The following is a 72,089-nucleotide window of genomic DNA, read 5'->3' on the forward strand; positions in this document are numbered from 1 at the left end:
TCCAAACATCCAAACTTTCCCATTTATAATATTAGTAGGATATATAGCCTTCAGTACACAGTGTTAACATAATAATACACTATAATATTTGGTGAAAAAAAGCTTTCAGAATGGTGACATTTGCGACTTTTATCACATGTTCTGATGCTTCTGGGGCTTTGATAAAAAGGAAAGACACTATAGTGTTTGGTGAAAAAAATGGCCTTGAAAAAGCTAAACTGAAAAATAAAATATTTTCAAAGTTATGGCCAAAATTTAGCAAAGCCTCATAAGTCCAAACATTACAAAATAGCGATATCTGAGTAGGCCTGGGTCATTAGTTGTCAGAATGATGATATTTGTTACTTTTGTCTAATGCTCTAAAGCTCCAGGGGCTTTGATAAGAAAAAATATATACTTTTACATTTGGTGAAAAAAATTGTCTAGATAAAGCCATCGGTGCTACAGTCTACTGTGTTCCCAAAAGCTATGTGTTTTTGCATATGGTGTATAATTGTAACCTTGACAAGCGGGAGATAAGAATTTGGGGCTGAAGCCTACGTCATGGGAATAATTTTTAGGGACAAACCAAATTAAAAGCAATAAAATTGTTATTTTCATATACTCTATTCCAAAATAAAACACTTCAAAATTCAAAATAAACCCCAAAAGTGAATCTGGAACTCACTTTTTAAATATGTATCCCGGGAGGGTGTAATACTGTTATTTTCTGCAAACAAGGGCTTGTAATCATTGACAGAGAACAATGAGAAAATAAAAAAAAAACCACCTTTATTTCCAAATAATACATTATAAATATATTTTGCACTAGGAACATATTTTAAATAATGTAATAACCAGGGCAAATGGGAAAATAAAATATGTGAATTTAATTGATGTACATAGATAAAATATCCGCGCAAAAGAGGCTAGATCAGAAAAGTCCCTTTAGCATGCCAAGTCAAAAAGTCCTCAGATAGACTCCATAAATCTCCAACATAAGACTTCAGCGCTACGGGTACTTCACAACTTCATTCCTCCACCAACACCGTTTAAAGTGCAGGCTTACCAGCTAATAATGAGACCCAAATTATAAGGTCTGAAGCGTATGCATCTATGCCACCACGATCACTCTTTCTCAATCCAGTCTTCTACTGATATGTCCAGCCTCCTTCCTCAGCATACAGACATTTCCAGCATGAATATATTGGATAAAAAAAATCTAAGTGTACTCTGTCTTAGATTCAACCATTTATTCAATAAAATTGGCACATAAAAAATACTCACTCCTGGGCCCTTTTGAAGTAGTACAACGCTTCTAATAAGTTAGTGGGATGCCGCTCTCCCATCCAGCATGCGTCCGCCCCACCAGGTTCCACGTAAGCATCATCAGGGGCTCTCAGACAGTAGTGGAATGAATACTGGCACTTTAATAGATCCAATTGTGGTGCCATTAATGCGTCAACAATCGGAAATAGAGTACGCCACGTCACTCCCAGACTCCCGCCGCTTGGAGCGCACGGAAGGTAAAGTATACTACCTTGCACATTAAACAATTAAGCTGTTAAAAAACATATAGAGGACCTGGAAGGAACGTAAGGAAGGTACGTATCAATTGATCTTCTCAGCCCCTACTTAAAAAATGCGCAAATTACCAGGGAATCTAGATCCAATTTCAATGAATGGGCTGCGGACCCCACAAACTTTTACATCAATTTGCTTAAAAATATGTATATAAATGCTGCATAAAATGACATGAAACAAAATATGAAAATATTAAAATAAAAATAAAATAAAGTAAATTGAAAAAATAAAATTAAAAATGAAAAAAAAAAAAAATAAATAAAAATAAATAAAAAATAAAAATAAATACCACAAATTAATACAATAAAAACTCAAAATAAAAAACACATAAAAAATATATGTTCCTGACCATCAATCATCTGAAATAAAACAATTCAAATCCAGCTCAATATTCAAACCTTTGGGTTCCATACAGTTCAATCTAAATATCCATTTAGTTTCTGCCTGTGAAATACTCCTAATCCTATTTGATCCTCTCCAATTCCCCAGATTCCTTTCTAGCCCACAAAAACTCATTTTGGATGGGTCCTGCTGATGGTAAATTCTAAAATGATTAGAGACAGAGTGTTCTTGAAACCCATTTCTTATATTAGTGATATGTTCCCCAATTCTTTCTTTAAGGGGTCTTTTCGTACGTCCAACATACTATTTCCCGCATGGACAGGTCAATAAATACACTACAAATTTAGTTTCACACTTAATGAACTGCTTAATAATAAAATTCTCATCTCCAAAAGTCTGCTGTACTCTGGGGGTCAAATTACATGTTCTACAAGGCAGACATTTTCTACATTTCAAAAAACCGACCTCTCCAAAGGAGCTTACCCCTTGATAATGTGGTTCATTAATTGCACTAGATGTTAATATATCTTTTAAAACTGGAGCTTTCCTAAAAATAACCTCTGGACGATCTGGTAGAACTTCATAAGACTGGATCCTCTTTCAGTAGTGGCCAATGGCGAGTAACAATACTTTTAATTTTCTTATATTGGTGACTAAATCCTGTGATAAAGGGGCATACCAGTTCTTTTCCTGTTTTCTTTCTTTCTTCCAATATGGAATCTCTCTCTATCCGTGCTATTTCCTCCTGTAAGATGGTTCATTTTCCTGACTCATATCCCTTCTTCTCAAATTTAGCTTTCAGGAGGTCTGTCTCTTTATAGTAATCATCCAGCTCCCCACAATTCCTTCTTAAGTGTAAAAATTGCCCCTTTGGAATTGCGGAGAGCCAATTAGGATGATGGCAACTTTTAATCGGAATGAAACTATTTCTATCAGTAGGTTTGGTATATGTGCTGGTTTTAATTAACTCATGCAAATTTTTAATCACTAAATCTAAAAAATGGACCTCCTCCTGACTATATTTGCACATACATTTCAAATTAGCGGTTTCTCCATTCAGATATTCTATAAACACCTGAAGTGAAGAGGCATCCCCACTCCACATAAAAATGATATCATCAATTAATCTTTTCCAAATTAATAAAAATTCCTCACTTTTCCCAAAGATATTTTTCTCTTCCCACACAGCCATATAAAGATTAACCATACTCTGAGCAAATTTTGCTCCCATGGCCACTCCCACTTTTTGTAGAAAAGAGTCCCCGCCAAACCAAAAAGAATTATTTTCTAATGCAAATTTCGTACATCTAACAATAAATTGTATCTGCCGTATATCTAACTGTCCATTTTTCATCAAATAATGTTCAATTGCTCGAAGACCTTCATCATGGGGTATAACAGTATACAAAGACGTAACGTCAGCCGTAACTAAAATAGGTGGTTCCTCAAAATGAAGATCTCTTAAGATATTAATGACATGTTTGGAGTCTCTCAAATAGGATTCAGTAGACGTCACCAAAGGCTGTAAATATTTATCAACACATTCTCCTATCCTATAAGTCACCGAACCTATACCGCTGACTATGGGCCTACCCGGGGGATTCAGAGCGTTTTTATGCACTTTCGGTAAATAATATATAACCGGTGTTCTAATACTTAGCTTCCTTCTCATCCAAAATACCTTCTCTTCTACCGAATTCTACCAGGGATTCCAAAACTTTTTTATATTTCATACCCGGATCTCCTCTTAATTTCTCATAGGTAAGTCTATCTTCCAGTAAAGTATTCATTTCTGTGTTATAATCTTCTTTATCCAAAATAACAATCCCCCCCCCCCCATCCTTGTCAGCTGCCTTTAGTACAATATTATTATTCTCTTTAAATTCCTTTATCCCATTTCTTATCCTGGGGTCCACATATTTATTCGGAACATGCAGTTCCCTTAGATCTTTAATGACCATCTTTTTGAAAGCTTCAATTTGATGATTGCAGGCCTGCGGAGGCTTAAAAAACGATTTATTCTTCAGTCCACTATGTCTAAAGTCCCTCTCCAAACCTGCATTCACCAAGCAGTTCGAAGTACCTGTAGTACCCGAGAAATACTTTTTCAAGCTTAACTTTCTGGAAAACGTATGTATATCAATAAAAGTCCCAAACGTATCTAGTTTTTTTGTTGGAGCAAATTTCAACCCCTGATCTAACAAGGATATTTGATTAGCACTCAAAATAGTTTTACTTAAATTATATATACCTTCCCCTTCAACTCTTTCCATTTTTTTGAGACGTTGCTGGTATCTTCTTCCTCCTCTGTGTCCCTGTCTATTAGTGTTGGGCGAACAGTGTTCGCCACTGTTCGGGTTCTGCAGAACATCACCCTGTTCGGGTGATGTTCGAGTTCGGCCGAACACCTGACGGTGCTCGGCCAAACCGTTCGGCCACATGGCCGAACTAAGAGCGCATGGCCGAACGTTCCCCGAACGTTCGGCTAGCGCTGTGATTGGCCGAACGGGTCACGTGGTTCGGGCCCGAACGCGCTCTGATTGGCCGAACGGGTCACGTGGTTCGGGCCCGAACGCGCTCTGATTGGCCGAACGGTCACGTGGTTCGGGTAAATAAATACCCGAACCACGTCATATCTCCGCCATTTCTCTGTGGGTTTAGCTTTGGGTAGGCAGGCAGGGTAGTTCGCTCTCCAGCCACGCTAGCCAGGGTCCCCCCCAGTCATTGTGTGTCGCTGCTGGGAACAGTAGTACACCGCTCGCTCAGCCACACTATATATAGCATTGTTTACTGCCACTGTGTACCTCGCTCAGCCACGCTATATATAGCATTGTGTTTTCTGACACTCTGTGTACACGGCTTAGCCAGGACTAATATAGCATTGTGTGTACTGCCACTGTGCACCTCGCTCAGCCACGCTATATATAGCATTGTGTTTTCTGACACTCTGTGTACATGGCTTAGCCTGACTATATAGCATTGTGTGTACTGCCACTGTGCACCTCGCTCAGCCACGCTATATATAGCATTGTGTTTTCTGACACTCTGTGTACACGTCTTAGCCTGACTATATAGCATTGTGTGTACTGCCACTGTGCACCTCGCTCAGCCACGCTATATATAGCATTGTGTTTACTGCCACTCTGTGTACACCGCTCAGCCAGACTATATACCGTTGTTTACTGACACTCTGTGTACACCGCTCAGCCAGACTATATACCATTGTTTACTGACACTCTGTGTACACCGCTCAGCCAGACTATATACCATTGTTTACTGACACTCTGTGTACACCGCTCAGCCAGACTATATACCATTGTTTACTGACACTCTGTGTACACCGCTCAGCCAGACTATATACCATTGTTTACTGACACACTGTGTACACCGCTCAGCCAGACTATATTGCATTGTTTACTGACACTCTGTGTACACGGCTTAGCCAGACTATATACCATTGTTTACTGACACTCGGTGTACACCGCTCAGCCAGACTATATACCATTGTTTACTGACACTCTGTGTACACCGCTCAGCCAGACTATATACCATTGTTTACTGACACCCTGTGTACACCGCTCAGCCAGACTATATTGCATTGTTTACTGACACTCTGTGTACACGGCTCAGCCAGACTATATACCGTTGTTTACTGACACTCTGTGTACACCGCTCAGCCAGACTATATACCATTGTTTACTGACACCCTGTGTACACCGCTCAGCCAGACTATATACCATTGTTTACTGACACCCTGTGTACACCGCTCAGCCAGACTATATACCATTGTTTACTGACACTCTGTGTACACCGCTCAGCCAGACTATATTGCATTGTTTACTGTTACTCTGTGTACACGGCTCAGTCAGACTATATAGCATTGTTTACTGACACTCTGTGTACACTGCTCAGCCAGACTATATACCATTGTTTACTGCCACTCTGATTCTGCTGGGAACAGTAGTACACCGCTCGCTCAGCCAGACTATATAGCATTGTGTTTACTGCCACTCTGTGTACACCGCTCAGCCACACTATATAGCATTGCGTACTCTGCCAGTCAGTGTGTATATTGCTGGGATCAGTAATACTCCACTCACCGTCAACCACTATATGAGCTCAACACGAGTTCCCCAGAGACCTCCGCTGTGAGCAGCACTCCCAACAACAGCAACAGCCAACGCCCCACGCAAGCTATAACATCCACCCCAGCAGCCAGTGGTCAGCAGCAGCCCTCCCCGGAGGAGAACGTTGTGTCCATCGGTCCGTCGCCAGAGCGATTAATGAGGGCTGCCATTGAGGAGATGATGGGGCCTGATGTGGAGGAGGAGGTCTGGCTCAGGCCAGCATCCCAAGTTAATGTTGAGGACGATGAGGGGTCTGTGTCTGGGGATGTTGGGGTGGCAGAGGTGGTGGGTGGGTCAGACTCAGGAGAAGAGTTGTATGATGAGGATGATGATCGGGACCCTCTGTATGTGCCTCAGAGTCCGACCCCGGAAAACATGTTGTATCGTGTGTTTAGGTACTAAAATCTGCGTTCCCAGTAGTGTTGGGCGAACAGTGTTTGCCACTGTTCGGGTTCTGCAGAACATCACCCTGTTCGGGGTGACTATATAGCAGACTATATAGCATTGTGTTTAATGCCACTCTGTGTACACGGCTCAGCCACACTATATAGCATTGTGTTTACTTCCACTCTGTGTCTGCTGGGAACAGTAGTACACCGCTCACCCGCCACTGTATAGCATTGTGCTCTGTGTCGCTGCTGGCAATAGTGGTACACCGCTCACCCACCACTGTATAGCATTTCTGTACTGCCACTGTACTGCTGCCAGTCAGCGTGTACTTTAAGGATAAGTAAAATGAGGAAGAAATCCGGTGAAAGAGGGAGGGGCAAGGGAAGAGGTGTTTCCCCTGACGGTTCACGTACAGGCCACAGGGGAGCACCCAAGAAAACCCACTCAATACCGCCCATGTTGTCCAGGACAACAACCCTCACAGATCCAAAAGAACAGGACCAGATAATTACTTGGATGACCTCTCAAGCGTCCAGCAGTGGGTTAAGCAGCACCAGCACATCACGCACGAGGTCCGAGTCCTCAGCCAGTTACAAGGAGCCAGTGGGCACAAAGCTGACACAACCGGCAGCGACACCACGCACACAACTGCCAGATAACCAGACGACGTTGGAGTGAGCTGCGCAGAGGTCGTTCTGGGGAGCTCTACTCCACGGCGGCGGCCCCCCACAATGACATATGACGAGTTTGAGGAGATGGAAGAGGAGGGTATGGACAATGTGGACATAGACCCAGATTTTGTTTGTGAACGAGAACATCGCCGTCGTAGCAGCAGCACAGATGAGTCTGTTGAGGAACCCACTGCTGCACGAGTTCGCCTTGTGCCACAAGGTAGGCGGCGCGCAATTTCAGGCACCGCAAGCATGGAAGTTCAAGTGAGAGGCAAAAGAGGCGCAAACAGAAATCGCCAGCAAGGCAGGTGCTCCAAAGTCTGGGCTTTCTTTGAAGACTGCACTGAGGATGTTACCATGGCGATTTGCAAGGTGTGCAAGACCCGCCTGAGCAGGGGGAAAAGTATTAACAACCTCTCCACCACCAGCATGAGCCGCCACATTCTATCCAAACATCCCACTCTGTGGGCAAACGCGGCAGGACAGGGTACCACCAGCAACACTGCCTCCCTTGGGTTCACCAGACTCACCACCAGACCCGCCTCAGCAGCAGCAGTAGCCCAGCCATTGCGTGGTTCACAACATTCACAAACATCAGACGACGCTGACACTGTCACTTTCCGGAGTAGTGCTCTTGAGGTCTCCCAGTGTTCATCAAACACAACAACCAACAGCCCTTCGGTGTGCAGCCCTACGGTTGAGTTGTCTGTCTCTGAGATGTTTGAGCGCAAGAGGAAATTGCCAGCAAATGACCCCCGGGCCGTGGCAGTAACAGCCAGCCAGCATAGCCAAGCTTCTGGCCTGCGAAATGCTGCCATATCGAGTGGTGGAGACAAACAGCTTCAAGGGCATGATGTCAGTGGCCATCCCACGTTACGTGGTTCCCAGCAGTGCCTGAGTTGCATGAGCACGTGGTCAGCAAAATAACCCGAAGCTTGAAGAATGCCGTTGCCTGCAAGGTTCACCTCACCACTGACACCTGGACGAGTGCGTTCGGCCAGGGTCTATACATCTCCCTTACCGCGCACTGGGTGAACCTTGTGGAGCCTGGCAGCGATTCCTCACCTGCTACGGCGCGGGTGTTGCCCACGCCGCAAACAGCTGCACCGCCGTCCCTCCCACTGGATAACAACAGCAGCACCTACCTCTCTGACTCCTTCTCCTCCAACGCATCTCAAAGCTGTACCTCATCCGGAAACGCTAACCCAGCACCAGCAGCAGTAGGATCGTGGAAGCAGTGCAGCACAGCTGTTGGCATGCGTCAGCAAGCGTTGCTGAAGCTGATCTGCCTTGGGGATAAGCAGCACACAGGGGAGGAAATTTGGAGGGGAATAAAGGAACAGACGGATTTGTGGCTGGCACCGCTGGACCTGAAACCGGGCATGAAGCTAGACACCTGGCACGAACTGGCAATGTACGCAATAGAGGTGCTGGCTTGCCCGGCAGCCAGCGTTATGTCGGAACGTTGTTTCAGTGCTGCCGGAGGCATCGTCACAGATCGGCGTATCCGCCTCTCCACAGAAAATGCAGACCGTCTGACTCAAATTAAAATGAATCAATCCTGGATTGGAAATGACTACGCAACACTCCAGGACCCCAACCAAGTAACATGACCAATGAACATCTGGGATGGTGTAGCGTTTCCGGTCCCTGTTTATTGAACCTCTCATCTGTATTACATTTATGACTGCATGGCGGCAAAAAGCATTGCTGCTATATCCGCACGCTTTTTGTCCTCATGCAAGGCCTGGGTTGTTGTGTCTCAAAAAGCATGGCCTTCTCCTCCTGCGCCTGCTCCTGTTCCATCACGTCTGCTGCTGCTGGGTTAGCGTTGCCGCGTGGTCCCTGTTTATGAGAACCACTTATTTTTATTACATTTATGACTGCATGGCGGTACAAAGCATGCTATCCGCACGCTTTTTGTCCTCATGCAAGGCCTGGGTTGTTGTGTCTCACAAAGCGTGGCCTTCTCCTCCTGCGCCTCCTCCTGTTCCATCACGTGTGCTGCTGCTGGTGCTGGGTTAGCGTTACCGGTCCCTTTTCGTGGAACCTCTTCTCTGTATTACATTTATGACTGCATGGCGAAAAAAAGCATGTTACCTGTGCAAAGAAACATGACATTTTCCACATTTAATAGACAGTTTTTCCTTTGAAACTTTACAATCAATTTTCTCAAAAACTATAAGCTCTTTTTGCAAAAAACATTTTCCTCTTGTACCCACTCCCAAGGTGCACATGCCCTGTAAATTTGGGGTATGTAGCATGTAAGGAGGCTTTACAAAGCACAACAGTTCGGGTCCCCATTGACTTCCATTATGTTCGGAGTTCGGCTCGAACACCCGAACATCGCGGCCATGTTCGGCCTGTTCGGCCCGAACCCGAACATCTAGATGTTCGCCCAACACTACTGTCTATGTCCCCTATTTGGGGATTAATATCCCTCAGTCTACTCTAGATATCTATAAAGAAAATTATCTACCACTACTTAAAAATATCCAAGCTGACCTTAATTCCTTGCAAAATTTGAATATTCCATATTAGGCAAAATAGCACTGCTTAAGACCTATGTAATTCCTAAAGTAATGTATATATTCAGAACAATTCAAGTTGCAGTACCCTTATCCTTTTTTAAAGAGGTATGGAAGATCTTCACTTCCTATTTATGGAAGGGTAAACAACACAGAATTTCCCATGGAACATTGATTATACCCCATTCTAGGGGTGGCCTAGGCCTCCCCTGTATCCACTCACTATATTTGGCCTGTCTTTTAGATATCTCTAAGCATTGGTGGGCTACACTAGATAGGAAACCTTGGGTCCAAATTGAAGAAAGTATGACAGGTGCTCCATTAATTCAGCTATTTCTCTCCCTTTATTAAAGTTGCCTTATCCTAATCAAAAAAATCCTATGATCCAAGCCACACTAGAAGCTTGGAATAATTATATTAAACGGAATCACTCTACTATGGATAATTTACCTCTAAAAATACTGCTACAAGTTTTATAGTTATCTATAACATACATCAATCTAGGACTCTGGCTGTCTTCAGGTATTATACATCTCAATGACTTATTTACACAAGGACGCCTTAAGAACTTTATGCAAATTGTTGAACAATTCTCTCTCCCAAAAACAGAAAAACATCAAACCTATTTTTCACCGGAACCAAATTTGGATTATGTATAATCCTTGGTCTCCATCCCTTTTGATGTCTCCTATTCTTACCCCTACCTGCCTCAAATCTATTTCCCATGGGGCCTTGGGGTCGATTTTTTAAAATGTAGAAAATGTCTGCCTTGTAGAACATGTAATCTGACCCCCAGAGTACAGCAGACTTTTGGAGATGAGAATTTTATTATTAAGCAGTTCATTAAGTCTGAAACTAAATTTGTAGTGTATTTATTGACCTGTCCATGCGGGAAATAGTATGTTGGACGTACGAAAAGACCCCTTAAAGAAAGAATTGGGGAACATATCACTAATATAAGAAATGGGTTTCAAGAACACTCTGTCTCTAATCATTTTAGAATTTACCATCAGCAGGACCCATCCAAAATGAGTTTTTGTGGGCTAGAAAGGAATCTGGGGAATTGGAGAGGATCAAATAGGATTAGGAGTATTTCACAGGCAGAAACTAAATGGATATTTAGATTGAACTGTATGGAACCCAAAGGTTTGAATATTGAGCTGGATTTGAATTGTTTTATTTCAGATGATTGATGGCCAGGAACATATATTTTTTATGTGTTTTTTATTTTGAGTTTTTATTGTATTAATTTGTGGTATTTATTTTTATTTTTATTTATTTTTATTTTTTTCATTTTTATTTTTATTTTTTCAATTTACTTTATTTTATTTTTATTTCAATATTTTAATATTTTGTTTCATGTCATTTTATGCAGCATTTATATACATATTTTTAAGCAAATTGATGTAAAAGTTTGTGGGGTTCGCAGCCCATTCATTGAAATTGGATCTAGATTCCCTGGTAATTTGCGCGTTTTTTAAGTAGGGGCTGAGAAGATCAATTGATACGTACCTTCCTTACGTTCCTTCCAGGTCCTCTATATGTTTTTTAACAGCTTAATTGTTTGATGCACAAGGTAGTATACTTTACCTTCCGTACACTCCAAGCGGCGGAAGTCTGGGAGTGATGCGGCGGAAATGGCGTCGAGCACTCTCTTACTGATGTCTAACGTGTTGAGTGTTAACTTTACCTTCCGTGCGCTCCAAGCGGCGGGAGTCTGGGAGTGACGTGGCGTACTCTATTTCCGACTGTTGACGCATTAATGGCACCGCAATTGGATCTATTAAAGTGCCAGTATTCATTCCACTACTGTCTGAGAGCCCCTGATGACGCTTATACGAAACCTGGTCGGGCGGACGCATGGTGGATGGGAGAGCGGCACCCCACTAACTTATTAGAAGCGTTGTACTACTTCAAAAGGGCCCAGGAGTGAGTATTTTTTATGTGCCAATTTTATTGAATAAATGGTTGAATCTAAGACAGAGTACACCTAGATGTTTTTTTATCCAATATATTCATGCTGGAAATGTCTGTATGCTGAGGAAGGAGGCTGGACATATCAGTAGAAGACTGGATCGAGAAAGAGTGATCGTGGTGGCATAGATGCATACGCTTCAGACCTTATAATTTGGGTCTCATTATTAGCTGGTAAGCCTGCACTTTAAAGCGTGTTGGTGGAGGAATGAAGTTGTGAAGTACCCGTAGCGCTGAAGTCTTATGTTGGAGATGGGAATTTAATTTACTGCACCACTTTTTACTTTCACACAATAATGGCTGAAAACTGAGAAAAGATTGACTTTGTTTAAAGGACATCCAAGGCAAAAAAAAAAATAACTGAGATAAACAATTGTATCTGTCCTCCTCCTTCTAAAAATGACTTTTAAAGTTATCCCACAGTTAGTTAGTTTATATTTAAATCAACTTTTTAAGCTTTTACTGTTTCATGGTCTTTTCTCAATGATGCATTAGTTGAAGTATGCCAGGGTTAAATATATGAACTATTGACCTTTTTATCTCTTTCCTGCTCTTACAAGCTATTTACTGCCACAAAAGTTTTTTTATGGCTGCAATTCCTCATCAGTGAGGGTTTGTAACGATTGGTGTCAGCAAATACAGATGTCTGATTATTGAGTGATCTGCAGTATCACCAATAATCCAGACACTATACCTGATTATGTGGTGATCTGCAGAATCACCAATAATGCAAGTATAGAAACCAACAGGAGAGATACTAATGTGTAGTGCTTGGTGCAACAGTAGTACTAGATAGATATAGTATACCTCACCAGAGGAGCTGGTGGGTACTATCAGTACAGGAGTCCTCACCAGAGATCAGGCTCTCTGGTGGGGAGGCGAGGTCAGACAGGCAAGGTCGGCAACAGACAGGTAATAACAGTACAAAATCAGAAGGCAATAGGAAGGAGGTAATACAGGCAAAGTCGGCAGCAGGATCAGATGGGCAGAAGCACAGAGTCAGTAAATGAGAGAGAGGTCAGAAGTAAGCCAGAATCATACACAGATTATCAATAGCGAGTAATATAAACGATAATAAATCCTATCTAGTGTGAAATCCCCGGTTTCCTCCCGGATCAAAGCACACCGGATCTATCTAAGGTCTGAGAGCTAACACAAAGTATTCGCAACAGCAGACGAGTTGTGAGTGAAGCCGAGAGGCTTAAGAAGCGGAGGAGACCCCATGGATACGCCCACTACTCTCAGCCAATGAGGAGCGGCGGACGTCTCCTCTGACGTCAGCCGACCTGCCGGTCAGCTGACGCGCCTCCTCCCTGCATAAAGGTCCTGTCTGTGCGCATGCGCACGCGACAATGTGACCAAACAAGCAGCTGACAAACCCCTCCTCGGCGTGCTAGACGCCGGAGGCACGGGAGACACACTGAGCAGCGGAATGGAGGCAGCAGCGGCGGTGGCCAGGTTGCCCGCAGCTGCCTCCTCAACGCTTGTTACAGTAGTGAAATGACATAAGTGACATTATTGATCTTCTTGGACACAGGGTATGGGCCTCGAAATCTGTGACCCAATTTAGCTGAGGGTTGTTTTAGTGTCAGGTGATGTGTAGAAAACCACATCATGTCCCCTGGAGCAAAACCCCATTCCACAGACCGTCTTTTATCTGCCTGTTTCTTTTGGTTCTGAAAAGCCTTTTCCAGGTTCCTTTTGACCATCACCCAAATCTTCAATGCTCCCTGCCACTCTTCCAGGGCAGGAAAAGATGACACCACTGGTAATGGGGAGAATTTGGGTGATCTTCCCGTTACAACCTGAAATGGGGAGAAACCTGAAGAGGAACTCTTCAGGTTATTGTGTGCAAATTCTGCGAAGGGTAGAAACTTTACCCAGTCCAACTGGGCATCTGCCACATAACACCTCAGGAATTGTTCAAGGTACTGGTTAACCCTTTCAGTTTGTCCATTGGTCTGAGAGTGGTAGCCGGAGGAAAATGACAAGTTCATACCGAGATGATGACAGAAGGCCCTCCAAAATTTGGACACAAATTAGACTCCCCTATCTGACACTATATTTTCTGGTATCCCGTGCAACCGGATAATATGCTGGATGAAGAGTTCCGCCAGTTCCTGAGCTGAGGGGAGTCTGTCCAATGGGATGAAATGGGCCATTTTGCTGAACCTGTCGACTACCACCCAAATGACCGTCTTACCCTCAGATCTAGGAAGCTCGCCCACAAAGTCCATGGACAGATGAGTCCATGGCTGTTCAGGTACAGGCAATGACTGAAGCATGCCTACAGGAGCCTGTCTGGACGGCTTATTCCTGGCACAGACTGAACAATCCCTGACAAACTCTTTACAGTCTAAGACTATGGATGGCCACCAGACGCATCTGTCCAACAGTTCCTGCATCCTAGCAACCCCTGGATGCCCCGCGGTCTTATGAGCATGGAAAACATCCAGAATTTTTAGGCGAAAATGCAGTGGCACAAACAGAACCCCCTCTGGTTTCCCCTCGGGAACGTCCTGCTGATAGGGCCTCAAAGCGGACGACCAATCCTCCCAAGTCTCTGTAGCTGTGAGGACAACTTTCTCGGGAAGAATGTTCTCAGGGGTTGAGGGCTGTACTGTCTCGGGCTCAAAACATCTAGATAATGCATCTGCCTTGATATTCTTACTACCTGGTTTGTAGGTAATAATGAACCTGAATCTCGAGAAAAATAACGACCAGCAAGCCTGTCTAGGACTGAGTCGTTTGGCCCCTTCAATATACTCTTGTGGTCAGTATAGACCATAATAGCATGTTCTGCCCCCTCGAGCCAATGTCGTCACTCTTCAAACGTGAGTTTGATGGCCAACAATTCTCGATTTCTGATGTCATAATTTCTCTCAGCGGGAGAAAATTTCAGAGAGAAAAATGCACATGGGTGTAATCTGCCCTGCAGACCGGAGTGTTGAGACAGTACAGCCCCAACCCTGATCTCTGACGCATCTACCTCAACAATAAAAGGATAAGAGACATCCACATGACGTAAAATGGGGGCGGAGCAAAACAATTGTTTCAGTGAGGAAAAAGCAGAGTGTGCTTCGGGTGACCAATTATATGTATCTGCCCCCTTCTTGGTAAGTTCCGTGAGGGGTGATACCACAGAAGAAAATCCCTTGATAAACTTTCTGTAATAATTGGCAAAGCCAAGAAATCTCTGGAGTGCCTTCAGTCCCAAGGGCTGTGGCCACTCCAGAACGGCAGAAACTTTATTTAGGTCCATAGAAAGTCCAGCGGTAAAAATAATATATCCCAGGAAAGGAACTTCAGACACTTCAAAAAGGCACTTCTCTAACTTTGCATAGAAAGAATTCTGCCTGAGTCTCCCTAGCACAAATTTCACATGCTTTCTGTGTTCAGTTAAATTGGGGGAAAAAATGAGTATATCGTCCAAGTACACAAGGACAAACCGCCCCAGGACTTCTCTGAAAACCTCATTGATTAGCTCCTGGAAGACGGCGGGAGCGTTACACAACCCGAAGGGCATGACAAGATACTCGTAGTGCCCGTCAGTTGTGTTAAACGCCATCTTCCATTCATCACCCTCCCTTATCCTTACCAGGTTGTATGCCCCTCTAAGATCGAGTTTAGAGAAGATACATGCATCAGTAACCTGAGAGAATAAATTGTTGATTAAAGGGAGAGGATAATGATTTTTCACAGTAATCTTGTTCAACTCTCTGTAATCGATACATGGCCGAAGGCCATCGTCCTTTTTCTTACGAAAAAGAATCCTGCTCCGGCCGGAGACTTAGAGGGACGGATGAATCCTTTGGCCAAGTTTTCCTTAATATACTCCTGCATAGCAAGCTTTTCAGGCCCAGAAAGGTTATATAAGTGACCTCTAGGGGGCATACAACCTGGTCTTAACTCAATGGGGCAGTCGAAACTTCGATGTGGAGGAAGTTTGTCTGCCGCTTTGGGACAAAATACATCAGCAAAATCAGAGTACTGAGCAGGCAAACCTTCCATTTGAACCTTGGTAGCGCAAACCGTGACTTTCTCCATGCAATGATGATGGCAAAAGGAGGACCAGCTCAGCAACTGTCTGGTACTCCAGTCGATCTAAGGGGAGTGCTTTTGCAGCCACGGCATACCAAGGATCACTGTGGAAGTAGCCATCTTGAGAACAAAGAACTGTATCTGTTCTTTATGCAGTGTCCCCACCTGACATAACAATACAGGAGTCTGTGAAAGGGGTTGTTTCCCCTGCAGTGGTGAATCGTCCACTGCAGTAATGAAAATTTGATGACCCAAGGAAACAAGGGGAAAACCAAACTTAACAGCAAAATCATAGTCAATAAAATTGGCTGCGGAACCCGAGTCTATAAAGGCCTGGGTAGACAAGACTTGATCTTCCCAGGTAATAGAGCACAGGAGCAGTAACCGATTTTCTATTAGAGGTAACACAGGTTCGCCTAGGGTAGTACCTCCAGCTACACCTAAGCGATAGTTTTCCGCCTTCTTGGGACAATTTTGTACCATATGACCTTTCTCAGCACAGTATAGGCAGAGTCTCTCAGTGCGTCTCCTATTTTTCTTTACCTCAGACAATTTAGATTGTCCGATTTGCATCGGCTCATCCTGGGGAAGAGAAGGAGTTGTAGCAGAAAATGTGATGGGGGTGGATCTTACTGGTGCTCTACCTCGAGTTTGCCTTTGATAGCAAACTCGACGATCTATCTTTACAGCTAAAGAGATCGCATCATCCACAGATTTGGGTTCTGGGTGACTCAACATAAGATCGGCAACAGCGTCAGAAAATCCTGATAAAAAAAAAATCTAATAGGGCAAACTGTCCCCATCTGGCTGACACCGCCCACCTTCTAAATTCTGCAGCATATGTTTCAACAGTATTATGCCCTTGTCTGAGAGTTTTTAACTTCCTCTCTGCAGTCACTGCTAAATCTGGATCGTCATATATAACTGCCATAGTTTTAAAAAATTCTTGAACCGGGTTGAAAGCCTCATGGCCAGTGGGGAGACTGTAGGCCCATGTCTGTGAATCTCCAGATAATAACGTCTGAAGAGGCAGGGCTTAACTCAAAATAGGAAAGGCAACGATTTTTAAAATTCCAGAAATCAGACCTATGCCCTGAAAACCTTTCAGGGAGAGGTGTCCGGGGCTCCATAACTACAGGGGATGGCACTAGTGCATTGGGTGTTCGTAGGGTGCACACCATCTCAGACAGCTGGTCAATCTGTGTATGTTGGGTGTTTACCGTAGTGGTCAAATTGTTGACGGCCGTTGTCAGGAGTTCGACCTGACTGCACAGTGTCTCCATAGACATTTTTTTGGTCTGCTGTTCTGTAACAATTGGTGTCAGCAAATACAGATGTCTGATTATTGAGTGATCTGCAGTATCACCAATAATCCAGACACTATACCTGATTATGTGGTGATCTGCAGAATCACCAATAATGCAAGTATAGCAACCAACAGGAGAGATACTAATGTGTAGTGCTTGGTGCAACAGTAGTACTAGATAGATATAGTGTACCTCACCAGAGGAGCTGGTGGGTACTATCAGTACAGGAGTCCTCACCAGAGAGCAGGCTCTCTGGTGGGGAGGAGAGGTAAGACAGGCAAGGTCGGCAGCAGACAGGTAATAACAGAACAAAATCAGAAGGCAATAGGAAGGAGGTAATACAGGCAAAGTCGGCAGCAGGATCAGATGGGCAGAAGTACAGAGTCAGTAAACGAGAGAGAGGTCAGAAGTAAGCCAGAGTCATACACAGATTATCAATAGCGAGTAATATAAACAATAATAAATCCTATCTAGTGTGAAATCCCTGGTTTCCTCCCGGATCAAAGCACACCGGATCTATCTAAGGTCTGAGAGCTAACACGAAGTATTTGCAACAGCAGACGAGTTGCGAGTGAAGCCGAGAGGCTTAAGAAGCGGTGGAGACCCCATGGGCACGCCCACTACTCTCAGCCAATAAGGAGCGGCGAGCGTCTCATCTGACGTCGGCCAACCAGCCGGTCAGCTGACGCGACTCCTCCCTGCATAAAGGTCCGGTCTGTGCGCGCGCTGACAAACCCAAATGAGCGGCTGACAAACCCCTCCTTGGCGTGCTAGACGCCGGAGGCACGGGAGACACACTGGGCAGCGGAATGGAGGCAGCAGCGGCGACGGCCAGGTTGCACGCAGCTGCCTCCTCAACGCTTGTTACAGGGTTACTCTAGAGTCCGACCTGGACAGGAACTGCCACTTACATACCTTATTTTTAACTTTTTCAGGCAGAGAAAGAAAAAAAGGAACACAGCCTAATTATTTGTGTACTAGGCACTGTACATACACATGTCTATCTCATCATGTCACATGTCACCTCGGTTGTCCTTTAATGTATTTACTGTATTTTTTCTTTTTCTTACCTTTAAAATTTACCTGAAAACAAAGCAAAACAAAACAAAACAAAAAAAACAAGATACAGATCATTTAGGTGTAACACGTAGTGATAAAATGATTGGCGAATGAATGGGAGGAGCGTGATATGTGAAAACTTCTGTGGTTTTTAAGGGGAAAACCTTGGTTGTTAACACATTACACAATTTAAGAAGAAATAAGCGGAACCAACATTTAATGTGACCACACGCAGCTAATCTTGTGAGATCTGACAAGAATGCCAGAAACATCTGATCTGCATGCTTATTAAGGGTCTATTACTAAAAGTATTAGAGGCAGAGGATTGGCAGGAGAGCCATGCAACTGGTATTGCTTAAAAGGAAATTAATATGGCAGCCTCCATATCCCTCTCACTTCAGGTTCCCTTTAAATGAGGCCCCAATTAATAATGCTGTGTACTTTAGGAGGTGTATTGCCTGATCAAATGGAGTATAATATAAGTTATTTTAACCTTTTCCGGACATAGCTATCTGAAACCTACACCCTGTTTCTGGCAGCTTAACCACTTGAGGACCACAGTCTTTCTACCACTGAAGGACCAGGGCCTTTTTTTTCCATTCAGACCACTGCAGCTTTCACTGTTTATTGCTCAGTCATACAACCTACCACCTAAATGAATTTTCCCTCCTTTTCTTGTCACTAATACAGCTTTCTTTTAGTGCTATTTGATTGCTGCTGTGATTTTTAGTTTTTATTATATTCATCAAAAAGACATGAATTTTGTCAAAAAATGATTTTTTTTTTACTTTCTGTGCTGACATTTTTCAAATAAAGTAAAATTTCTATATACATTTCTGTCCAAATTTATTCTGCTACATGTCTTTGATAAAAAAAATCCATTCAGTGTGTATTTATTGGTTTGGGTAAAAGTTATAGTGTTTACAAACTATGGTGCCAAAAGTGAATTTTCCCATTTTGAAGCATCTCTGACTTTTCTGAACACCTGTCATGTTTCATGAGGTGCTAGAATTCCAGGATAGTATAAATACCCCCCAAATGACCCCATTTTGGAAAGAAGACATCCCAAAGTATTCAGTGAGAGGCATGGTGAGTTCATAGAAGATTTTATTTTTTGTCACAAGTTAGCGGAAAATTACATTTTGAAACAAAAATAAAACAAAGAAAAAAAAAGTTTCCATTTCTGCGATCTTGTGACAAAAAAAAAGAAATCTGCCACAGACTCACCATGCCCCTCACTGAATACCTTGGGGTGTCTACTTTCCAAAATGGGGTCATTTGTGGGGTGTGTTTACTGTCCTGGCATTTTGGGGGGTGCTAAATTGTAAGCACCCCTGTAAAGCCTAAAGGTGCTCATAGGACGTTGGGCCTCTTAGCGCACCTAGGCTGTAAAAAGGGGTCACACATCTGGTATCGCCGTACTCAGGAGAAGTAGTATAGTGTGTTTTGGGGTGTATTTTTACACATACCCATGCTGGGTGGGAGAAATATCTCTGTAAATTAGATTTTTTTTATTTTTTTTACACACAATTGTCCATTTAAAGAGAGATTTCTCCCACCCAGCATGGGCATGTGTAAAAATACACCCCAAAACACGTTATACTACTTCTCCTGAGTACAGCAATACCACATGTGTAACACTTTTTTGTAGCCTAGGTGCGCTAAGGGGCCCAACATCCTATGAGTACCTTTAGGATTTCACAGGTCATTTTGAAGCATTTGGGTCTAGACTACTCCTCACGCTTTAGGGCCCCTAAAATGCCAGGGCAGTATAGAAACCCCACAAATCACCCCATTTTAGAAAGAAGATACTCATAGGATATTGGGCCCCTTAGCGCACCTAGGCTGCAAAAAAAGTGTCACACATGTGGAATCACCGTACTCAGGAGAAGTAGTATAATGTTTTTTGTGGTGTATTTTTACATATACCCATGCTGGGTGGGAGAAATATCTCTGTAAATTACAATTTTTTTATTTTTTTTACACACAATTGTCCATTTACAGAGATATTTCTCCCACCCAGCATGGGTATGTGTAAAAATACACCCCAAAACACATTATACTACTTCTCCTGAGTATGGCAATACCACATGTGTGGCACTTTTTTGCCGCCTAGGTGCGCTAAGGAGCCCAAAGTCCAATGAGTACCTTTAGGATTTCACAGGTCATTTTGAAGCATTTGGTTTCAAGACTACTCCTTACTCTTTAGGGCCCCTAAAATGCCAGGGCAGTATTGGAACCCGACAAGTGACCCCATTTTAGAAAGAGGACACCCCAAGGTATTCCATTAGGAGTATGGTGAGTTCATAGAAGATTTTATTTTTTGTCACAAGTTAGCGGAAATTGATTTTTATTGTTTTTTTTTTTCACAAAGTGTCATTTTCCACTAACTTGTGACAAAAAATAAAATCTTTTATGAACTCATCATACACCTAACGGAATACCTTGGGGTGTCTTCTTTCTAAAATGGGGTCACTTGGTGGGGTTCCTATACTGCCCTGGCGTTTTAGGGGCCCAAAACCGTGAGGAGTAGTCTGGAAACCAAATGCCTCAAAATGCCTGTTCAGGGGTATAAGCATCTGCAAATTTTGATGACAGGTGGTCTATGAGGGGCTGAATTTTGTGGAACCGGTCATAAGCAGGGTGGCCTCTTAGATGACAGGTTGTATTGGCACTGAAGTGCAGGAAGCGCAGGATGTTCTCAAATCGTGACCTGGACATGGCAGCAGAGAACATGGGCATGTGATGTATTGGGTGCATAGACCAATAAGACCGCAATACATTATTTTTGACTAGACCCATGTTAAGGAGAAGGCCCCAAAAATTGTTACGTTTGGAAACTTGGAGTGGATTCACCCGCAAAGGCTGAGCATGGTAGCTTCTTGGATTGGCGGTTGCGTATTGTGTGGCATAACGGTTGTTCTCAGCGACAATTAAGTCGTAGAGACCAGCAGTGATCAGAAAAAAAATTCTGTCACTGCGGTGGGGCGGGTGAGGCTTTGGGCGGGTGATCAGAAGCCTGCAGGTGGCAGATTAGGGCCTGATCTGATGGATAGGAGTGCTAGGGGGTGACAGGAGGTGATTGATGGGTGTCCAGGGGGTGATTAGAGGGGAGAATAGATGCAATCAATGCACTGGGGAGGTCATCGGAAGGGGGTCTGAGGGGGATCTGAGGGTTTGGCCGAGTGATCAGGAGCCCACACGGGGCAAATTAGGGCCTGATCTGATGGGTAGGTGAGCTAGGGGGTGACAGGTGGTGACAGGAGGTGATTGATACCCATCAGATCAGACCCTAATCTGCCCCTTGCGGGCACCCAATCACCCGCCTACACGCTCAGATTGCCCTTAGACCCCCATTATCAATTTGCCAGTGCAATATTTACATCTGTGCTTCCCTGTAATAACCCACTGATCACCTGTCAATCACCCATCAATCACCCCCTGTCACTGCCACCCATCAATCACCCCCTGTCATTGCCACCCATCAATCAGCCCCTAACCTCCCCCTTGCGGGCAATCTGATCACCCACCCACACTAATAGATCGCCCGCAGATCCGACATCAGATCACCACCCAAGCGCAGTGTTTACATCTATTCTCTCCTCTAAACACCCACTAATTACCCATCAATCACCCCCTATCACCACCTGTCACTGTTACCCATCAGATCAGACCCTAATCTGCCTCTTGCGGGCACCCAATCACCCGCCTACACGCTCAGATTGCCCTTAGACCCCCCCTTATCAATTCACCAGTGCAATATTTACATCTGTTCTCCCCTGTAATAACCCACTGATTACCTGTCAATCACCTGTCAATCACCTATCAATCACCCCCTGTCACTGCCACCCATCAATCACCCCCTGTCACTGCCACCCATCAATCAGCCCCTAATCTGCCCCTAGCGGGCAATCTGATCACCCACCCACACCAATAGATCGCCCGCAGATCCGACGTCCGATCACCTCCCAAGTGCAGTGTTTACATCTGTTCTCTACCCTAAACACCCACTAATTACCCATCAATCACCCCCTGTCACTGCTACCTATCAGATTAGACCCCTATCTGCCCCTAGGGAACTCACCCGCCCACACCCTTAGAACGCCCTCAGACCCCAGCCCTGATCACCTCGCCAGTGCATTGCTTGCATCTATTCCCCCCTCTAATCACACCTTGAGACACCCATCAATCACCTCCTGTCACCCCCTAGCACACCTACCCATCAGATCAGGCCCTAATTTGCCCCGTGTGGGCTCCTAATCACTCGGCCAAACCCTCAGATCCCCCTCAGACCCCCTTCCGATCACCTCCCCAGTGCATTGATTGCATCTATTTTCCCCCCTAACCACCCCCTGAGACACCCTCAATCACCTCCTGTCACCCCCCTAGCACTCCTATCCATCAGATCAGGCCCAATACAACCTGTCATCTAAAAGGCCACCCTTCTTATGACCGGTTCCACAAAATTCGCCCCCTCATAGACCACCTGTCATCAAAATTTGCAGATGCTTATACCCCTGAACAGTCATTTTGAGACATTTGGTTTCCAGACTACTCACGGTTTTAGGCCCGTAAAATGCCAGAGCGGTATAGGAACCCCACAAGTGACCCCATTTTAGAAAAAAAGACACCCCAAGGTATTCTGTTAGGTGTATGACGAGTTCATAGAATTTATTTTTTGTCAAAAGTTAGCGGAAATTGATTTTTATTGTTTTTTTTTTCACAAAGTGTCATTTTTCACTAACTTGTGACAAAAAATAAAATCTTCTATGAACTCGCCATACACCTAACGGAATACCTTGGGGTGTCTTCTTTCTAAAATGGGGTCACTTGTGGGGTTCCTATACTGCCCTGGCATTTTAGCGGCCCTAAACCGTGAGGAGTAGTCTAGAAAACAAATGCCTCAAAATGACCTGTGAATAGGACGTTGGGCCCCTTAGCGCTCCTAGGCTGCAAAAAAGTGTCACACATGTGGTACCGCCGTACTCAGGAGAAGTAGTATAATGTGTTTTGGGGTGTATTTTTACACATACCCATGCTGGGTGGGAGAAATATCTCTGTAAATGGACAATTGTGTGTAAAAAAAATAAAACAATTGTCATTTACAGAGATATTTCTCCCACCCAGCATGGGTATGTGTAAAAATACACCCCAAAACACATTATACTACTTCTCCTGAGTACGGCGGTACCACATGTGTGGCACTTTTTTACACCCTAAGTACGCTAAGGGGCCCAAAGTCCAATGAGTACCTTTAGGATTTCACAGGTCGTTTTGCAACATTTGGTTTCAAGACTACTCCTCACGGTTTAGGGCCCCTAAAATGCCAGGGCAGTATAGGAACCCCACAAATGACACCATTCTAGAAAGAAGACACCCAAAGGTATTCCGTTAGGAGTATGGTGAGTTCATAGAAGATTTTATTTTTTGTCACAAGTTAGCGGAAAATGACACTTTGTGAAAAAAACAATTAAAATCAATTTCCGCTAACTTGTGATAAAAAAATAAAAACTTCTATGAACTCACTATACTCCTAACGGAATACCTTGGGGTGTCTTCTTTCTAAAATGAGGTCATTAGTGGTGTTCCTATACTGCCCTGGCATTTTAGGGGCCCTAAACCGTGAGGAGTAGTCTTGAAACAAAAATGACCTGTGAAATCCTAAAGGTACTCATTGGACTTTGGGCCCCTTATCGCAGTTAGGGTGCAAAAAAGTGCCACACATGTGGTATCGCCGTACTCGGGAGAAGTAGTATAATGTGTTTTGGGGTGTATTTTTACACATACCCATGCTGGGTGGGAGAAATACCTCTGTAAATGACAATCTTTTGATTTTTTTTTTACACACAATTGTCCATTTACAGAGAGATTTCTCCCACCCAGCATGGGTATGTGTAAAAATACACCCCAAAACACATTATACTACTTCTCCTGAGTACGGCAATACCACATGTGTGGCACTTTTTTGCACCCTAACTGCGCTAAGGGGCCCAAAGTCCAATGAGCACCTTTAGGCTTTACAGGGGTGCTTACAATTTAGCACCCCCCAAAATGTCAGGACAGTAAACACACCCCAAAAATGACGCCAAGTAGACACTTCAAGGTATTCAGAGAGGAGCATAGTGAGTCCGTGGCAGGTTTTATTTTTTTTTGTCGCAAGTTAGAAGAAATGGAAACTTTTTTTTTTTTTTTTTTTGTGTCACAAAGTGTCATTTTCCGCTTACTTGTGACAAAAAATAATATCTTCTATGAACTCACTATGCCTCTCAGTGAATACTTTGGGATGTCTTCTTTCCAAAATGGGGTCATTTGGGGGGTATTTATACTATCCTGGAATTCTAGCCCCTCATGAAACATGACAGGTGGTCAGAAAAGGCAGAGATGCTGGAAAATGGGAAAATTCACTTTTTGCACCATAGTTTGTAAACGCTATAACTTTTACCCAAACCAATAAATATAGGCTGAATGGGTTTTTTTTAATCAAAAACATGTTTGTCCACATTTTTCGCGCTGCATGTATACAGAAATTTTACTTTATTTGAAAAATGTCAGCACAGAAAGTTAAAAAAATAATTTTTTTGCCAAAATTCATGTCTTTTTTGATGAATATAATAAAAAGTAAAAATCGCAGGAGCAATCAAATAGCACCAAAAGAAAGCTTTATTAGTGACAAGAAAAGGAGCCAAAATTCATTTAGGTGGTAGGTTGTATGAGCGAGCAATAAACCGTGAAAGCTGCAGTGGTCTGAATGGAAAAAAAGTGGCCGGTCCTTAAGGGGGGTAAAGCCCTAGGTCCTCAAGTGGTTAAGCTGGAGTCCTAAATACTACACTATATATAGGGCTCCTGGGATCTCTGTGTTTGTTTTTTCTCAGAAGGTCCTATGGACTCCTCCAGACATCCTGCAGCTAATTATTTTTTTTTTTCATACTTTGACAGTCACAGATTATGGGGATGTCTTACAAACCTAAACGTTTACTGTTTGCACCCACCTTTATTCTGCACGTGTCCAAAATCCACAGTGAAAGTGAATGCACACCTTACATAGTTACATAGTTATTTTGGTTGAAAAAAGACATACGTCCATCGAGTTCAACCAGTATAAAGTACAACACCAGCCTGCTCCCTCACATATCCCTGTTGATCCAGAGGAAGGCGAAAAAACCCTTACAAGGCATGGTCCAATTAGCCCCTAAAGGGAAAAATTCCTTCCCGACTCCAGATGGCAATCAGATAAAATCCCTGGATCAACATCATTAGGCATTACCTAGTAATTGTAGCCATGGATGTCTTTCAACGCAAGGAAAGCATCTAAGCCCCCTTTAAATGCAGGTATAGAGTTTGCCATAACGACTTCCTGTGGCAATGCATTCCACATCTTAATCACTCTAACTGTAAAGAACCCTTTCCTAAATAAATGGCTAAAACGTTTTTCCTCCATGCGCAGATCATGTCCTCTAGTCCTTTGAGAAGGCCTAGGGACAAAAAGCTCATCCGCCAAGGTATTATATTGCCCTCTGATGTATTTATACATGTTAATTAGATCCCCTCTAAGGCGTCTTTTCTCTAGACTAAATAAACCCAGTTTATCTAACCTCTCTCGATAAGTGAGACCTTCCATCCCACGCATCAATTTTGTTGCTCGTCTCTGCACCTGCTCTAAAACTGCAATATCTTTTTTGTAATGTGGTGCCCAGAACTGAATTCCATATTCCAGATGTGGCCTTACTAGAGAGTTAAACAGGGGCAATATTATGCTAGCATCTCGAGTTTTTATTTCCCTTTTAATGCATCCCAAAATTTTGTTAGCTTTAGCTGCAGCTGCTTGGCATTGAGTACGATTATTTAACTTGTTGTCAATGAGTACTCCTAAGTCCTTCTCCAAGTTTGATGTCCCCAACTGTATCCCATTTATTTTGTATGGTGCTAGACCATTAGTACGTCCAAAATGCATGACCTTACATTTGTCAACATTGAATTTCATCTGCCATGTATGTGCCCATATAGCCATCCTATCCAGATCCTGTTGCAATATGACACTATCTTCCTGAGAGTTGATGATTCTGCACAATTTTGTATCATCTGCAAAAATAGCAACATTGCTCACTACTGCATCTACTAGGTCATTAATAAATAAATTGAAGAGCACTGGACCCAGAACAGACCCCTGTGGGACCCCACTGCTAACAGTCTCCCATTTTGAGTACGATCCATTGACCACAACTCTTTGTTTTCTGTCCATTAGCCAGTTCCCTATCCATGAACACAGACTCTTCCCCAGTCCTTGCATCCTCAACTTTTGCACCAGACTTTTGTGGGGAACAGTGTCGAAGGCCTTTGCAAAGTCCAAGTATATCACATCTACAGCATTCCCAATATCCATATTAGCATTCACTACCTCATAAAAGCTGAGCATGTTAGTCAAACAGGACCTGTCTTTAGTAAACCCATGTTGATGCTGAGAAATAAGATTATTTTCTACTATGAAGTCATGTATAGTATCTCTTAGTAACCCCTCAAATAGTTTGCATACAACTGATGTTAAGCTTACAGGTCTATAATTTCCTGGATCAGATTTTTTGCCCTTCTTAAATAATGGGAAAACGTGGGCTGTACGCCAATCCACTGGGACTCTGCCAGTTGCAAGAGAGTCACAAAAGATAAGATAAAGGGGTTTATCTATAACTGAACTTAATTCCCTTAGGACCCGAGGATGCATGCCATCCGGGCCAGGTGCCTTGTCTATTTTTAATTTATTTAGTCTTGCCTTCACTTCTTCCTGCGTTAAGTATTTAATGTTACAGTTAGAAGATTGAGACTCTTCCACCTCTGTAGTTTGCAACAGTGCTGTTTCTTTTGTGAAGACAGAAGCAAAGAAAGCATTTAATAACTCTGCCTTACCTTGGTCATCCACCATTGAGTTCCCACCCTCATCCTTTAGGAGTCCTATACAGTCAACCTTTCTTTTTTTAGAGTTAATGTACTTGTAAAACTTTTTTGGGTTAGATTTGATATCCTTAGCGATTTGTTTTTCAGCTTCAATCTTTGCCTGCCTAATTTCTTTTTTACAATTTTTATTGCACTCCTTATAATTGCTTAGTGCATCCTCGGTCCCCTCCTGTTTTAAGACCTTATAGGCATTCTTTTTCCTCTTCATTTTATCTTTAACCTTTCTATTCATCCATAGAGGCCTTTTTTTATTCCTAGACATTTTGTTTCCATATGGGATATACATACTACAGTATTGATTGAGTATAAGTTTAAAAGCTTGCCATTTCCCTTCAGTGTCTTCCCCTTGTAGTACATTATCCCAGTTCACCAAACTTAGTGCCTGCCTAATTTGAGTGAACTTTGCTTTTCTAAAATTCATAGTTTTAGTGGTCCCGCTGCCCCGTGGCCTATCAGTCACCAGATCAAACGTTATCATGTTGTGATCACTATTTCCCAAATGTTCTTGAACCTGCACATTTGATACATTATCTGGTCTATTAGAAATGATCAGATCCAGTAACGCATTCCCCCTAGTTGGTTCCGTTACCATTTGAGTCAAGTAATTGTCCTGTAGTGCTGCCAGAAATCTGCTGCTTTTACCAGAATGGGTAGCCTCAATACTCCAGTCAATGTCTGGAAAGTTGAAGTCGCCCATAATTATGACCTCATTTTTACCTGCAGCTTTTTCAATCTGCTGTAGTAATCGCAGTTCTGCAGCTTCATTAATAAGAGGTGGCCTGTAGCATACCCCAATAAGCAATTGGCAACTTTTATTTCCACCATGAATATTTACCCAAACGGACTCTACATCTTCGCAATCTTCCTCCATCTCATCGTTGAGGACAGCTGTAAGAGAATTCTTAACAAAGAGACAAACCCCTCCACCTTTTTTCCCTGTTCTATCCCTCCTAAACACATTGTATCCTTTTAAATTAGCTATCCAGTCGTGGCTTTCATCCATCCATGTCTCGGTTATTCCCACAATGTCATAGCCTTTGTCATTCAGAATGAACTCTAGTTCGTCTATTTTATTTGCAAGGCTCCGAGCATTGGTTACCATGCACTTTATATTTTTACCACCACATTTACCAATTTTGTTTACATGAAATGGGCTACTTGAATTTTTACCAACCTCCTTAATCTTTCCACTGTCCCCACCCCCCTCTCCACCCTCCATAATGATAGGTTCCCACTGTCTTTTTACCTCATCTTGTCTACGTATTGAGACTTTATCCTCCCGCCTCCCCCCAGATCCTAGTTTAAAATCTCCTCCAACCGTTTAGCCATCTTCTCCCCCAATGCAGCTGCACCCTCCCCATTAAGGTGCAGCCCATCCCTGCTGTAGAACCTGTAGCCGACTGCAAAGTCTGCCCAGTTCTCCAGGAACCCAAACCCTTCCTTCCTACACCAATTTCTCAGCCACTTATTTAACTCCCTAAGCTCCCTCTGTCTCTCAGATGTAGCACGTGGCACTGGCAGTATTTCAGAAAACACCACCTTGGAGGTCCTTGCTTTAAGTTTATCTCCAAGTACCTGAAAATCATTTTTGAGGACCTTCCATCTCCCACTAACTTTGTCATTGGTGCCAATGTGTACCATGACAGCCGGGTCTTCCCCAGCCCCACCCAGTAATCTGTCAATTCTTTCCGCTACATGCCGAACCCGAGCACCCGGGAGGCAACAGACTGTACGGCATTCGCGGTTTCTTCGACAGATTACCCTATCTGTGCGCCTAATAATTGAATCCCCTACCACCAGTACCTGTCTAGCCTTAGCTGCACTCCTATTCCCTTTCTCGTTACAGCAGTCTGCCCCTTGGTTGCTAAGGAGCACATCCTGCTGCAGCATTGCTACTCCTGAATCATCCTCCCCAATATTACGCAAACAAGCATACTTATTAGTGAGGGACAACTCGGGACTAGCCTCCCTGCCACTTTTTCCCCTACCCCTTCTAACTGTGACCCAACTAGCGGCTGCCTCTGCTTCTTGGTCCGGCTGTACTCCACCCTCCTCATCTTCAACGGTTCCATCCAGTGTCTGGATCGTGAGATCCAAGCTCTTCTCCATGTTGTGTATGCTTCTCAGTGTTGCGAGATGCTTATTTAGCTCTGCGACTTCCGCCTCTAACTGAGCAACACGCACACACCCAGGGCAACAGTAAACACCCTCAATCCGCTGATCAAGGCATGCATACATGCTGCAGGATGTACACTGTACAGCATTGTCCAACATGATGACTATTGTGTGGGGAAATGTTATTTAAAGTAAACTGTGGCGGTAAAAGATGAAACGGGAGATTGAGTGTAGCTGGGGAGGAGGAAAGGGAGAGTAAGTAAAGTTGGGGAGTGAGGGGAGGAGAAGGGTGGGGAGGGGGGGGGAGGGGGCGGGAGGGGGGAGGAGGGGAGGAGGAGGGGCGGGAGGGGTGGAGGAGTGGAGGTGGAGTGAGTGAAGTTGGGGTGGAGTCGTCAAAATTTAAAGACTACACCACAACGTGCCTAGCACATTCTAACCAATGCAAAAAACCGCAATATTGATTGAAGGTTTTTTTTTTTTTTTTAGTCCTTACCTACTTCCTCTCACCACTCTCTTTGTGCCTGTGTTGTAACGCCTGTTTTTAACGCCTATGCCACTTGTGTCGCAGCCACTTAGTGAGCAAGCCACAGACTGAGCAAGCTCAGTACTGAGTCCTGAAGCTGACCAAATACCTCCTGTTGCAGCTAGTCCCTCCCCCTAGCCAATTGCCTGCTGCAAAACAAACCAGAGGGAAAAGAAAAAAAAATTGTACTTTTAAAAAACTGACACTTGCTGCTTAATATCAGATGAACCACACAGACAATCCACCAGATATTGCAGCAGCAAAAAACAATATACAAACAGCAATGTAATATAATTAGTGCTCACAATTCCCAGCAGTGAAGTGAAGCAGCCCTCCACCAAGCTTAGAGGTTTGGCCTACACTTCCTGTTTAATTTGAAACACCTTGAAAGCACCTTGAAAGCACTTTGTGTCATAAATGTGTGCCCATACACACTGATGTTTATACACGAGGCACATGATATAGTTCAACTTTATTTCCCTAATTCAGGTCCCGTATTCCCGATGCACTACCAGATGTCCTCCTGGATACAGAAAAATTCCTGGTGGAGGTATCCACATCTGCTGCTATAACTGTGCTCCATGCTCAACCGGAGAGTTCTCCAAAGAACAAGGTTAATTTGTTAATACTAACAAACAAGTCTAATAACAACAATAATAAAGGTTAATGCAAATAATAATTATTATTTTTATTATTATTACTATTTTATTGATTACAAACTAAACATGTAGGGCTTATGCAGCTCTTCATCAAGGACAAGATAGTCCTGACACATCTTGTTTGACCAAAGACACCGTATTTGAACTATGATGATGTCAAAAAAATCCTGTATACTAAACAAAGGCTGTAAGTATACATGGACACACTAAGCCCCAGTCCAGTGGCCACACTAAGCTGCTTCCCCAAACTGCACCACCTACACTAAGCCAACACCCACAACAGAAATGTCACTGCAACTCGAAGCCTGTGCCCACACCAAGCTGCCACCCACAATGCAAAATAAAGGCTGTAAGTATGCATAGATGCACCTGAACCTGCACACAATATTCTTTTGAGAATGAGGGGTTTATGCACCTGTGTGCACAATTCTTCTGAAAATCAGGCACTAATTACTAAGATTAGATGTAACCCAACATTTTATAGGTTGAGTTCTGGATATTTGTTCTTGCCTATGGCTTATTTACCCTGTGAGGATTTGGGTATAATCTGATTGACACCCTGCAACACCCATTTTACTAGGATCTATAATCTTCCAGTTTCTACTGCTCACTATATAGGGTATGTCTTTTCCTTGTACATCTCTGCTGAAATGTACAAATTATCTAAAGAAGAAAAGAACTCCAAAATTCCGATATGTTACTAAATATTTTACATTAAAAAAAATGGCATCAACATTGACACCTGGCAATGAAACAATAGGAAAGATGCTGGTTGTCAATAGCCATTCTCAAAATGAAATTATAAACACACTAGCTGATGGCCCGGCATTGCCCGGGTATGTATTTGACTGGTTTTAGCTCCACCTACTTTTTCTATACCTAACACACAATTACTCAGTAACTCAATGACCTAGTTTGTGAGCTTTGTGGTCTTTGGCATCAATAAATTACATTGAAATGAAACAAATCTGATAGGATATTTGTGGCCCCATCCCCTTTTCTGAATTTGAACCACAGTCACCCAATGACCTGTTGTGCCATTAACAGTGCAAGAATGGCAGCAATTAAATATTACCCTTAAAAATCAATAGGTGAATTTTGTACACTCCACCCACCCAATATTAATCCCAGTCACCCAGTAACCAACTGTGCAAAGTTTGAGAACCCTACCATTAACAGTGTAAGAATGGCTGCAGTTTACATTTTACCAGTGAAATTTGTATTTGTCTCCACCCACTGATGACCCGTCATTGCCTCAATGACCAAGTTTGTGAGCTTTGCTCTCTTTGGCTTGAATAATTTGCATTGAAATGTAACAAATCTGATTGGCTATTTTTGGCTCCACCCTTTTTTCTGATTTTGAATCCCAGTCATTCATTCACCAACTGTACCAGGTTTGAGGTTTGTGCAATTAACCACTTCCCAACTGAGGGGTTTTACCCCTTCAGCATCCGAGCAATTTTCTCCTTTCAGCGCTCCTTACATTCATTCGCCTATAACTTTATCATTACTTATCGCAATGAAATGAACTATATCTTGTTTTTTTCGCCACCAATTAGGCTTTCTTTAGGTGGGACATTATGCCAAGAATAATTTTATTCTAAATGTGTTTTAATGGGAAAATAGGAAAACATATGGGAAAAAAAACATTATTTTTCAGTTTTCGGCCATTATAGTTTTTAAATAATGCATGCTACTGTAATTAAAACCCATGAAATGTATTTGCCCTTTTGTCCCGGTTATAAAACCATTTAAATTATGTCCCTATCACAATGTTTGGCGCCAATATTTTATTTGGAAATAAAGGTGCATTTTTTTCAGTTTTGCGTCCATCCCTAGTTACAAGCCCATAGTTTATAAAGTAACAGTGTTGTACCCTCCTGATATAAATATTTAAAAAGTTCAGTCCCTAAGGTAACTATTTATGTATTTTTTTTAATTGTAAATTTTTTATTTTTTTTTTAATTACAAAAAAAAAAAAAATGGGGAGTGTGGGAGGTAATGAGTTAATTTTTTGTGTATAAGTAATGTATGTGTGTGTGAAAAATAGTTTAGGGTGTAGTTTACTATTTGGCCACAAGATGGCAACAGTTTAATGCGACCTCCAAGCTTCCTTCCGGAAGCTTGGAGGAAGTACAAAGAGGCTGGTATTTTTTTTTTTTTTTTACAATGATCGAGCTGCTTAGCGAAAGCAGCAGATCATTGCGGGGGCAGAGATCAACGAACGGGAATGTATTTTCCCGTTCATTGATCTCCGGGCGAGCGGGCAGTGGCGTGCACGATCGCGGGAGTGCGAGCGGGAGAGCGGACATCGGCGGTAGCGGCGAGGGGTACGTATATCTACGCTCCGGGCGGGGAAGTGAAGTCCAAAGGAGCGTAGATATACTGTACGGCGGCGGGGAACCAGTTAACAGTGCAAGAATGACAGCAATGAAATATTCCCCTTGAAATCAAAATGTGGATTTTGATTGGCTTTTGTAGGCTCCACCCACTTTTCTGAATATCAATCCCGGTCACCCTGTGACCAACTTTGCAAAGTTTGAGAACCCTACTATTAACAGTGTAAGAATGGCTGCAGTTTACATTTTACCAGTGAAATTTGCATTTGTCTCTTCCCACTTTTTGGTTATGGGAAATAAAAGTATCCTATACTTTATTCCAGGTAGTGTACTATGTGTGTGCCAAATTTCATTCAAATCCGTTCAGTCATTTTTGCTTGATCGAGTAATAAACATCCAAACATCCAAACATTCGAACTTTCCCATTTATAATATTAGTAGGATACATAGCACTTCCTGTGTACTGTTCCCAGTACACAGGTATAAAGTGGGGAGCATCTAGTGGCAAAATATTAAAAATGCATCTACATACATTAAAATAAATATAAACAAATGAATAAATGTCCCATTAATTAACCCCCACACCCCCACCCATGGTTTTCAAAATAAAACTCTTGCAAAAACAAAAACAAAAAAATGGCATTGAAAAAAAACTCAAATAGTTACCTTAGGGACTCAAATTTTGAATGTGTATGTGATGAGGGTATAGAGGGTATATTGCTGTTATTTTTGCAAATAAGGACTTGTAATTAGTGATACAGCATTATCGAACACAAAAATAAAAAATGACCTTTATTTCCAAATAAAATACTGTATTGTCGTCATACATTGTACTAGGGACATAATTTAAATGTTGTAATTACCAGGACGAATGGTCAAATAAAATGTGTGGAGATTTTAACCACAGCATCAGGTTTCATTTTAAAACTATAATGGCTTAAATCTGAGAAATAATGTTTTTCTTCCCATTTTGTCTTATAAATTCCATTAAAATGCATATAGAATAAAATAATTCTTAGCAAAAAGTACCACCCAAAGAAAGCCTAATTGGTGGCAAAAAAACATAAGATATAGATCATGTCCGTGTGATAAGTAGTGATAAAGTAGACAGTGTTACAGAGGCGCCAGAAGTATAAAATTAGATAAAATGCGTAAAAAATAGGGTGGTAATAAGTGGACTACCTCCCTAATGCAGACACAAGGAAATGTCGGGTTTTCGACAAAAAAACATTTTATTTATATACTCCAATAATTTACAACACGTTTCGTGGGCTCAACCCACTTCATCAGGCTATGAACAGGAGTAAAAGGAAGTAAACACTGTAGGACAGAAGAAACAAAGCCACTAAATATTCTGTTACAATATGTTCATACAGTAGTTCTCTCATTTTTTTTAAAATATATATATATGTAAGGATCATTTCAATAATACATTCATTTTTAGTGTGTATAAACATATATCTATATATAATAGGAGGTAGATATTAATCTGTGAATATGTTCCATAATAATGGGACTTGGTGAGGTAAAGAGATGGATAATTCAACTTCATATATAGCAACCTAGTGCCGGCAAAAAATGAGGATAAAAAGTGATAACCAGTAATCAAAAGTGAAAAGTTTGGTGGGGTGAATACATGGTATGATAAAGGGATGAGATTCTTACCTTGTGAACAGCTTCAGTCAGCTTAGCGCCTCTGTGCTGTGCTGCCGTACTGCTGTTCTTTATATAGTCTAGCTAATAGATTAATTGGTGCTGGTTAGCTAATTGGGCGTGCGTTCCAGCTGTGTGTAATAGAGCAGCGCCTGTAGGTTGTTATGTGAGCAGGCGTCGCGTCCTATGACATCATGCGCCTGCGTGGTGCTAGAGAGAAATCCGGCCTGTTGTGGGCAGTGTCGGCTGGGCTGATGCGTCTTGAGCTGGTTCGCGCCTGCGCTCAAGAACGCGGAAATAGTGCCGTCGCCATTTTTGTATAGACTATACTTTGTATTTTGTAACACCTGTAGTGTTCAAGTGGTTAACCACTCTGCGCCTAACACACAATGGTGGCTGTAGAGTGGCTTCCTCATTCCTCGACTACATCTCGCTCCAGCGTACGTTCTCTGCTGTAAACAAAGCAGGCCTCGGTGATCAAACAACTTCAAACAACAAAACAAAATTTAACAAAAATAAAAAGGAAATAAATATGTGTACAGAGCTGTGATCTAGTGCAGCGCTGTGCAGAGGACAGTCCTGTCACTTAACTGTCCCTCCAAACAGCTCACAATGTAATCCTTATCATAGGCTGATGCCTATGTACGTGCATTGTAGTGTATGTATCGCAGTCTAGGGCGAATTGTGGGAGGGGGGGAATACAAAAAATCACAGCAGCAATTAGAAACCACCAAAAGAAAGCTCTATTAGTGGGAAGAAAAAGAGGTAACATTCATTTGGGTGCTAAGTTGTATGACTGAGCAATAAACCATTAAAGTTGCGGAAATGTAAAAAATGGCCCAGTCACTAGGGGGGTATAAACCTGTGGCCCTTTAAGCGGTTAAAGTGCCGACCGCACCATGCCGACTGGTGTGAATGTGGCGGCAGCCCCAGGACCGCTCAATGCCAATTGGTGTGAAGTCCTGGGGCGGTGTTGTGCAGGAGATTGTGCATGGAGATCGTGCCCGCATCTCCGCTTGAATGATGGAGCTCCGCTCCGCCATTATTCTCCCGCTAGGAGACTGTTAGACGGCAAAACTGCAGTCTATTTACTATGTACAGTGCTGCAATCTACGACAGCTCTGTACTGGGGACAGCCATGTGACACGGCGCTCCCCCTGGGAGTCACAGAGCGCGATTAGCTCTCATAGGCTGATGTCTATGAGAACCGATCGCTAGGATTTGCTGGCGGGAGGAAGGAGGGAAGGGTTAATACATAAATAGTAAAATTTATAAAAAATATATATGTATATTAAAAAAATAAACAAACACTCTAACAGCGATCAGAGCCCACCAACAGAAAGCTCTGTTGGTGAGCAGAAAAGGGGGGGGGGGAATCACTTGTGCGCAGAGTTGTACGGCCCTGCAGCGAGCCCTTAAGGCTGCAGTGGCCTAATTTGTAAAAAATAGACTGGTCACTAGGGGGGTGTAAGCCTACGGTCCTGAAGTGATTAAAGTGGGCTAGATTACTTTCTGATAACCATCTATCTCTGTGCTTCTTGTTGCCTTCGGAGTCCCTCCCATTCCCTGTCCTTCTGTGTATTTGACTAGCTCTCAAAATTGTTATTACTGTATTTATACTTAGCTGACAATAAAGGTGCATTTTTAAGGTACAGAGCCTCACTTTTCTCCATGGTACACATACAGTTAGGCCAGAGAATTGAGAAACTGGGCACCACATATATATCTAACTATGTTTCCCCACCCATCTCAATGGAGGGGCTATTTTTCAATACTCTATTTACATCCTCCTCCTCCTCTACATCTCTTTCCTTTTCTTCCTTACAAAATCCCTTACCATCTCTACTCAGAATAAGGAAAATCCCAGAATTACAGCTTATCCCTCTTTTACCACACCTTCCTTCCACACCTTACCTTCATCACTACAGTGGTGCTCGGATACCTCTTTTTGATACAGTGGCTTGCAAAAGTATTCGGCCCCCTTGAAGTTTTCCACATTTTTTAAATTACTGCCACAAACATGAATCAATTTTATTGGAATTCCACATGAAAGGCCAGTACAAAGTGGTGTACACGTGAGAAGTGGAACGAAAATCACACATGATTCCATACATTTTTTACAAATAAATAACTACAAAGTGGGGTGTGCATAATTATTCAACCCCCCCTGAGTCAATACTTTGTAGAACCACCTTTTGCTGCAATTACAGCTGCCAGTCTTTTAGGGTATGTCTCTACCAGCTTTGCACATCTAGAGACTGAAATCCTTGCCCATTCTTCTTTGCAAAACAGCTCCAGCTCAGTCAGATTAGATGGACAGCGTTTGTGAACAGCAGTTTTCAGATCTTGCCACAGATTGTCGACTGGATTTAGATCTGGACTTCGACTGGGCCATTCTAACACATGGATATGTTTTGTTTTAAACCATTCCATTGTTGCCCTGGCTTTACGTTTAGGGTCATAGTCCTGCTGGAAGGTGAACCTCCGCCCCAGTCTCAAGTCTTTTGCAGACTCCAAGAGGTTTTCTTCCAAGTTTGCCCTGTATTTGGCTCCATCCATCTTCCCATCAACTCTGACCAGCTTCCCTGTCCCTGCTGAAGAGATGCACCCCCCGAGCATGATGCTGCCACCACCATATTTGACAGTGGGGATGATGTGTTCAGAGTGATGTGCAGTGTTAGTTTTCCACAACACATAGCGTTTGGCATTTTGGCCAAAAAGTTCGATTTTGGTCTCATCTGACCAAAGCACCTTCTTCCACATGTTTGCTGTGTCCCCCACATGGCTTGTGGCAAACTGCAAACGGGACTTCTTATGCTTTTCTGTTAACAGTGGCTTTCTTCTTGCCACTCTTCCATAAAGGCCAACTTTGTGCAGTGCACGACTAATAGTTGTCCTATAGACAGATTCCCCCACCTGAGCTGTAGATCTCTGCAGCTCGTCCAGAGTCACCATGGGCCTCTTGACTGCATTTCTGATCAGCGCTCTCCTTGTTCGGCCTGTGAGTTTAGGTGGACGGCCTTGTTTTGGTAGGTTTAAAGTTGTGCCATACTCCTTCCATCTCTGAATGATTGCTTGCACAGTGCTCCGTGGGATGTTCAAGGCCTTGGAAATCTTTTTTGTAGCCTAAGCCTGCTTTAAATTTCTCAATAACTTGATCCCTGACCTGTCTTGGACCTGTCTTGTGTGTTCTTTGGACTTCAAGGTTTTGTGCTCCCAATATTCTCTTAGACAACCTCTGAGGCCGTCACAGAGCAGCTGTATTTGTACTGACATTAGATTACACACAGGTGCACTATATTTAGTCATTAGCACTCATCAGGCAATGTCTATGGGCAACTGACTGCACTCAGATCAAAGGGGGCTGAATAATTACGCACACCCCACTTTGCAGTAATTTATTTGTAAAAAAATGTTTCGAATCATGTATGATTTTCGTTCCACTGCTCACGTGTATACCACTTTGTATTGGTCTTTCACGTGGAATTCCAATAAAATTGATTCATGTTTGTGGCAGTAATATGACAAAATGTGGAAAACTTCAAGGGGGCCAAATATTTTTGCAAACCACTGTATCTGGGTTGTTCCAGATCCAGATAGTAAAAAATCTGGATAAATCCAGATATCTGGATTCAAACCGAAACGGCTGTAAATTAACATCAGAAGGTTCCAGACAGCGGTCGTGCAGCCCACATTGTGTCTAAAGCCCAACTGGGACATCACAGTTTTCAGCCCAGATATCTAAAAAAATGAAAGTTTTTTTTTTCTTCAACAAAATACAGCTATTGTAGTGGTGTAATAGCTGGTGACAGTGGCAGACTGGCAGCAGAAGATTTGTTCTGTGTGCTGGGTAGAGATCTCTGTTGTAGAGCTGGTGGAGGCCTGCTCATCCACCATCAGCTCCATCACAGGCTCGGCGTCTTTCTCCTCCAATGTGCGCCGATGACCCTGCTGGAAAATGGCCTCTACACGCTGCTGCACCTCTGCAATGTGACTCCCCCTAACAGCTGGGCGCCCAGTGCGTCCACGGCCAGTGGCTAGCGGCGGAATGGACACTGACACCGACGGTGGTGGCAATGCTTCTCCTCTTGCCCTTGCTTTTCATGATGCCCCTCCCTGAGCTGCCAGTGCCAGCAGACATAGTACAACTTTATATGTGTCCAAATGATGTCATGGACTTGTACTTTATTCAGATCAGTAGTACTAGTAGATAGTATCAGTAGTAGAACTTCAACTAACAGAGTGACAGAAGAGTAGCACACACTGACACACTAACTGTCTGTCTATCTGTCACACTGTAACAGCACTGCAATTAAAGTAAGCTAACTCAATACAAATTAACTATATATAACTGGTAGTAGTAGACTAGTTGTAGTAGTACTAGTAGAACTTCAACTGACGGAGTGACAGAAGCACACACTAACTGTATCTGTCACACACTGATTGACTCTAACAGCAGCACTGCAGTAACTATCTGTAGCAAATGAAGCTAACACAGTAGTAGTACTCTCTCTAACAACTAACTACACACAATATAAGACTAGTAGTATAGTAATCTAATCCCTAATAACCTACAAGCTATACTGTAGCTAAGGCTGGCAGCAGGCCTAACCTGTGCACACAGCAGGCCCTAACCTAGCCTAGCAGCTGCAGCACTGAGCCTGACTGTCACACTGACTAAAATCAAAATATAAGCTAGCTAACTAAAAGCCAATAAAATACTGGTGTAGCACAGGTGTTTAGGAGCAAAGACCATAGGTTTAACTAAGTAATACAGCATTTGCTTAGCCAACAGCACTAGAGATGTCTCTCAGTGAGCAGTCACAAGCAAGGACGAGATTCTCATCATGGCGCCCGCCTTATATACTGGAGGGGCTGGCCAGAGTTCCCCTCTGTGATTGGCTGCTAGGGCTTCGGCTTGGAGCCCACTGATTGGCTCAATGATGTCATGGACGTCATCTTCGTGGTTACGCTATCCAGATCCGGGTACCCGAACTAGGTATCTGGACTGATTTCCGGATACCTAATAGGTATCTGAGTTAGCTCGGATAGTGCATTCCGGATTTATCCAGGTATCTGGAATCTGTATCCAAGTTTAGATACCAGAAAAAAGTTTGGATATCTGGATAGTTTGGGTATCTGGAATCTGGATGAGCATCACTGTACAGGAACACTTCAAAAGATATCCTCTGCTAGGATTGAGGATATCATATATGCAATTTAATATGTCCTTGTACTGTTTATCTCTTTTCCACCAGATATGGAGAGGTGCTACAAATGTCCTGATGATCAGCATTCCAATATAGATAAAACAAAATGTATTCCTAAATTGTATGAGTTTTTATCTTATGAAGAAGATTTTATAGTATTTATTTTCTCAATAATGACTCTTATATGCACTGGAATTACACTGAGTATCATAAAACTGTTCATAGCACATTGGAACTCTCCTATTGTGAAAGCCAATAACCGGACTGTGAGCTTCATTCTCCTGACCTCCATCCTGCTGAGCTTCCTATGTGTCTTCTTGTTCCTCGGACGTCCTGTGGATATAACCTGCATGCTAAGACAGGTTTTATTTGTAATATGTTTCTCCATTGCTCTTTCCTCTGTTCTGGCCAAGACCATACAAGTCTGCATTGCTTTCAAAGCCACCAAACCTGGCACTTTCTGGAGGAAATGGGTGGGAGCCAGAGTATCGTATTCTATAGTTCTCTCTTGTTCTTCTGTCCAGGTACTGAGCTGCATTGTCTGGTTGTCTACATTTCCCCCATATCAGGAGTATGACATGTTCACTTATCCTGAGAAGATCATCATTCAGTGTAATGAGGGGTCAGTGATTGGCTTCTACTCTGTGTTGGGTTATATGGGGTTTCTTGCAGCTGTGAGTTTTCTCCTGGCTTTCATGGTGAGGACATTACCGGACAGCTTTAATGAAGCCAAGTACATCACGTTCAGCATGCTGGTGTTCTGCAGTGTTTGGATTGCCATGATCCCGGCCTATCTGAGCACCAGAGGGAAATACATGGTGGCTGTGCAGGTGTTTGCCATAGAAATGTCAAGTGCTGGGTTGTTAGGATGCATATTTTTGCCCAAATGCTACATGATAATTATTAACCCTGCAGTTTCCACCAGAAAAAAAGATTTACAGAAAAAGTAGTCACCCTTATTTTTTTAGTAATTCTGCTACAAGTTCATAAATTCCCAGGTTCACATCAGAAACATTTTGAGAAAGAAATATGTACTATACATTGTAGTGGAAACAATAAATGCTTTTCTTCATATAGAAGCATTTTAAATGATTTGATGTTTAATAACAGGATCGTTTTTCTCATTGTAAAACAATGCCCCCTATTTAGTGTGAGGCCAGGGTAGCACAACGATAATGCAAGGCAATTTGTCCCAGCATAGTTACCGCGTTGTGTCGTGCCAGACGTTCTCAATTGGGCGCCAATCTGCGGCAAAATCAACAGCATTAGTGTTATATTTCAGCTTCGATTTGAATATGACGAGGAAACCCAGGAATCCCCGTGATGTACTTCCTGTCCAGCAGAGAGTACCTCACTGGACGAGGGGTGGCAACGGGCAGTGATAAGTGTGTGGGTGGGGGGTCGGCGCTATGCATACAACCTTGTTGTCACACCCTGCTGCTGGGTCATATGAAGTTTTTTGCGTTGCGGTGCAATGCGATGGGGCAGAGCATCTCACTGCAACCCAATGGCCGGGTGTAAAACTGGCCTTAATCTTTAAAGTGTACCTGAATTGAAAAAAGTGCCCCGAATGGCTTGTTACCTCAGTAGAGGGAAGCCTCTAGATAACCAAAGGCCTTCCCCATCCCACTTGCCTCCACCAATCCAGCACTGGGACCCTTGGAATCTCGTTGACAAGGGTGTCGACAAGCAGTGTGCACTTTTGTCCATGAACAAGCATGGCCACACTGTGCTGGGCACCTTGCACAGAGCCTCTGTTTTATTCCACATACAGCAAGTGACTCTGTGTTACTGTGCAGGTGCAAGGGGTGCCACACCTCCGCAGCGCAACAGCACACTTTCATATATGTTAGACAACCATTGTGGACAAGCACCATCCAATATAATTAAAATTAAATAACACGAGAGGAATGTGCTAATTGGGCAATTAAGGTATGCATAAACAACAAGGAAAAGTACCCAATAACAACAGCACCAAACCACTCCGAATTGAATTCAAAGATCATACAAAAGCTTTATTGGTAAACAGTCAACTTAATTAAAAACAATATTAAAAAATCACCAAAGGTGATAGCAGCGGTGTACATAATAATTAAATAAGTCAATCACAATGCCTCACAATCACCTCAATAAAGGGCCTTAAGAATAACAGACTCAATACAAACGTTATGTGCAGTGGTGCTCAGCAGAGCTCGAATATTCGAGTAGCTCGAATATTCGAGCTCTTTTTCAGCTATTCGAGCTCGGTATTCGAGCTCCGAATAGCTACAGCTATTCGAATGGGCTATTCGAGTAAACGCGAATAGCCCATTCACTATTCGAGCTATTCGAGCAAACGGCGCTATTCGAGCTCGAATACCGAGCTCGAATAGCATCATAGCCCAGATTGATGTCCTTAGAGCCAATCAGAGGGCTCCCAGGCCCTCTGACGGCAGCCAATCACAAAGGGGGACCCTGGCCAGCCCCTACCCTATAAATAGCGGCCGCCATGTTCCGTTTCTCCGTCCTTGCCTGAGACTTGCATAGAGAGAGAGTTGCTCCTTTGTGCTTTGGCTTAGCAAGAGCTCTATTGTGGTCATTTACCTAGCGTTTTTGCTCACATACACCTCCTATACACACCTATATTGTTGTTAGTTAGATAGACATTGTATTTTAGTTAGTAGCTTTTGTGTTACATAGAGATAGGCCAGCTGCTGCAGGCAAGCTTAAAGCTTTAGGCCTCAGGGCCTGCCTGTGTGGGCAGCTGTCCTCCTGTCCTCTGTTAGTTTATTTCTCATTAGTATTAGACAGTATTAGACAGTATTAGATAGTATTAGACAGTATTTCTGCTGTCCTTTACTAGTACTTAGTGATCGTATTTTGTATTGTAGTTATATACTGTAACTGTACTAGGACACTCACTGTCACTGTTCATAGGCTACTAGCTCCTGCGTGTGCTTGCACTCACTGTCTGTGTACACACACTCTATTTCCTTCTGAATAGTTATATACTGTAACTGTACTAGGACACTCACTGACTGTCACTGTTCATAGGCTAGCTCCTGCGTGTGCTTGCACACTCACTGTCTGTGTACACACACTCTATTTCCTTCTGAATAGTTATATACTGTAACTGTACTAGGACACTCACTGACTATCACTGTTCATAGGCTAGCTCCTGCGTGTGCTTGCACACTCACTGTCTGTGTACACACACTCTATTTCCTTCTGAATAGTTATATACTGTAACTGTACTAGGACACTCACTGTCACTGTTCATAGGCTACTAGCTCCTGCGTGTGCTTGCACTCACTGTCTGTGTACACACACTCTATTTCCTTCTGAATAGTTATATACTGTAACTGTACTAGGACACTCACTGACTGTCACTGTTCATAGGCTAGCTCCTGCGTGTGCGTGCACTCACTGTCTGTGTACTGTACACACACTCTATTTCCTTCTGAATAGTTATATACTGTAATTGTACTAGGACACTCACTGTCACTGTTCATAGGCTACTAGCTCCTGCGTGTGCTTGCACTCACTGTCTGTGTACACACACTCTATTTCCTTCTGAATAGTTATATTATATACTGTAACTGTACTAGGACACTCACTGTCACTGTTCATAGGCTACTAGCTCCTGCGTGTGTGTGTGCACTCACTGTCTGTGTACTGTACACACACTCTATTTCCTTCTGAATAGTTATATACTGTAACTGTACTAGGACACTCACTGACTGTCACTGTTCATAGGCTACTAGCTCCTGCGTGTGCGTGCACTCACTGTCTGTGTACTGTACACACACTCTATTTCCTTCTGAATAGTTATATACTGTAACTGTACTAGGACACTCACTGACTGTCACTGTTCATAGGCTACTAGCTCCTGCGTGTGCGTGCACTCACTGTCTGTGTACTGTACACACACTCTATTTCCTTCTGAATAGTTATATACTGTAACTGTACTAGGACACTCACTAACTGTCACTGTTCATAGGCTACTAGCTCCTGCGTGTGCGTGCACTCACTCACTGTCTGTGTACTGTACACACACTCTATTTCCTTCTGAATAGTTATATACTGTAACTGTACTAGGACACTCACTGACTGTCACTGTTCATAGGCTACTAGCTCCTGCGTGTGCGTGCACTCACTGTCTGTGTACTGTACACACACTCTATTTCCTTCTGAATAGTTATATACTGTAACTGTACTAGGACACTCACTGACTGTCACTGTTCATAGGCTACTAGCTCCTGCGTGTGCGTGCACTCACTGTCTGTGTACTGTACACACACTCTATTTCCTTCTGAATAGTTATATACTGTAACTGTACTAGGACACTCACTGTCACTGTTCATAGGCTACTAGCTCCTGCTTGTGTGTGTGCACTCACTGTCTGTGTACTGTACACACACTCTATTTCCTTCTGATTACTGATTGATTATTGTAAATTCTACTTCCTGACAGTTACTACTTACTTACTGTAGTAGGGACACTCACTCAGTCACTGTTCATAGGCTAGCTCCTGCACGTGTGTGCGCGTGTGTGCACTCACTGTCTGTAGTGTACACACACTCTATTTCCTTGTGATTACTACTGATAATTGTAACTGCTAGTTGTACTTCCTGACTGTTACTACTTACTTACTGTACTAGGGACACTCACTCAGTCTCTGTTCATAGGCCAGCTCCTGCGCGTGTTTGCGCGTGCGTGCACTCACTGTCTGTAGTGTACACACACTCTATTTCCTTGTGATTACTGCTGATAATTGTAACTGCTAGTTGTACTTCCTGACTGTTACTACTTACTTACTGTACTAGGGACACTCACTCAGTCTCTGTTCATAGGCCAGCTCTTGCGCGTGTTTGCGCGTGCGTGCACTCACTGTCTGTAGTGTACACACACTCTATTTCCTTGTGATTACTACTGATAATTGTAACTGCTAGTTGTACTTCCTGACTGTTACTACTTACTTACTGTACTAGGGACACTCACTCAGTCTCTGTTCATAGGCCAGCTCCTGCGCGTGTTTGCGCGTGCGTGCACTCACTGTCTGTAGTGTACACACACTCTATTTCCTTGTGATTACTACTGATAATTGTAACTGCTAGTTGTACTTCCTGACTGTTACTACTTACTTACTGTACTAGGGACACTCACTCAGTCTCTGTTCATAGGCCAGCTCCTGCGCGTGTTTGCGCGTGCGTGCACTCACTGTCTGTAGTGTACACACACTCTATTTCCTTGTGATTACTACTGATAATTGTAACTGCTAGTTGTACTTCCTGACTGTTACTACTTACTTACTGTACTAGGGACACTCACTCATTCTCTGTTCATAGGCCAGCTCCTGCGCGTGTTTGCGCGTGCGTGCACTCACTGTCTGTAGTGTACACACACTCTATTTCCTTGTGATTACTACTGATTATTGTAACTGCTAGTTGTACTTCCTGACTGTTACTACTTACTTACTGTACTAGGGACACTCACTCAGTCTCTGTTCATAGGCCAGCTCCTGCGCGTGTTTGCGCGTGCGTGCACTCACTGTCTGTAGTGTACACACACTCTATTTCCTTGTGATTACTACTGATTATTGTAACTGCTAGTTGTACTTCCTGACTGTTACTACTTACTTACTGTACTAGGGACACTCACTCAGTCTCTGTTCATAGGCCAGCTCCTGCGCGTGTTTGCGCGTGCGTGCACTCACTGTCTGTAGTGTACACACACTCTATTTCCTTGTGATTATTGTAACTGCTAGTTGTACTTCCTGACTGTTACTACTTACTTACTGTACTAGGGAGTCGGGACACTCACTCAGTCAACTCACCCGCCCTTTTCAAAAACTTTTGTGTTTACGCCCAAAACATCGAAGATGTCTGGAAGTGGCAGCCAGCGCGGTTTGGGCAAGGGGAAGGGCAGCAAGGGAATCAGGAGGAGAGGGAGCAGCATTGTGGCAAGCCGCGGGCGCGGCCGCGCCACCATGCACAGTTCCGCAGTAGCAGCAGCAGCGTCAGTGGCTAACATTCCTCCCATAGCCACTGGCCGTGGACGCCTTGGGCGCCGCCCAGCAGGAGCATCTGCAACTCACGCTGCAGAGACACAGCAGCAGCAGCGTGTAGCACCTGCTCCGATTTTCCTCCAGCCGGGTCGGAAACGTCCCATTGAGGAAAAGGATGCAGACACTGTGGTGCAACTGATGACGGAGGATGAGCAGCCCGCCATCAGCTCTGCATCCGAGGCCTCCACCCTCACCACCACCACCACCACCACCCCTGTTCGCAGCAGCCGCCCAGCAGGGCCTGGGGAGGAGGCCAGTTCACCGTCAGTCGCCGACCTGTCACTCAGCAGTCTTTTGACCCCAGGCACCATCAGGGTATTGTCTGCTGTTGTTGGCGATTTTGAGGAGGAGATGCTGATGGGCACTTTGGGGGATGAGGGATTGGACAGCAAGACTGTGGCGACAGTCAAGCAGCCCATCCATGCATCAGGAGAGGAGTTTGGGGGGTCATCATCCCAGCAGGACATGTTTCAGGAGGGGGAGGATGATGATGACACGGTGACAGACAAAGACTGGGTGCCACCACCTCCAGGGGATGTCGTCATCAGCAGCTCTGAGGAGGAGGAGGAGGATGCGCTTGTGGGCCTTGCAAGGAGGCGCATCATTGCAAGCATTGGCAGCAGTAGGCAGGTCCCACAGCCTGCTGGTGTCTCAGGCTCAGCAGCAGCAGCAGCATCTGCCAGTACCACCACCAGCCGCACCCAAGCCCCCCCCCCAACCACCACAGGGAGACAGGCAGCAGCGGTTCCATGCCGTAGGGGGTTGTTTTTGTCACCAATCTGGCGCTTTTTCACCATGCCCACAGTGTACAGCAAGTACGCCACTTGCAACCACTGTCAGCGGAAGTTGAGCAGAGGTGCAGACCCCTTAAAGTTCAGCACCAGCTCGCTCATCAACCACCTTGCTGCGAAACATTTCCACCAGCATGAGGAGTTCCAGAGGCTGAAGGCATCTGGTGCTGGCAGTGGCACCACATCCATCACTGCACAGCCTTCAGCAGCAGCAGCAACAGCAGCCACCCGCCCTCCTGCTCCTCCAGCAGCACCAACAGGAGTGCGGAAACGCACTGCTCCTCCCCCCTCTGCAACTCCTGCCGCCGACACTGAGGCCTGTTCTGGCAGCCAGTCCTCAGTGGCCTCCTCTGCTGTGTCTGCTGATTCCCGTGCCAGCAAAAGGCCACGCCAGAGCCTTTTGAGCGAGTCCTTCCAGGGGGTGGTTAGGGCTCTGCCTCCCAGCAGCCGTCGCGTGCGGCAGCTGAACGGCTTGCTGGCACGGGCCATGTGCTCCCAACTCCTGTCGTACACGCTCGTGCAGGAGGGGAGCGACATGCGTGCGCTGCTTGCTTGTGCAGCCCCAGACTGGCAGCTCCCCAGCAGACACTTTTTCGCCCGCAAGGCCATTCCTACACTGCACCGCTTTGTGATGGCCAATGTGGAGCGAGGGCTGGAGCACGCGGTTGGTGAAAGGGTCCACGTCACCATGGACTCCTGGAGCAGCCGCTTCGGGACAGGCCGCTACCTGTCTTTCACTGTCCACTGGGTCAGCTTGGTGGAAGGGGGTGAGGATAGGAGAGCAGCAGCAGGCACAGCAGCAGCAACACAGTGGGTGGTGCCCCCCCGCAGGGTCAGGGTAACTGCAGCAGGTTCCTCCGATCCTCTGCCATCCTCCGGCACACCTGGCCAAACCCCCCGCCTCAGCAGCAGCGTGAAGGCCCGCCACTGCCAAGCGCTGCTGCAGTTGGTCAGCCTTGGGAAGACCAAGCTGATGGCAACACATGTGTTGGCCAAACTCCAGGAGCAGGAGAGGATTTGGCTGACCCCCAGAGGCCTCAGAGTCGGAGAGGTGGTGGCCGACAATGGGGCCAATCTGGTTGCCGCAATAGACAGGGGAAACCTGACCCACATCCCCTGTCTTGCCCACGTGCTGAACCTGGTGGTGCAAAAGTTCTTGCGCACCTACCAGGGGATGGGCGAACTGCTGGAAACGGCAAGGAACGTTGTGCGTCACTTCCGGCACTCGGCTGCAGCCTGTGCGAGCCTGGAAGACGTGCAAAAGGAGCTGGAGCTGCCACGCCATCGGCTGATCCTTGACGTTCCGACTCGCTGGAACTCCACCCTGGCGATGTTGGAGCGTCTGGTTGAACAGAAGCACGCTGTCAACCAGTACCTTGCCCTGGCCACTGTTTCCGCCGCTCAGAGAAGGGACAAGACCAGCAACATCCCGTCCATCGTCCCCGATGATGACTGGAGGCACATGCAGCAGGTGTGCTTAGTGCTGGCTCCCTTTCTGCAGGCCACTAACATGGTGAGCAGGGACCATGCTATGGTCTGCGATGGGGGGGGCCCTGGTTTGTCTGCTGAACAGGGCCCTCGATGCTTTGCTGGAACAGGGAGCGGCAGCCTTGGACCAGCAGGAGCGGCAAGCAGCTGCACAGTCCACCTCTGAGGGGGAGGAGGAGGAGGACTTGGTGGAGGTCCCTGACCTTGCTGCTGATGAGGGGGAGCAGCACAGTGCAGCTGAGTTGGTGCGGGGGTGGAGAGAGGATGAGGCTGACGAGGCAGAGGAGGAGGATGAGGACAGCACTGCCATCGATGTGCCAGCACACGTGGCCCGCCTCTTCCCAATGGCAGCGCACATGCTGGCGTGCCTGCGCAAGGACCCCAGGGTGATCCAGATGAAGCAGAGGGAGGACATCTGGATCAGCATGATGTTGGACCCACGCCTCAAGGGGAAGTTGAGCCAGTTCCTGCCGCCTGCAGGAGGAGACCCAGCGCAACAAATAAGGAGCTTGCAGCAGGCCCTTGTTGAGCGCTTGGAGGAAGCCTTCCCCCAGCCTTTCACCCCCACTGTCCAGCAGCCAGCACAGAGGCAGCAGCAGGTGCCTGCATCCAGCAGCAAGCGCCCCACAGACCTGCTGTCTCTCAGCCACGAGCTCTACAGGACTGTAGAGGCTCCGGCAGCAGTGACTAGAGAGGAGGTGCATGCAGCAGCATCCTCCTCCGGTCACAGCCAGCGCCTGACCCGCATGGTGGCTGACTACATGGGGTCCTACATGACAGCTGCTTGACAGCGATGCCCCTGTTGATCCCATGGAGTATTGGGTCAAGCGCCTGGAGATCTGGAGCGAGCTGGCGCAGTATGCCCTGGAAGTGCTGTCCTGCCCCCCTTCCAGCGTGCTGTCCGAGCGCTGCTTCAGTGCAGCTGGTGGCGTGGTCACCGAGAAACGCTCACGTCTGTCTCACAAGTCTGTGGACAGACTGACGTTTCTCAAGATGAACCAGGCGTGGGTGGAAGGCGAGTTCCTGGCCACTGTTGTCGGCGAGAGGGGGACATGAACTGGCTGCCGGAACTTAGAACCATCGTTAATGTGCCTTACCACCCTTTACCACCTCCTGGCTCCTGCTCACTAAGCCAGCCTGGTTCACTTTGACTATTACGTCACCTGCAGCCACACATTTTACAACTACAGTGGGCTGCTGTGTACTGCCCTTCTGCTGTCGGTCTGTTTCCCACTGCCAGGGTACACAGAATTACCTTCTGCTGCCACTCTGCCACCAGCTATTACGTCAAACAATAGCTATATATCTGTGTAATTGGTTGTAAAACCAAAACTACAAAACCATTAAAAAAAAAAAAGGTTTAATTTTTCTGAGGTGCCCGGGTTGAAAACTGTGTTGTCCCAGTTGTGTATTGGACACGATGTGGGCTGCACGACCGCTGTCTGGGACCTCCTGTTGTGTTTATTTACAGCCCTGGTATTACCGCTAGGTACCAGGGCTATTATGTCACGCTGCCTGCCTGCTGCCACACTCACACTACTCCTCCATTCCTCCTGCTGCTGCTGTCTGTCTGTGTTTCCCACTGCCAGGGTACACAGAATTACCTTCTGCTGCCACACTGCCACCAGCTATTACGTCAAACAATAGCTATATATCTGTGTAATTGGTTGTAAAACCAAAACTACAAAACCATTAAAAAAAAAAAAGGTTTAATTTTTCTGAGGTGCCCGGGTTGAAAACTGTGTTGTCCCAGTTGTGTATTGGACACGATGTGGGCTGCACGACCGCTGTCTGGGACCTCCTGTTGTGTTTATTTACAGCCCTGGTATCACCGCTAGGTACCAGGGCTATTATGTCACGCTGCCTGCCTGCTGCCACACTCACACTACTCCTCCATTCCTCCTGCTGCTGCTGTCTGTCTGTGTTTCCCACTGCCAGGGTACACAGAATTACCTTCTGCTGCCACACTGCCACCAGCTATTACGTCAAACAATAGCTGCTCACATTACTCCTCCATTCCTCCTGCTGCTGCTGCTGTCGGTCTGTGTTTCCCACTGCCAGGGTACACAGAATTACATTCTGCTGCCACTCTGCCACCAGCTATTACGTCAAACAATAGCTATATATCTGTGTAATTGGTTGTACAAACAAAACCAAAAAACCATTAAAAAAAAAAAAAAAGGTTTAATTTTTCTGAGGTGCCCGGGTTGAAAACTGTGTTGTCCCAGTTGTGTATTGGACACGATGTGGGCTGCACGACCGCTGTCTGGGACCTCCTGTTGTGTTTATTTACAGCCCTGGTATCACCGCTAGGTACCAGAGCTATTATGTCACGCTGCCTGCCTGCTGCCACACTCACACTACTCCTCCATTCCTCCTGCTGCTGCTGTCTGTCTGTGTTTCCCACTGCCAGGGTACACAGAATTACCTTCTGCTGCCACACTGCCACCAGCTATTACGTCAAACAATAGCTGCTCACATTACTCCTCCATTCCTCCTGCTGCTGCTGCTGTCGGTCTGTGTTTCCCACTGCCAGGGTACACAGAATTACCTTCTGCTGCCACTCTGCCACCAGCTATTACGTCAAACAATAGCTATATATCTGTGTAATTGGTTGTACAAACAAAACCGAAAAACCATTAAAAAAAAAAAAAAAGGTTTAATTTTTCTGAGGTGCCCGGGTTGAAAACTGTGTTGTCCCAGTTGTGTATTGGACACGATGTGGGCTGCACGACCGCTGTCTGGGACCTCCTGTTGTGTTTATTTACAGCCCTGGTATCACCGCTAGGTACCAGGGCTATTATGTCACGCTGCCTGCCTGCTGCCACACTCACACTACTCCTCCATTCCTCCTGCTGCTGCTGTCTGTCTGTGTTTCCCACTGCCAGGGTACACAGAATTACCTTCTGCTGCCACACTGCCACCAGCTATTACGTCAAACAATAGCTGCTCACATTACTCCTCCATTCCTCCTGCTACTGCTGCTGTCGGTCTGTGTTTCCCACTGCCAGGGTACACAGAATTTCCTTCTGCTGCCACTCTGCCACCAGCTATTACATCAAACAATAGCTATATATCTGTGTAATTGGTTGTACAAACAAAACCAAAAAACCATTAAAAAAAAAAAAAGGTTTAATTTTTCTGAGGTGCCCGGGTTGAAAACTGTGTTGTCCCAGTTGTGTATTGGACACGATGTGGGCTGCACGACCGCTGTCTGGGACCTCCTGCCTGCTGTGTTTATTTACAGCCCTGGTATCACCGCTAGGTACCAGGGCTATTATGTCACGCTGCCTGCCTCATTGACTGCCTGCTGCCACACACTCATCCTCCTCCTCCTGCTGCTGAATTTACCTCCTGCTGTCTGTGTGTTTCCACTGCCAGGGAGCACATACAATGACGCTTCCAACATGCGTGCGCCACCAGCTATTTGTTACGCTCAAAAATAGCTGCATTTCTTAAAAAAAAAAAAATTGAAAAGAGAAATAAGTGAAGAAGAAGACGATATAGAAGAAGATGAAGAAGATGAAGAAGAAGAAGATGAAGAAGAAGAAGATGAAGAAGAAGAAGAAGAAGGAGAAGAAGAAGAAGATGAAGAAGAAGAAAATGAAGAAGAAGATGAAGAAGATGAAGAAGAAGAAGAAAATGAAGAAGAAGAAGATGAAGAAGAAGAAGAAGAAGATGAAGAAGAAGAAGGAGAAGAAGAAGAAGATGAAGAAGAAGAAGAAGATGAAGAAGATGAAGAAGAAGATGAAGAAGATGAAGAAGAAGAAGATGAAGAAGATGAAGAAGATGAAGAAGAAGATGAAGAAGAAGAAGATGAAGAAGAAGAAGATGAAGAAGATGAAGAAGATGAAGAAGAAGAAGATGAAGAAGAAGAAGAAGAAGATGATGATGAAGAAGATGAAGAAGATGATGATGAGGAAGATGAAGAAGATGAAGAAGAAGAAGAAGATGAAGAAGAAGAAGAAGAAGAAGAAGAAGAAGAAGACAATATAGAAGAAGAAGAAGAAGATATAGAAGAAGATATAGAAGAAGAAGATATAGAAGAAGAAGAAGAAGATATAGAAGATAAAGAAGAAGAAGAAGAAGTATATACAGTACTGAACAAAATTCTGGACACAACTTCTCTTTCCACCTTTTTTTTTTTAAAGGAACATCCCCACATAATCACTTGCTGTTGTTACTTGGAAAAAAAGATGTTTCTTGCATCATTCACCCTCAAAACAAGTGTTGGAAGCTATTTAAGGCCAATTTGAATTCAGCTCGAATAATGAGCTCGAATACCGACTCGAATAGTGAGCTCGAAGTCCGAGGTCGAATCGAATAGTAAAAATTATTCGACTCGAATATTCGACTGACCTCGAATAATTTACTATTCGAATTCGACCAAACTCGAATTTTAAAAAGGGGTATTTGAGCACCACTGGTTATATATATGGCAAGCCTAAAAAGAGCACATAACATAAACCCTATATTATATTAATCCACAGTATGTCACAATACAAATACTAGTGCAATAATAATTGGACCTTATAAGTGCATAAATAGTGCAGTAACAAGATGTCATAAAGGACAATTCAAGGAGGTCACAGATGAATGACTAATATAAAATGCCACAAGAGGGATGAAATATTTTTTTTTCAGTGAGATTGTCCAATAGGACACTTGCAAAAGGAATAAAACACCAAAGGAACGCGCACGAAGTGACAATGTGAGAGAGCAAAGAGGCTCTAGACTTACATGGCAGAGGGAGGAGGACCTGTGAACACCGCCGCACGCCTTAATGCATCGCGCAGGTTTGAAATGGGCACACAGGCCCCGGGGGGTTTGAATGAGGATTTTTCATTCAGTAGTTTTTTGCATTGAACCTTGGAGATTTTATGAGATTGCTTTATTTCTCTATGATTCATGTTTCTGATTTTGGATAATCACATTGCAACACAAATATTTTTATAGTAATATTCAGCTAAAGGTAAGCAGCTGATCACTTCACTTGTGATTTTCTTCTTTTCCTTCTCCCCCCTCCTTTTCGAGGGACACTTTTTCCTGATATTATTGAAGTAACATCTTACTGTATATTTATCTGTTTACCGACCTCTTGCTTGTTTCCTGACCTCGCTCTAGTCTAGTCCTTCTGTACTGCTGCCATCTGATTTACGTTACCGACTCGGCCTGTCCCTGACTCTGTTACTGCCTGATCCTTGCAATATGACTGACATCTGATACACGTGTATGACCCTGCTCGAATTTGACTATGATTTAAATTCACGACTTGTACCTCGATATCTCTAACTTGTGCACAAGTTCTGACCGTTAGATTATGCCTTGTACTTTTGTTGTGAATTTATGTGTATGTTACTTCGTCACGCACCAGCGTGATAGATTGTCAAGTGAAATAAAAAATACACAAACAAACAGATACTTACCAATGGAGAGGAAAGGCCTATAGAACCTTCATGTTCCTCTCCTGGTCCCCTCTTTACAGCGCTGTCACCCCGATAGCTGTATTCAACTGATCAATCGGATACTGGTCTGTGCCATAGTGAGATCCTTTGGAAGTCTTCAGGAGCCTGAATGCTCCTGAAAACAGGTGACTCCATTCTGTGCCTGTGCGATCTCGCACACTCGTGCATGTGCAGTATGGAGCCACCAGTGTTAGGGAGCACTCGGGCTCCCAAAGACTTCTGAAGCTTCCAGTGGAAGCAGATTGGAATGAAGTGAAAGCGCTGGAATGAGGGGACTGTGAGAGGAACAAGAAGGCTCTATAGGACCCAGAGCCTTCTATCTATATAGGTAAGTATCTCTTTTTTTTCAGTTGACTTTAGCTTTAATTTACTTTTTACTCAACAGATGTTGTGATCCATATCTAAAAATTGATTAATATATATAACATGCTGTCCTGGTCTGCAGGCAACTGACTTTCATGGACACCCAGTGCTGCTGGTGACAAGAAGGAGGTCTGATCCTACACAGGACATTGGTCACTCTCCAGAGAACACTGTCCCCTATGTGTGTGCCCTCATCTTCTGCCTCCTCTTCCTGCACACACCTTCCTGTGGAGCAGCAAAGATACAGAGTACAGCATGCAGACTCGCTCCAATTAAGTCGCCCACACAATATAATTATCATATGGCAGGAGACATCATTATTGGTGGGCTGTTTCATGTCAACTTTGATCAAAAACATGTTCCCAGTTTTAAAAGTCCTGAGCCAAGACTTGACTGTGTATAGTAAGTTTTCACTGCCTATCAACTGCTCGTGGACAAGGGCCCTCGGGCTATTTATGTGTGCTTAACCTCCTTAGCGGTAACCCCGTGCTGGACACGGGGTAAGCCGCTGCGGAGGATTTCTCAGGCCCCGCTGGGTCGATTTGCATAATTTGTTTTTATACACGCAGCTAGCACTTTGCTAGCTGCGTGTTACCTATGATCGCCGCTGCTCCGCGCTGATTTGCCGCTACCCGCTGCATTAGAGGGTGCCCCCCCCCCCCCGAGACCCCGTGCGCTGCCTGGCCAATCAGTGCCAGGCAGCGCTGAGGGGTAGTGGTGCTCAAATACCCCTTTTTAAAATTCGAGTTTGGTCGAATTCGAATAGTAAATTATTCGAGGTCAGTCGAATATTCGAGTCGAATAATTTTTACTATTCGATTCGACCTCGGACTTCGAGCTCACTATTCGAGTCGGTATTCGAGCTCACTATTCGAGCTGACTATTCGAATTGGCCTTAAATAGCTTCCAACACTTGTTTTGAGGGTGAATGATGCAAGAAACATCTTTTTTTCCAAGTAACAACAGCAAGTGATTATGTGGGGATGTTCCTTTAAAAAAAAATGTGGAAAGAGAAGTTGTGTCCTTAATTTTGTTCAGTAGTGTTACTGTATATACTTGTTCTTCTTCTTCTTTATCTTTCTTCTTCTTCTTCTAGATCTTCTTCTTCTATATCTTCTTCTTCTTCTTCTATATTGTCTTCTTCTTCTTCTTCTTCTTCTTCTTCATCATCTTCTTCTTCTTCTTCTTCATCATCTTCTTCTTCTTCTTCATCATCTTCTTCTTCCTCTTCATCTTCTTCATCTTCTTCTTCTTCTTCATCTTCATCTTCTTCATCTTCTTCTTCTTCATCTTCTTCTTCTTCTTCATCTTCTTCTTCTTCTTCTTCATCTTCTTCTTCTTCTTCTTCATCTTCTTCTTCTTCTTCTTCTTCTTCATCTTCTTCATCATCTTCTTCATCTTCTTCTTCTTCTTCTTCATCTTCTTCTTCTTCATCTTCTTCTTCTTCATCTTCTTCATCTTCTTCATCTTCTTCTTCTTTTTCATCTTCTTCTTCATCATCTTCTTCATCTTCTTCTTCATCTTCTTCTTCATCTTCATCTTCTCCTTCTCCTTCTTTTTTAATATCGTCTTCTTCTTCTTCACGTATTTCTCTTTTCAATTTTTTTTTTAAAGAAATGCAGCTATTTTTGAGCGTAACAAATAGCTGGTGGGCGCACGCATGTTGGAAGCGCCATTGTATGTGCTCCCTGGCAGTGGAAACACAAAGACAGCAGGAGGTAAATTCAGCAGCAGGAGGAGGAGGATGAGTGTGTGGCAGCAGGCAGTCAATGAGGCAGGCAGCTCGCCGTGACATAATAGCCCTGGTACCTAGCGGTGATACCAGGGCTGTAAATAAACACAACAGGAGGTCCCAGACAGCGGTCGTGCAGCCCACATTGTGTCCAATACACAACTGGGACAACACAGTTTTCAACCCGGGCACCTCAGAAAAATTAAACCTTTTTTTTTTTTTAATGGTTTGTTTGGTTTTGGTTTTGCAACCAATATAGCTATTGTTTGACGTAATAGCTGGTGGCAGAGTGGCAGCAGAAGGTAATTCTGTGTACCCTGGCAGTGGGAAACACAGACAGACAGCAACAGCAGCAGGAGGAATGGAGGAGTAATGTGAGCAGCTATTGTTTGACGTAATAGCTGGTGGCAGAGTGGCAGCAGAAGGTAAATCATCTGTGTAGTGTACCCTGGCAGTGGGAAACACAGACAGACAGCAGCAGCAGCAGCAGGAGGAGGTATGGAGGAGTAGTGTGAGTGTGGCAGCAGGTAGGCAGCGTGACATAATAGCCCTGGTACCTAGCGGTGATACCAGGGCTGTAAATAAACACAACAGGAGGTCCCAGACAGCGGTCGTGCAGCCCACATTGTGTCCAATACACAACTGGGACAACACAGTTTTCAACCCGGGCACCTCAGAAAAATTAAACCTTTTTTTTTTTTATGGTTTTTTGGTTTTTGGTTTTACAACCAATATAGCTATTGTTTGACGTAATAGCTGGTGGCAGAGTGGCAGCAGAAGAAGGTAATTCTGTGTACCCTGGCAGTGGGAAACACAGACAGACAGCAGAAGGGCAGTACACAGCAGCCCACTGTAGGTGTAAAATGTGTGGCTGCAGGCGACGTAATAGTCAAAGTGAACCAGGCTGGCTTAGTGAGCAGGAGCCAGGAGGTGGTAAAGGGTGGTAAGGCACATTAACGATGGTTCCGGCAGCCAGTTCATGTCCCCCTCTCGCCGACAACAGGGGCCAGGAACTCGCCTTCCACCCACGCCTGGTTCATCTTGAGAAACGTCAGTCTGTCCACAGACTTGTGAGACAGACGTGAGCGTTTCTCGGTGACCACGCCACCAGCTGCACTGAAGCAGCGCTCGGACAGCACGCTGGAAGGGGGGCAGGACAGCACTTCCAGGGCGTACTGCGCCAGCTCACTCCAGATCTCCATGCGCTTGACCCAATACTCCATGGGATCAACAGGGGCATCGCTGTCAAGCCCGCTGTACGACCCCATGTAGTCAGCCACCATGCGGGTCAGGCGCTGGCTGTGACCGGAGGAGGATGCTGCTGCATGCATCTCCTCTCTAGTCACTGCTGCCGGAGCCTCTACAGTCCTGTAGAGCTCTTGGCTGAGAGACAGCAGGTCTGTGGGGCGCTTGCTGCTGCTGGATGCAGGCACCTGCTGCTGCCTCTGTGCTGGCTGCTGGACAGTGGGGGTGGAAGGCTGGGGGAAGGCTTCCTCCAAGCGCTCAACAAGGGCCTGCTGCAAGCTCCTTATTTGTTGCGCTGGGTCTCCTCCTGCAGGCGGCAGGAACTGGCTCAACTTCCCCTTGAGGCGTGGGTCCAACATCATGCTGATCCAGATGTCCTCCCTCTGCTTCATCTGGATCACCCTGGGGTCCCTGCGCAGGCACGTCAGCATGTGCGCTGCCATTGGGAAGAGGCGGGCCACGTCTGCTGGCACATCGACGTCAGTGCTGTCCTCATCCTCCTCCTCTGCCGCCTCATCCTCTCTCCACCCCCGCACCAACTCAGCTGCGCTGTGCTGATCCCCCTCATCAGCAGCCAGGTCAGGGACCTCCACCAAGTCCTCCTCCTCCTCCCCCTCAGAGGTGGACTGCGCAGCTGGTTGCCGCTCCTGCTGGTCCAAGGCTGCCGCTCCCTGTTCCAGCAAAGCATCGAGGGCCCTGTTCAGCAGAGAAACCAGGGGCACCCACTCGCAGACCATAGCATGGTCCCTGCTCACCATGTTTGTGGCCTGCAGGAAGGGAGCCAGCACAAAGCACACCTGCTGCATGTGCCTCCAGTCATCATCGGGGACGATGGACGGGATGTTGCTGGTCTTGTCCCTTCTCTGAGCTGCGGAAACAGTGGCCAGGGCAAGGTACTGGTTGACAGCGTGCCTCTGTTCAACCAGACGCTCCAACATCGCCAGGGTGGAGTTCCAGCGAGTCGGAACGTCAAGGATCAGCCGATGGCGTGGCAGATCCAGCTCCTTTTGCACGTCTTCCAGGCTCGCACAGGCTGCAGCCGAGCGCCGGAAGTGACGCACAACATTCCTTGCCGTTTCCAGCAGTTCGCCATCCCCTGGTAGGTGCGCAGGAACTTCTGCACCACCAGGTTCAGCACGTGGGCAAGACAGGGGATGTGGGTCAGGTTTCCCCTGTCTATTGCGGCAACCAGATTGGCCCCATTGTCGGCCACCACCTCTCCGACTCTGAGGCCTCTGGGGGTCAGCCAAATCCTCTCCTGCTCCTGGAGTTTGGCCAACACATGGGTTGCCGTCAGCTTGGTCTTCCCAAGGCTGACCAAGTGCAGCAGCGCTTGGCAGTGGCGGGCCTTCACGCTGCTGCTGAGGCGGGGGGTTTGGCCAGGTGTGCCGGAGGATGGCAGAGGATCGGAGGAACCTGCTGCAGTTCCCCTGACCCTGCGGGGTGGCACCACCCACTGTGTTGCTGCTGCTGCTGTGCCCGCTGCTGCGTTCCCATCCTCACCCCCTTCCACCAAGCTGACCCAGTGGACAGTGAAGGACAGGTAGCGGCCTGTCCCGAAGCGGCTGCTCCAGGAGTCCATGGTGACGTGGACCCTTTCACCAACTGCGTGCTCCAGCCCTCTCTCCACATTGGCCATCACAAAGCGGTGCAGTGCAGGAATGGCCTTGCGGGAGAAAAAGTGTCTGCTGGGGAGCTGCCAGTCTGGGGCTGCGCAAGCAAGCAGCGCACGAATGTCGCTCCCCTCCTGCACGAGCGTGTACAGCAGGAGTTGGGAGCACATGGCCCGTGCCAGCAAGCCGTTCAGCTGCCGCACGCGACGGCTGCTGGGAGGCAGAGCCCTAACCACCCCCTGGAAGGACTCGCTCAAAAGGCTCTGGCGTCGCTTTTTGCTGGCACGGGAATCAGCAGACACAGCGGAGGAGGCCACTGAGGACTGGCTGCCAGAACAGGCCTCAGTGTCGGTGGCAGGAGTTGCAGAGGGGGGAGGAGCAGTGCGTTTCCGCACTCCTGCTGGTGCTGCTGGAGGAGCAGGAGGGCGGGTGGCTGCTGTTGCTGCTGCTGTTGCTGCTGCTGAAGGCTGTGCAGTGATGGGTGTGGTGCCACTGCCAGCACCAGATTCCTTCAGCCTCTGGAACTCCTCATGCTGGTGGAAATGTTTCGCAGCAAGGTGGTTGATGAGCGAGCTGGTGCTGAACTTTAAGGGGTCTGCACCTCTGCTCAACTTCCGCTGACAGTGGTTGCAAGTGGCGTACTTGCTGTCCACAGTGGGCATGGTGAAAAAGCGCCAGATTGGTGACAGAAACATCCCCCTACGGCATGGAAGCGCTGCTGCCTGTCTCCCTGTGGTGGTTGGGGGGGGGGGCTTGGGTGCGGCTGGTGGTGGTACTGGCTGATGCTGCTGCTGCTGCTGCTGAGCCTGAGACACCAGCAGGCTGTGGGACGCTGCCAATGCTTGCAATGATGCGCCTCCTTGCAAGGCCCACAAGCGCATCCTCCTCCTCCTCCTCAGAGCTGCTGAGGACGACATCCCCTGGAGGTGGTGGCACCCAGTCTCTGTCTGTCACCGGGTCATCATCATCATGCCCCTCCTGAAACATGTCCTGCTGGGATGATGACCCCCCAAACTCCTCTCCTGATGCATGGATGGGACGCTTGACTGTCGCCACAGTCTTGCTGTCCAATCCCTCCTCCCCCAAAGTGCCCATCAGCATCTCCTCCTCAAAATCGCCAACAACAGCAGACAATACCCTGATGGTGCCTGGGGTAAAAAGACTGCTGAGTGACAGGTCGGCGACTGATGGTGAACTGGCCTCCTCCCCAGGCCCTGCTGGGCGGCTGCTGCGAACAGGGGTGGTGGTGGTGGTGAGGGTGGAGGCCTCGGATGCAGAGCTGATGGCGGGCTGCTCATCCTCCGTCATGAGTTGCACCACAGTGTCTGCATCCTTTTCCTCAATGGGAGGTTTCCGACCCGGCTGGAGGAAAATGGGAGCAGGTGCTACACGCTGCTGCTGCTGTGTCTCTGCAGCGTGAGTTGCAGATGCTCCTGCTGGGCGGCGCCCAAGGCGTCCACGGCCAGTGGCTATGGGAGGAATGTTAGCCACTGACGCTGCTGCTGCTGCTGCGGAACTGTGCATGGTGGCGCGCCCGCGGCCGCGGCTTGCCACAATGCTGCTCCCTCTCCTCCTGATTCCCTTGCTGCCCTTCCCCTTGCCCAAACCGCGCTGGCTGCCACTTCCAGACATCTTCAATGTTTTGGGCGTATAGACAAAAGTTTTTTAAAAGGGCGGGTGAAAAGTGGGGTACTTTAATGGAGTGGGTTGGTTGGTGAGGTGACTGAGTGAGTGTCCCCTAGTACAGTAAGTAAGTAGTAACAGTCAGGAAATACAACTAGCAGTTACAATAATCAGTAGTAATCACAAGTAAATTTAGTGTGTGTACACTCAGACAGTGAGTGCACGCACGCAGGAGCTAGTAGCCTATGAACACAGTGACTGAGTGTCCTAGACTCCTAGTACAGTAAGAGTAAGTAGTAACAGTAAGTAGAACTAACTAATTACAATAATCAATCAGCGATCAGAAGGAAATGGAGTGTGGGTGTGTGTACACTCAGACAGTGAGTGCACGCACGCAGGAGCTAGTAGCCTATGAACACAGTGACTGAGTGTCCTAGACTCCTAGTACAGTAAGAGTAAGTAGTAACAGTAAGTAGAACTAACTAATTACAATAATCAATCAGCGATCAGAAGGAAATGGAGTGTGGGTGTGTGTACACTCAGACAGTGAGTGCACGCACGCAGGAGCTAGTAGCCTATGAACACAGTGACTGAGTGTCCTAGACTCCTAGTACAGTAAGAGTAAGTAGTAACAGTAAGTAGAACTAACTAATTACAATAATCAATCAGCGATCAGAAGGAAATGGAGTGTGGGTGTGTGTACACTCAGACAGTGAGTGCACGCACGCAGGAGCTAGTAGCCTATGAACACAGTGACTGAGTGTCCTAGACTCCTAGTACAGTAAGAGTAAGTAGTAACAGTAAGTAGAACTAACTAATTACAATAATCAATCAGCGATCAGAAGGAAATAGAGTGTGGGTGGTGTGTGTACACTCAGACAGTGAGTGCACGCACGCAGGAGCTAGTAGCCTATGGACAGTGACTGAGTGTCCTAGACTCCTAGTACAGTAAGAGTAAGTAGTAACAGTAAGTAGAACTAACTAATTACAATAATCAATCAGCGATCAGAAGGAAATGGAGTGTGGGTGGTGTGTGTACACTCAGACAGTGAGTGCACGCACGCAGGAGCTAGTAGCCTATGGACAGTGACTGAGTGTCCTAGACTCCTAGTACAGTAAGAGTAAGTAGTAACAGTAAGTAGAACTAACTAATTACAATAATCAATCAGCGATCAGAAGGAAATGGAGTGTGGGTGTGTGTACACTCAGACAGTGAGTGCACGCACGCAGGAGCTAGTAGCCTATGAACACAGTGACTGAGTGTCCTAGACTCCTAGTACAGTAAGAGTAAGTAGTAACAGTAAGTAGAACTAACTAATTACAATAATCAATCAGCGATCAGAAGGAAATGGAGTGTGGGTGTGTGTACACTCAGACAGTGAGTGCACGCACGCAGGAGCTAGTAGCCTATGAACACAGTGACTGAGTGTCCTAGACTCCTAGTACAGTAAGAGTAAGTAGTAACAGTAAGTAGAACTAACTAATTACAATAATCAATCAGCGATCAGAAGGAAATGGAGTGTGGGTGTGTGTACACTCAGACAGTGAGTGCACGCACGCAGGAGCTAGTAGCCTATGAACACAGTGACTGAGTGTCCTAGACTCCTAGTACAGTAAGAGTAAGTAGTAACAGTAAGTAGAACTAACTAATTACAATAATCAATCAGCGATCAGAAGGAAATAGAGTGTGGGTGGTGTGTGTACACTCAGACAGTGAGTGCACGCACGCAGGAGCTAGTAGCCTATGGACAGTGACTGAGTGTCCTAGACTCCTAGTACAGTAAGAGTAAGTAGTAACAGTAAGTAGAACTAACTAATTACAATAATCAATCAGCGATCAGAAGGAAATGGAGTGTGGGTGGTGTGTGTACACTCAGACAGTGAGTGCACGCACGCAGGAGCTAGTAGCCTATGGACAGTGACTGAGTGTCCTAGACTCCTAGTACAGTAAGAGTAAGTAGTAACAGTAAGTAGAACTAACTAATTACAATAATCAATCAGCGATCAGAAGGAAATGGAGTGTGGGTGTGTGTACACTCAGACAGTGAGTGCACGCACGCAGGAGCTAGTAGCCTATGAACACAGTGACTGAGTGTCCTAGACTCCTAGTACAGTAAGAGTAAGTAGTAACAGTAAGTAGAACTAACTAATTACAATAATCAATCAGCGATCAGAAGGAAATGGAGTGTGGGTGTGTGTACACTCAGACAGTGAGTGCACGCACGCAGGAGCTAGTAGCCTATGAACACAGTGACTGAGTGTCCTAGACTCCTAGTACAGTAAGAGTAAGTAGTAACAGTAAGTAGAACTAACTAATTACAATAATCAATCAGCGATCAGAAGGAAATAGAGTGTGGGTGGTGTGTGTACACTCAGACAGTGAGTGCACGCACGCAGGAGCTAGTAGCCTATGAACACAGTGACTGAGTGTCCTAGACTCCTAGTACAGTAAGAGTAAGTAGTAACAGTAAGTAGAACTAACTAATTACAATAATCAATCAGCGATCAGAAGGAAATGAAGTGTGGGTGTGTGTACACTCAGACAGTGAGTGCACGCACGCAGGAGCTAGTAGCCTATGAACACAGTGACTGAGTGTCCTAGACTCCTAGTACAGTAAGAGTAAGTAGTAACAGTAAGTAGAACTAACTAATTACAATAATCAATCAGCGATCAGAAGGAAATAGAGTGTGGGTGGTGTGTGTACACTCAGACAGTGAGTGCACGCACGCAGGAGCTAGTAGCCTATGGACAGTGACTGAGTGTCCTAGACTCCTAGTACAGTAAGAGTAAGTAGTAACAGTAAGTAGAACTAACTAATTACAATAATCAATCAGCGATCAGAAGGAAATGGAGTGTGGGTGTGTGTACACTCAGACAGTGAGTGCACGCACGCAGGAGCTAGTAGCCTATGAACACAGTGACTGAGTGTCCTAGACTCCTAGTACAGTAAGAGTAAGTAGTAACAGTAAGTAGAACTAACTAATTACAATAATCAATCAGCGATCAGAAGGAAATAGAGTGTGGGTGGTGTGTGTACACTCAGACAGTGAGTGCACGCACGCAGGAGCTAGTAGCCTATGGACAGTGACTGAGTGTCCTAGACTCCTAGTACAGTAAGAGTAAGTAGTAACAGTAAGTAGAACTAACTAATTACAATAATCAATCAGCGATCAGAAGGAAATGGAGTGTGGGTGTGTGTACACTCAGACAGTGAGTGCACGCACGCAGGAGCTAGTAGCCTATGAACACAGTGACTGAGTGTCCTAGACTCCTAGTACAGTAAGAGTAAGTAGTAACAGTAAGTAGAACTAACTAATTACAATAATCAATCAGCGATCAGAAGGAAATGGAGTGTGGGTGTGTGTACACTCAGACAGTGAGTGCACGCACGCAGGAGCTAGTAGCCTATGAACACAGTGACTGAGTGTCCTAGACTCCTAGTACAGTAAGAGTAAGTAGTAACAGTAAGTACAACTAACTAATTACGATAATCAATCAGCGATCAGAAGGAAATAGAGTGTGTGTTGTGTGTGTACACTCAGACAGTGAGTGCACGCACGCAGGAGCTAGTAGCCTATGAACAGTGACTGAGTGTCCTAGACTCCTAGTACAGCAAGAGTAAGTAGTAACAGTAAGTAGAACTAACTAATTACAATAATCAATCAGCGATCAGAAGGAAATGGAGTGTGGGTGTGTGTACACTCAGACAGTGAGTGCACGCACGCAGGAGCTAGTAGCCTATGAACACAGTGACTGAGTGTCCTAGACTCCTAGTACAGTAAGAGTAAGTAGTAACAGTAAGTAGAACTAACTAATTACAATAATCAATCAGCGATCAGAAGGAAATAGAGTGTGGGTGGTGTGTGTACACTCAGACAGTGAGTGCACGCACGCAGGAGCTAGTAGCCTATGAACACAGTGACTGAGTGTCCTAGACTCCTAGTACAGTAAGAGTAAGTAGTAACAGTAAGTAGAACTAACTAATTACAATAATCAATCAGCGATCAGAAGGAAATGGAGTGTGGGTGTGTGTACACTCAGACAGTGAGTGCACGCACGCAGGAGCTAGTAGCCTATGAACACAGTGACTGAGTGTCCTAGACTCCTGGTACAGTAAGAGTAAGTAGTAACAGTAAGTAGAACTAACTAATTACAATAATCAATCAGCGATCAGAAGGAAATGGAGTGTGGGTGTGTGTACACTCAGACAGTGAGTGCACGCACGCAGGAGCTAGTAGCCTATGAACACAGTGACTGAGTGTCCTAGACTCCTAGTACAGTAAGAGTAAGTAGTAACAGTAAGTAGAACTAACTAATTACAATAATCAATCAGCGATCAGAAGGAAATAGAGTGTGGGTGGTGTGTGTACACTCAGACAGTGAGTGCACGCACGCAGGAGCTAGTAGCCTATGGACAGTGACTGAGTGTCCTAGACTCCTAGTACAGTAAGAGTAAGTAGTAACAGTAAGTACAACTAACTAATTACGATAATCAATCAGCGATCAGAAGGAAATAGAGTGTGTGTTGTGTGTGTACACTCAGACAGTGAGTGCACGCACGCAGGAGCTAGTAGCCTATGAACAGTGACTGAGTGTCCTAGACTCCTAGTACAGCAAGAGTAATTAGTAACAGTAAGTAGAACTAACTAATTACAATAATCAATCAGCGATCAGAAGGAAATAGAGTGTGTGTTGTGTGTGTACACTCAGACAGTGAGTGCACGCACGCAGGAGCTAGTAGCCTATGAACACAGTGACTGAGTGTCCTAGACTCCTAGTACAGTAAGAGTAAGTAGTAACAGTAAGTAAGTAGAACTAACTAATTACGATAATCAATCAGCGATCAGAAGGAAATAGAGTGTGTGTTGTGTGTGTACACTCAGACAGTGAGTGCACGCACGCAGGAGCTAGTAGCCTATGGACAGTGACTGAGTGTCCTAGACTCCTAGTACAGTAAGAGTAAGTAGTAACAGTAAGTACAACTAACTAATTACGATAATCAATCAGCGATCAGAAGGAAATAGAGTGTGTGTTGTGTGTGTACACTCAGACAGTGAGTGCAGTGCGCACACGCAGGAGCTAGTAGCCTATATGAACAGTGACAGTGAGTGTCCCTACGGGTACAGTAAGAGTAAGTAGTAAGTAAGTACAACTAACTAACAATAATCTATCAGTAATCAGAAGGAAATAGAGTGTGTGTATGTGTACACACAGACAGTGAGTGAGTGCACACACGCAGGAGCTAGCTAGTAGCCTATAAACAGTGACAGTCAGTGAGTGTCCTACTCCTAGTACAGTATAACTACAATACTATTAGTAAAGGACAGCAGAAATACTGGTATAGATGAGAGAAATAAACAGAGGACAGCTGCCCACAGAGGCAAGGCCCCCCTGAGGCCTAAACCTGTAAGCTTGCAGCAGCTGCCTGTCTCTAATGTAACACACAAGCTACTAACTAAAATACAATGTCTATCTAACTAACAACAATATAGGTGTATATGGCAGGTGTAGGTGAGCAAAAACGCTAGGTAAATGACCACAATAGAGCACTTGCTAAGCCAAAGCACAAAGGAGCAACTCTCTCTCTGTACAAGTCTCAGGCAAGCATGGAAAAACCTAACATGGCGGCCGCTATTTATAGGGTAGGGGCTGGCCAGGGTCCCCCTCTGTGATTGGCTGCCGTCAGAGGGCCTGGGAGCCCTCTGATTGGCTCTAAGGACATCAATCTGGGCTATGACGCTATTCAAGCTCGGTACCGAGCTCGAATAGCGCCGGGTTGCTCGAATAGCTCGAATAGTGAATGGGCTATTCGAGTGTACTCGGATAGCCCATTCGAATAGCTCCAGCTATTCGGAGCTCGAATACCGAGCTCGAATAGCTGAAAAAGAGCTCGAATATTCGAGCTACTCGAATATTCGAGCTCTGCTGAGCACCACTGCTGAGGGGTGTATCGGGACTCCCTCTGGCGACGGGGGAAGCCCTAAAGGAAATCCAGTTCAGAGCGGGATTTCCTGATGGGCCTGATTGCCAGAGGCGATCGGAGGGGGTGGGGGGATGCGCTGCCTCCCTGGCGGATTTAATTGACCACCAGGGAGGTTAATAATGTGTACTATTACTATACTGACTGTGTTGTTTACTAATCTTTTAATAGTCCACTTTTAAGAATTTATGGTGCTATATTAAATGTCATCAGTGCTATTGATACAGTGAACCAGTATGACAGCTATCTACCCAATACAACAGTGGGTTACCATCTGTATGACACTTGTGGAGATCCCATAAAAGCCTTACAAGACACTCTGCACATTTTATCTGGACATAAAAAGGAAGCTCCTAACTATTCATGTTTGGGGCGTGGTGGTGAAGTAGCCGGCTTTGTTGGAGACAATGTTGTGATGGAACAACTGTTGGGCTTGTATGGCTATACCAAGGTAAGTCCATAAAGTCAATCAGATACATTGCAGTCATAGAAATCTGTAAATTGCTTAACCACTTGAGGACCACAGTGTTAACCCCCCCCCCCCCCCCCAACGACCAGGTTTCTTTTTTGCTCAGCTGGGCCGTGCAGTTTTTTCAGCCTCCTGCACAGCCCAGCTATGGAGCCCAGCAATTGGACTCACCTCCTTTTTTTGTCCCTAAGGGGACATGCTGCCTGAGGTGTCCGATCGATGTGGCAGTTTTTTTTCTGCCTGAATCAGGCTGCTTCTCCCTCCCTCCCTCCTTCCTCCCTCCTCCCACCCCTTCCCACCTCCCCTCCGTGTTCTGTATTTAACAGGTCGGCGATTCATCCTGTTCCGCCTCTCATAGGCATCAGCTTTTGAGAGGATGGCGATCCCCGGCCAATCAGAGGCCAGGGATTGCCGATCTTGTACAGCGCTGCCGGAGACAGCAGCGCTGTACGGATGTAAATAAAGGGGATTTCTTTCCCCTTTCATTTACAAATAGCCTGCTACCCATGGCTAGCAGGCTAATCACTGAGCTCTGAATGGCAAAGCCCCCAAACATGCTGTTGTCACCACCAATTTGTTAAAGAATAATGGGTTAAAAGTCAAATAAATAAATAAATAACTGCCCAGAACTGAATTCCATATTCCAGATGTGGCCTTACTAGAGAGTTAAACAGGGGCAATATTATGTTAGCATCTCGAGTTTTTATTTCCCTTTTAATGCATCCCAAAATTTTGTTAGCTTTAGCTGCAGCGGCTTGGCATTGAGTACGATTATTTAACTTGTTGTCGATGAGCACCACCAATTTGTTAAAGAATAATGGGTTAAAGTCAAATAAATAAATAAATAACTGCCCAGAACTGAATTCCATATTCCAGATGTGGCCTTACTAGAGAGTTAAACAGGGGCAATATTATGCTAGCATCTCGAGTATTTATTTCCCTTTTAATGCATCCCAAAATTTTGTTAGCTTTAGCTGCAGCGGCTTGGCATTGAGTACGATTATTTAACTTGTTGTCGAAGAGTACTCCTAAGTCCTTCTCCAAGTTTGCTGTCCCCAACTGTATCCCATTTATTTTGTATGGTGCTAGACCATTGGTACGACCAAAATGCATGACTTTACATTTTTCAACATTGAATTTCATCTGCCATGTATGTGCCCATATAGCCATCCTATCCAGATCCTGTTGCAATATGTCACTATCTTCCTGAGAGTTGATGATTCTGCACAATTTTGTATCATCTGCAAAAATAGCAACATTGCTCACTACTGCATCTACTAGGTCATTAATAATAAATTGAAGAGCACTGGACCCAGTACAGACCCTTGTGGGACCCCACTGCTAATAGTCTCCCATTTTGAGTACGATCCATTGACCACAACTCTTTGTTTTCTGTCCATTAGCCAGTTCCCTATCCATGAACACAGACTCTTCCCCAGTCCTTGCATCCTCAACTTTTGCACCAGACTTTTGTGGGGAACAGTGTAGAAGGCCTTTGCAAAGTCCAAGTATATCACATCTACAGCATTCCCAATATCCATATTAGCATTCACTACCTCATAAAAGGTGAGCATGTTAGTCAAACAGGACCTGTCTTTAGTAAACCCATGTTGATGCTAAGAAATAAGATTATTTTCTACTATGAAGTCATGTATAGTATCTCTTAGTAACCCCTCAAATAGTTTGCATACAACTGATGTTAAGCTTACAGGTCTATAATTTCCTGGATCTGATTTTTTTGCCCTTCTTAAATAGTGGGAAAACGTGGGCTGTACGCCAATCCACTGGGACTCTGCCAGTTGAAAGAGAGTCACAAAAGATAAGGGGTTTATCTATAACTGAACTTAATTCCCTTAGGACCCGAGGATGCATGCCATCCGGGCTAGGTGCCTTGTCTATTTTTAATGTATTTAGTCTTGCCTTCACTTCTTCCTGCGTTAAGTATTTAATATTACAGTTAGAAGAGTGAGACTCTTCTGCCTCTGTAATTTGCAACAGTGCAAATAAAGCATTTAATAACTCTGCCTTACCTTGGTCATCCACCATTGAGTTCCCACCCTCATCCTTTAGGAGTCCTATACAGTCAACCTTTGTTTTTTTAGAGTTGATTAACTTGTAAAACTTTTTTGGGTTAGATTTGATATCCCTAGCGATTTGATTTTCAGCTTCAATCTTTGCCAGTTAATTTCTTTTTTACAACTTTTATTGCACTCCTTATAAATGTTTAACGCAGCCTCTGTCCCCTCCTGTTTTAGGACCTTATAGGCATTCTTTTTCCTCTTCATTTTATCCTTAACCTTTCTATTCATCCATAGAGGCTTTTTTATTCCTAGATATTTTGTTTCCATATGGGATATACATATTACAATATTGATTGAGAGTAAGTTTAAAAGCTTGCCATTTCCCTTCAGTGTCCTCCCCTTGTAGTACATTATCCCAGTTCACCAAACTTAGTGCCTGCCTGAGTTGATTGAACTTTGCTTTTCTAAAATTCATAGTTTTAGTGGTCCCGCTGCCCCGTGGCCTATCAGTCACCATATCAAACATTATCATGTTGTGATCACTATTTCCCAAATGTTCTTGAACCTGCACATTTGATACATTATCTGGTCTATTAGAAATGATCAGATCCAGTAACGCATTCCCCCTAGTTGGTTCCATTACCATTTGAGTCAAGTAATTGTCCTGTAGTGCTGCCAGAAATCTGCTGCTTTTACCAGAATGGGTAGCCTCAATACCCCAGTCAATATCTGGAAAGTTGAAGTCGCCCATAACTATGACCTCATTTTTACTTGCAGCTTTTTCAATCTGCTCTAGTAATCGCAGTTCTGCAGCTTCATTAATATAAGGTGGTCTGTAGCATACCCCAATAAGCAATTGGCAACTTTTATTTCCACCATGAATATTTACCCAAATGGACTCCACATCTTCGCAATCTTCCTCCATCTCATCGTTGAGGACAGCTGTAAAAGAATTCTTAACAAAGAGACAAACCCCTCCACCTTTTTTCCCTGTTCTATCCCTTCTAAACACATTGTATCCTTTTAAATTAGCTATCCAGTCATGGCTTTCATCCATCCATGTCTCGGTTATTCCCACAATGTCATAGCCTTTGTCATTCAGAATGAACTCTAGTTCGTCTATTTTATTTGCAAGGCTCCGAGCATTGGTTACCATGCACTTTATATTTTTACCACCACATTTACCAATTTTGTTTACATGAAATGGGCTACTTGAAGTTTTACCAACCTCCTTAATCTTTACACTGTCCCCCCCCCCTCTCCACCCCCCATAATGTTAGGCTTCCACTGTCTTTTTACCTTATCTTGTCTACATATTGAGACTTTATCCTCCCGCCTCCCCCCATATCCTAGTTTAAAATCTCCTCCAACCGTTTAGACATCTTCTCCCCCAATGCAGCTGCACCCTCCCCATTAAGGTGCAGCCCATCCCTGCTGTAGAACCTGTAGCCGACTGCAAAGTCTGCCCAGTTCTCCAGGAACCCAAACCCTTCCTTCCTACACCAATTTCTCAGCCACTTATTTAACTCCCTAAGCTCCCTCTGTCTCTCAGATGTAGCACGTGGCACTGGCAGTATTTCAGAGAACACCACCTTGGAGGTCCTTGCTTTAAGTTTATCTCCAAGTACCTGAAAATCATTTTTGAGGACCTTCCATCTCCCACTATTTTTGTCATTGGTGCCAATGTGTACCATGACAGCTGGGTCTTCCCCAGCCCCACCCAATAATCTGTCAATTCTTTCCGCTACATGCCGAACCCGAGCACCCGGGAGGCAACAGACTGTACGCCATTCACGGTTTCTTCGACAGATTACCCTATCTGTAATTTTGCGCTGCTCCTTTAAGCCGCTCTGTCCCTCCAAAAGCTGCATGCGTGGCCCTGTGCCCCATGCCTTCTCCTTCATACTCCCATGGACAAGAGCTTAATTGCTACTGTGCATGCGCAAAACGCCTCCGACTTTGAACGAGGAGGTAAAGGCCAGCTTCCAGAGGGGAAAAGTAAATAAACAGAGCAGTGCAGAATGACATTGAGGAGTATTCAGGGGCTGGAAGAAGCCCCAGGTAAGTTAAACTGACCAGATGTATGTAGCCTTTAAATTCTCTCTTTCAAAGTGTTTTTTTATTCAATATGCCAAGAGGGGTTGACCTCACACAGACTTCTGAAGTGTTTCCATTTCCATTTAACCACTACTGAGGGTTTTTTTTTTCCATTCATTCGCCTATAACTTTATTACTACTTATCACAACAAAACAATCTATATTTTTTTTTTTTGCCACCAATTAGGCTTTCTTTGGGTGTTACATTTTGCTAAAAATGATTTTATCCTAAATGCATTTTAACAGGAATAATAATAAAACAAAAAGGAAAAAAAAAATCATTATTTCTCAGTTTTCGGCCATTATACTTTTAAAATAATACATGCTACCATAATTAAAATCCATACATTTTATTTGCCAATTTGTTCTGGTTATTGCAAAATTTAAAATATTTTCCTAGAACAATATATGGCGCCAATATTTTATTTGGAAATAAAGGTGCATTTTTTTCAGTTTTGCGTTCATTACTATTTACAAGCCCATATTTTTAAATTAACAGTAATATACCCTCTTGACATACATATTAAAAAAAAATGTTCAGTCCCTAAGGTAACTATTTATGTATTTTTTTATTGTCATTTTTTTTCAAAAATTTTATTTGGGTTATTATGGGGTAGTGTTAGAGGTAAGGTGTTAATTTTAAATGTATGTGTGGGTCTTTTTATTAAAATAAATGTATGTAGGTGTAATTTTACTATTTGGGCCATACGATGTCCCCATAAGATGTGCATTATTTCCTATTAGCACACTATAAGTACACTTTCAAAAAGTAATGCGTGAAAGTGTTACTTTGGTTGTTACAATTATTGCGGCATCTCAGTGAGGCCAGCGATCATTGACATGGGGACTAATGGTACCCATACACGGCACAATAAAAACGTTTGATTTTCCCATTTTTTCATCCAAAACAATCAAATAGAATGAAAGTTGAAAAAAAATATATTTTTTTTTACAAAGAAAAAAAATGATTATCACATTTTTTTCAATAAAAAATTTGTTTGGACATGTTAGAAAAAACTGTATATTTGATCTAACAGAATAATCGAACAAAATTATCTAATTGGAAAAAATGAAAAAAAATTGTACCAAGTACGGGCACCGTAAGATTATTGAATAGAAACAGCGTTTATTATTATTCTCATTTAGTATTTATATAGCGCCGACATCTTCCGCAGTGCTGTACATAGTATATTGTCTTGTCACTTAACTGTCCCTCAGAGGAGCTCACAGTCTAATCCCTACCATAGTCATATGTCTATGTATGTATCGCGTAATGTATGTATCGTAGACTAGGGACAATTTTAGGGGAAGCCAATAAACGTATCTATATGTTTTTGGGAAGTGGGAGGAAACCGGAGTGCCCGGAGGAAACCCACACAGACACGGGAAGAACATACAAACTCCTTGCAGATGTTCACTTCCCCTGTAACAATCAGCAGCAAGAATGCACGTGGGAGCAAGCGGCGGCCATCAAAATTCAACTGACGATTATCTGCGTCCCTGGGCAAAAAATGGAAGTCCTGCAGGATGTAGATAATCTGTCGCAAACCACACAATGGTCAAAATACAGACATTTAAAGTGAACCTGATATGAGGTTTAATACATACCTATGAAAAGGAAGGGCTCTGAATATTATAGATCCTTTTGGCTCCTCCATGCTGGCCATCATTCCTGTGCTGTTTCTGATCAAATGTCTTCGACCTGCTA

General features: G+C 44.7%; 1 protein-coding gene across 1 annotated transcript; it reads left to right on the forward strand.

The window, feature by feature from the left end:
• The first annotated feature begins 39,620 nt into the window (after positions 1-39,620).
• On the forward strand, positions 39,621-40,397 carry LOC137543107 (vomeronasal type-2 receptor 26-like). Its single transcript, XM_068264723.1, has one exon. The coding sequence runs from the start codon at positions 39,621-39,623 to the stop codon at positions 40,395-40,397; it is 777 nt and encodes a 258-aa protein (XP_068120824.1).
• Positions 40,398-72,089: the final 31,692 nt, after the last annotated feature.

Source organism: Hyperolius riggenbachi, chromosome 1 (assembly GCF_040937935.1).
Source record: "Hyperolius riggenbachi isolate aHypRig1 chromosome 1, aHypRig1.pri, whole genome shotgun sequence".
NCBI classification, from domain to species: Eukaryota; Metazoa; Chordata; class Amphibia; order Anura; family Hyperoliidae; genus Hyperolius; species Hyperolius riggenbachi.

Bases quoted from the DNA above. Each gene is read 5' to 3' on its own strand.
- LOC137543107 (XM_068264723.1), top strand. From the start codon at position 39,621: ATGACTCTTATATGCACTGGAATTACACTGAGTATCATAAAACTGTTC.